At 43.5% G+C, this 52,048-nt stretch overlaps 1 protein-coding gene across 2 annotated transcripts; it reads left to right on the top strand.

Moving 5' to 3' along the window:
• The first annotated feature begins 24,693 nt into the window (after nucleotides 1-24,693).
• On the top strand, nucleotides 24,694-34,772 carry adm2b (adrenomedullin 2b). 2 transcript variants are annotated; one of them, XM_041836595.1, is made up of 3 exons: nucleotides 24,694-24,727; nucleotides 25,014-25,256; nucleotides 33,508-34,772. In XM_041836595.1, the coding sequence occupies exons 2-3, from the start codon at nucleotides 25,156-25,158 to the stop codon at nucleotides 33,938-33,940; spliced, it is 534 nt and encodes a 177-aa protein (XP_041692529.1). In that variant the 5' UTR covers nucleotides 24,694-24,727; nucleotides 25,014-25,155; the 3' UTR covers nucleotides 33,941-34,772. The 2 variants fall into 2 exon arrangements, with proteins under 2 accessions (XP_041692529.1, XP_041692528.1); XM_041836594.1 differs by having other exon boundaries at nucleotides 24,694-24,759.
• The last annotated feature ends 17,276 nt before the right edge of the window (nucleotides 34,773-52,048 follow it).

Genomic DNA, 52,048 nt, shown 5'->3' with positions numbered 1-52,048 from the left:
TCTGGGATTTTTGCTCACCGTTCTTGTGATCATTTTGACCCCACGGGGTGAGATCTTGGGAGATTATCAGTGGTCTTGTATGTCTTCCATTTCCTAATAATTGCTCCCACAGTTGATTTCTTCAAACCAAGCTGCTTACCTATTGCAGATTCAGTCTTCCCAGCCTGGTGCAGGTCTACAATTTTGTTTCTGGTGTCCTTTGACAGCTCTTTGGTCTTGGCCATAGTGGAGTTTGGAGTGTGACTGTTTGAGGTTGTGGACAGGTGTCTTTTATACTGATAACAAGTTCAAACAGGTGCCATTAATACAGGTAACGAGTGGAGGACAGAGGAGCCTCTTAAAGAAGAAGTTACAGGTCTGTGAGAGCCAGAAATCTTGCTTGTTTGTAGGTGACCAAATACTTATTTTCCACCATAATTTGCAAATAAATTCATAAAAAATCCTACAATGTGATTTTCTGGAGAAAAAAAATCTAATTTTGTCTGTCATAGTTGACGTGTACCTATGATGAAAATTACAGGCCTCTCTCATCTTTTTAAGTGGGAGAACTTGCACAATTGGTGGCTGACTAAATACTTTTTTTCCCCACTGTATCTATATCCACAGTAAAACGAGTCCTATATCGACATAACCTGAAAGGCCGCTCAGCAAGGAAAAAGCCACTGCTCCAAAACCGCCATAAAAAAGCCAGACTGCGGTTGGCAACTGCACATGGGGACAAAGATTGTACTTTTTTGAGAAATGTCCTCTGGTCTGATGAAACAAAAATAGAACTGTTTGGCCATAATGACCATCGTTATGTTTGGATGAAAAAGGGGTGGATTGCAAGCCGAAGAACACCATCCCAACCGTGAAGCACGGGGGTGACAGAATCATGCTGTGGGGGTGCTTTGCTGCAGGAGGGACTGGTGCACATCACAAAATAGATGGCATCATGAGGAAGGAAGATTATGTGGATATATTGAAGCAACATCTCAAGACATCAGTCAGGAAGTTAAAGCTTGGTCGCAAATGGGTCTTCCAAATGGACAATGACCCCAAGCATACTTCCAAAGTTGTGGCAAAATGGCTTAAGGACAACAAAGTCAAGGTATTGGAGTGGCCATCACAAAGCCCTGACCTCAATCCTATTGACAATTTGTGGGCAGAACTGAAAAAGTGTGTGAGAGCAAGGAATGGGCCAAAATTCACCCAACTTATTGTGGGAAGCATGTGGAAGGCTACCCGAAACGTTTGACACAAGTTAAACAATGTAAAGGCAATGCTACCAAATACGAATTGAGTGTATGTAAACTTCTGACCCACTGGGAATTAGATGAAAGAAATAAAAGCTGAAATAAATCATTCTCTCTACTATTATTCTGACATTTCACATTCTTAAAATAAAGTGGTGATCCTAACTGACCTAAGACAGGGAATTTTTACTAGGATTAAATGTCAGGAATTGTGAAAAACTGAGTTTAAATGTACACTGCTCAAAAAAATAAAGGGAACACTAAAATAACACATCCTAGATCTGAATGAATGAAATAATCTTATTAAATACTTTTTTCTTTACATAGTTGAATGTGCTGACAACAAAATCACACAAAAATGATAAATGGAAATAAAATGTATCAACCCATGGAGGTCTGGATTTGGAGTCACCCTCAAAATTAAAGTGGAAAACCACACTACAGGCTGATCCAACTTTGATGTAATGTCCTTAAAAGAAGTCAAAATGAGGCTCAGTAGTGTGTGTGGCCTCCACGTGCCTGTATGACCTCCCTACATCGCCTGGGCATGCTCCTGATGAGGTGGCGGATGGTCTCCTGAGGGATCTCCTCCCAGACCTGGACTAAAGCATCCACTAACTCCTGGACAGTCTGTGGTGCAACGTGGCGTTGGTGGATGGAGCGAGACATGATGTCCCAGATGTGCTCAATTGGATTCAGGTCTGGGGAACGGGCGGTCCATAGCATCAATGCCTTCCTCTTGCAGGAACTGCTGACACACACCAGCCACATGAGGTCTAGCATTGTCTTGCATTAGGAGGAACCCAGGGACAACCGCACCAGCATATGGTCTCACAAGGGGTCTGAGGATCTCATCTCGGTACCTAATGGCAGTCAGGCTACCTCTGGCGAGCACATGGAGGGCTGTGTGGCCCCCCAAAGAAATGCCATCCCACACCATGACTGACCCACCGCCAAACCGGTCATGCTGGAGGATGTTGCAGGCAGCAGAATGTTCTCCACGGCGTCTCAAAACTCTGTCACGTCTGTCACATGTGCTCAGTGTGAACCTGCTTTCATCTGTGAAGAGCACAGGGCGCCAGTGGCGAATTTGCCAATCTTGGTGTTCTCTGGCAAATGCCAAACGTCCTGCACGGTGTTGGGCTGTAAGCACAACCCCCACCTGTGGACGTCGGGCCCTCATACCACCCTCATGGAGTCTGTTTCTGACCGTTTGAGCAGACACATGCACATTTGTGGCCTGCTGGAGGTCATTTTGCAGGGCTCTGGCAGTGCTCCTCCTGCTCCTCCTTGCACAAAGGCAGAGGTAGCAGTCCTGCTGCTGGGTTGTTGCCCTCCTACGGCCTCCTCCACGTCTCCTGATGTACTGGCCTGTCTCCTGGTAGCGCCTCCATGCTCTGGACACTACGCTGACAGACACAGCAAACCTTCTTGCCACAGCTCGCATTGATGTGCCATCCTGGATGAGCTGCACTACCTGAGCCACTTGTGTGGGTTGTAGACTCCGTCTCATGCTACCTCTAGAGTGAAAGCACCGCCAGCATTCAAAAGTGACCAAAACATCAGCCAGAAAGCATAGGAACTGAGAAGTGGTCTGTGGTCACCACCTGCAAAACCAGTCCTTTATTGGGGGTGTCTTGCTAATTGCCTATAATTTCCACCTCTTGTCTATTCCATTTGCACAACAGCATGTGAAATGTTTTGTCAATCAGTGTTGCTTCCTAAGTGGACAGTTTGATTTCACAGAAGTGTGATTGACTTGGAGTTACATTGTGTTGTTTAAGTGTTCCCTTTATTTTTTTGAGCAGTGTATTTGGCTAAGGTGTAGAGTCAGGGAAAAAAGTATTTGATCCCCTGCTGATTTTGTACGTTTGCCCACTGACAAAGAAATGATCAGTCTATAATTTTAATGGTAGGTTTATTTGAACAGTGAGAGACAGAATAACAACAAAAAAATCCAGAAAAACGCATGTCAAAAATGTTATAAATTGATTTGCATTTTAATGAGGGAAATAAGTTTTTGACCCCCTCTCAATCAGAAAGATTTCTGGCTCCCAGGTGTCTGTTATACAGGTAACGAGCACTCTTAAAGGGAGTGCTCCTAATCTCAGTTTGTTACCTGTATAAAAGACACCTGTCCACAGAAGCAATCAGTCAATCAGATTCCAAACTCTCCACCATGGCCAAGACCAAAGAGCTCTCCAAGGATGTCAGGGACAAGATTGTAGACCTACACAAGGCTGGAATGGGCTACAAGACCATCGCCAAGCAGCTTGGAGAGAAGGTGACAACAGGTGCGATTATTCGCAAATGGAAGAAACACAAAAGAACTGTCAATCTCCCTCGGACTGGGGCTCCATGCCAGATCTCCCCTCGTGGAGTTGCAATGATCATGAGAACGGTGAGGAATCAGCCCAGAACTACACGGGAGGATCTTGTCAATGATCTCAAGGCAGCTGGGACCATAGTCACCAAGAAAACAATTGGTAACACAGTACGCCGTGAAGGACTGAAATCCTGCAGCGCCCGCAAGGTCCCCCTGCTCAAGAAAGCACATATACAGGGCCATCTGAAGTTTGCCAATGAACATCTGAATGATTCAGAGGAGAACTGGGTGAAAGTGTTGTGGTCAGATGAGACCAAAATCGAGCTCTTATGCATCAACTCAACTCGCCGTGTTTGGAGAAGGAGGAATGCTGACTATGACCCCAAGAACACCATCCCCACCGTCGAACATGGAGGTGGAAACATTATGCTTTGGGGGTGTTTTTCTGCTAAGGGGACAGGACAACTTCACCGCATCAAAGGGACGATGGACGGGGCCATGTACTGTCAAATCTGGGTGAGAAACTCCTTCCCTCAGCCAGGGCATTGAAAATAGGTTGTGAATGGGTATTCCAGCATGACAATGACCCAAAACACACGGCCAAGGCAACAAAGGAGTGGCTCAAGAAGAAGTACATTAAGGTCCTGGAGTGGCCTAGCCAGTCTCCAGACCTTAATCCCATAGAAAATCTGTGGAGGGAGCTGAAGGTTTGAGTTGCCAAACGTCAGCCTCAAAACCTTAATGACTTGGAGAAGATCTGCAAAGAGGAGTGGGACAAAATCCCTCCTGAGATGTGTGCAAACCTGGTGGCCAACTACAAGAAACGTCTGACCTCTGTGATTGCCAACAAGGGTTTTGCCACCAAGTACTAAGTCATGTTTTGCAGAGGGGTCAAATACTTATTTCCCTTATTAAAATGCAAATCAATTTATAACATTTTTTACATGCGTTTTTCTGGAATTTTTTGTTGTTTTTCTGTCTCTCACTGTTCAAATAAACCTACCATTAAAATTATAGACTGATCATGTCTTTGTCAGTGGGCAAACTTACAAAATCAGCAGGGGATCAAATACTTAATTCCCTCACTGTATGTAAACTTCCGACTTCAACTGTATGTCAGCGATCAAGTTTTCAAGATATATAACTTTCAAAATGCTGACATGCAAAACATTTTGGGACTTTATCAACAGTGGACTACGAAAACAAATACCAAAATAGTTTTTGGGTGGAATTAACCTTTGTTATTCTCTCTCTCTCTCTCTCTCTCTCTCTCTCTCTCTCTCTCTCTCTCTCTCTCTCTCTCTCTCGTGCACTGATGTTAGGCGATTAGGCCTGGCTCACAGTCAGCGTTCCAATTCATCCCAAAGGTGTTCGATGGCGTTGAAGTTAGGGCTATGTCAAGTATTTCCACACCGTTCTTGACAAACCATTTCTGTATGGACCTCGCTTTGTGCACAAGGGCATTGTCATGCTGAAACAGGAAAGGGTCTTCCCCAAACTGTTGCCGCAAAGTTGGAAGCACAGAACCATCTAGAATGTCATGATTTCCCTTCACTGGAACTAAGGGGCCTAGTCCGAACCATGAAAAACAGCCCCAGACCATTATTCCTCCTCCACCAAACTTTACAGTTGGCACCATGCATTGGGGCAGGTAGTGTTCTCCTGGCGTCCGCCAAACCCAGATTTGTCCGTCGGACTGCCAGATGGTGAAGCGTGATTTATCACTCCAGAGAACGCATTTCCACTGCTCCAGAGTCCAATGGCAGCGAGCTTTACACCTCTCCAGCCGACGTATGGCATTGTGCATGGTGATCTTAGGTCCCAACGGACAGTTCTTGTGCTGAGGTTGCTTCCAGAGGCAGTTTGGAACTCGGTAGTGAGTGTTGCAACCGAGGACAGACGATTTTTACGCGCTACGTGTTTCAGCACTCGCCGGTCCCGTTCTGTGAGCTTGTATGGCCTACCACTTCGCGGCTGAGCTGTTGTTGCTCCTAGACGTTTCCACTTCACAATAACAGCACTTACAGTTAACCAAGGCAGCTCTAGCAGGGCAGAAATTTGACTAACTTGTATTTGTATTTATTATGGAACTGTTCTTGTGCTGAGGTTGCTTCCAGAGGCAGTTTGGAACTCGGTAGTGAGTGTTGCAAGACATGAAAAATATGAAAAACACATATTGAATCATGTAGTAACCAAAAGAAAAGTGTTAAACAAATCAAAATATATGTTATATTTGAGATTCTTCAAAGTAGCCACCCTTTGCCTTGATGACAACTTGCACACTCTTGGCATTCTCTCAACCAGCTTCATGAGGAATGCTTTTCCAACCGTCTTGAAGGAGTTCCCACATATGCTGAGCACTTGTTGGCTGCTTTTCCTTCACTCTGCGCTCCAACTCATCCCAAACCATCTCAACTGGGTTGAGGTCGGGTGATTGTGGAGGCCAGGTCATCTGATGCAGCACTCCATCACTCTCCTTGTTCAAATAGCCTTGACACAGCCTGGAGGTGTGTTTTGGGTCATTGTCCTGTTGAAAAACAAATTATAGTCCCACTAAGCGCAAACCAGATGGGATGGCATTTCGCTGCAGAATGCTGTGGTAGCCATGCTGGTTAAGTGTGCCTTGAATGCTAAATAAATCACAGATAGTGTCAGCAGCAAAGCACCCACACACCATTACATTTTAGTCATTTAGCAGACGCTCTTATCCAGAGCGACTTACAGTTAGTAAGTGCATATATTTTCATACTGGCCCCCCGTGGGAAACGAACCCACAACCCTGGCGTTGCAAGCGCCATGCTCTACCAACTGAGCTACACAGGGCCACCATCACACCGCCTCCTCCATGCTTCACGGTGGGAGCCACACATGCAGAGATAATCCGTTCACCTACTGTGCGTTTCACAAAGACACAGCGGTTGGAACCAAACATCTCAAATTTGGACTTCTCAGACCAAAGGACAAATTTCCACCAGTCTAATGTCCATTTCTAATGTCTACATCTGCATTGCTTGCTGTTTGGGGTTTTAGGCTGGGTTTCTGTATAGCACTTTGTGACATCTGCAGATGTAAAAAGGGCTTTATAAATACATTTGATTGATTGCTCATGTTTCTTAGCCCAAGCAAGTCTCTTCTTATTATTTTTTTGCAGCAATTCGACCATGAAGGCCTGATTCACACAGTCTCCTCTGAACAGTTGATGTTGAGATGTGTCTGGTACTTGAACTCTGTGAAGCATTTATTTGGGCTGCAATCTGAGGTGTAGTTAACTCTAATGAACTTATCCTCTGCAGCAGAGGTAACTCTGGGTCTTCCTTTCCTGTGGTGGTCCTCATGAGAGCCAGTTTCATCATAGCGCTTGATGGTTTTTGCGACTGCACTTGAAGAAACGTTCAAAGTTCTTGAAATATTCCTGATTGACTGACCTTCATGTCTTAAAGTAATGATGGACTGTCATTTCTCTTTGCTTATTTGAGTTGTTCTTGCCTTAATATGGACTTGGTCTTTTACCAAATAGGGCTATCTTCTGTATACCAACCCTACCTTGTCACAACACAACTGATTGGCTCCAAGCATTAAGAAGGAAATAAATTCCACAAATTAACTTTTAAGAAGGCACACCTGTTAATTGAAATGCATTACAGGTTACTACCTCATGAAGCTGGTTGAGAGAATGCCAAGAGTGTGCAAAGCTGTCATCAAGGCAAAGGGTGGCTACTTTGAAGAATCTCAAATATAAAATATATTTTGATTTGTTGAACACTTTTTTGGTTACTACATGATTCCATATGTGTTATTTCATAGTTTTGATGTCTTCACTATTACTCTACAATGTAGAAAATAGTAAAAAATAAAGAGAAACCCTGGTATTAGTAGGTGTGTCCAAACGTTTGACTGGTACTGTATATACAGTGGCTTGCGAAAGTATTCACCCCCCTTGGCAATTTCCTATTTTGTTGCCTTACAACCTGGAATTAAAATGGATTTTTGGGGGATTTGTATCATTTGATTTACACAACATGCCTACATTTACATTTACATTTTACATTTTAGTCATTTAGCAGACGCTTTTATCCAGAGCGACTTACAGTTAGTGAATGCATACATTTTTCATACTACCACTTCGAAGATGCAAAACTTGAGCGTGCATAACTATTCACCCCCCCAAAGTCAATACTTTGAAGACCCACCTTTTGCAGCAATTACAGCAGAAAGTCTCTTGGGGTATGTTTCTATAAGCTTGGCACATCTAGCCACTGGGATATTTGCCAATTCTTCAAGGCAAAACTGCTCCAGCTCCTTCAAGTTGGATGGGTTCCGCTGGTGTACAGCAATCTTTAAGTCATACCACAGATTCTCAATTTGATTGAGGTCTGTGCTTTGACTAGAACATTCCAAGACATTTAAATGTTTCCCCTTAAACCACTCAAGTGTTGCTTTAGCAGTATGCTTAGGGTCATTGTCCTGCTGGAAGGTGAACCTCCGTCCCAGTCTCAAATCTCTGGAAGAGTATTTAGCGCCATCCATCATTCCTTCAATTCTGACCAGTTTCCCAGTCCCTGCCGATAAAAAACATCCCCACGGATGGTGTTCTCGGGGTGATGAGAGGTGTTGGGTTTGCGCCAGACATAGCGTTTTCCTTGATGGCCAAAAAGCTCAATTTATCAATTTATTTTAAAAAACAACGGAAATATCACATTTACATAAGTATTCAGACCCTTTACTCAGTACTTTGTTGAAGCACCTTTGGCAGCGATTACAGCCTCGAGGCTTATTGGGTGTGACGCTACAAGCTTGGCACACCTGTATTTGGGGAGTTTCTCCCATTCTTCTCTGCAGGTCCTCTTAAGCTCTGTCAGGTTGGATGGGGAGCGTCGCTGCACAGCTATTTTCAGGTCTCTCCAGAGATGGTTGATCGGGTTCAAGTCCGGGCTCTGGCTGGGCCACTCAAATACATTCAGTGATTTATCCCAAAGCCACTCCTGCATTGTCTTTTCTGTGTGCTTATGGTCATTGTCCTGTTAGGTGAACCTTCGCCCCAGTCTGAGGTCCTGAGTGCTCTGGAGTAGGTTTTCATCAAGAATCTCTCTGTACTCCGTTCATCTTTCCCTCGATGCTGACTAGTCTCACAGTCCCAGCTGCTGACAAAAATCCCCAAAGCATGATGCTGCCACCACCATGCTTCATCGTAGGGATAGTGCCAGGTTTCCTCCAGACGTGACGCTTGGCATTCAGGACAAATTATTAAATCTTGGTTTCATCAGACCAGAGAATTTTGTTTCTCATGGTCTGAGCGTCCTTTAGGTGCCTTTTGGCAAACTCCAAGCGGGCTGTCATGTGCCTTTTACTGAGGAGTGGCTTCCGTCTGGCCACTCTACCATAGAGGCCTAATGGGTGGAGTGCTGCAGAGATGGTTGTCCTTCTGGAACGTTCTCCCATCTCCACAGAGGAACTCTGGAGCTCTGTCAGAGTGACCATCGGGTTCTTCGTCACCTCCCAGACCAAGCACCTTCTCCCCTGATTGCTCAGTTTGGCCGAGCGACCAGCTCTAGGAAGAGTCTTAGTGGTTCCAAACTTCTTCTATTTAAGAATGATGGAGGCCACTGTGTTCTTGGGGACCTTTAATGCTGCAGAAATGTTTCGGTACCCTTCCCCAGATCTGTGCCTCGACACAATCCTGTCTCAGAGCTCTACGGACAATTCCTTCAACCTCATGGCTTGGTTTTTGCCCTGACATGCACTGTCAATTGTTGGACCTTATATAGACAGGTGTGTGCCTTTTCAAATCATGTCCAATCAATTGAATTTACCACAGGTGGACTCCAATCAAGTTGTAGAAACATCTCAAGGATGATCAATGGAAACAGGATGCACCTGAGCTCAATTTCGAGTCTCATAGCGAAGGGTGTGAATACTTAAGTAAGTAACGTATTTCTGTTTTTAATTTTTAATACCTTTTCAGAAATGTGCTTGAAAACCTGTTTAACTTTCATTATTGGGTATTGTGTGTAGATGAGGAGATACATTTATTGTTAGATGTTGAGGAGATACATTTATTGAGTCAATATTTGAATAAGGCTGCAACGTAAAATGTGAAAAGGGGAAGGGGTCTGAATACTTTCCGAATGCACTGTATAAACTATACCATGTTATGATGATGATGTTCTTGTTGTTGTATGTTTATTGAAAAACTGATGTCAAATGAATTCCCAAAGGTCATGTATACTCTAGGTCATCTATGTTCTCCTTAAAGACTTTAGGTCATTCCACGAGTAGAGTGCCCTTCAATATAGACCTCATGGGAAATTCAATAAATCTTATTTTTAAAATGAATATAGTCTTGCTTTAGTGCATTTTGACATGTCCCTCCTAATGTTTTTCTGACTTCTAAGATTTTAACCCACTTAACCAAAAAACTTCCCCAAGTTATCACCATCATTGTAAAGCCCTATTTAAGATGTTGCTTAAACAAATTCATTTCTGATTATTATTTATTTAATTTGATTAGTGATTAATTTACTTTGTCCCTCATTTTTAGATCAACCCTGTTACGTGAACTAAACTTTCGTTTTAATATGGTGAAACTATTCCTTTAAAAAATATAATAACCCTTTTTTTCAATTTTCACCTAAAATGACATACCCAAATCTAACTGCCTGTAGCTCAGGACCAGAAGCAAGGATATGCATATTCTTGACACCATTTGAAAGGAAACACTTTGAAGTTTGTGGAAATGTGAAATTAATGTAGGATAATATAACACATTAGATCTGGTAAAAGATAATACTAACAAAAAAACATGGGCCACAAACCCAGTTCCTACATTTGAATATAAAAATGGATTTTATCAAACAAAACGATGCTACATTTTATCTCTGGGACCCACAAGATGACAAATCAGAGCAAGATTACTGAATGTAAGTACATTATTTACCTTCAGAGGTGAATGTATCAAACCAGTTGCCGTGATACGTTTTTTGTTGTTGTGCACTCTCCTCAAACAATAGAATGGTATTTTTTCACTGTAATAGCTACTATAAATTGGACATTGCAGTTAGATTAACACGAATTTAAGCTTTCTGCCCATATAAGACATGTCTATGTCCTGGAAGGTTTGCTGTTATTTATATCAGTCATGCTAATCACATTAGCACACGTTAGCTCAACCGTCCCGTATACGGGACAATGATCCCGTAGAGGTTAAAGAAACATTGAACATCTAATAGTCAAATCATAGTGTAAAAGCAGCTTAGCTGGTTCTACTCTTTTTGGCCATGTTCTGGTGTTTTGTGGTGGAAAACTAAGTAGGTCGAGCATAACACATCAACCATCTTACCCATAGATAGATGGGCTAGAAATTAATTAACTTTTTTTTATTAATATTATTGTGAAGCTTGCATTCAATTGCCCCTCCCTGTTGTACACAAGCTTCCATTCCCCCTGTCACAAGAGGATTTACAGTATACCATCCATGTACTGCATTGTGTGTATGCCATTCCAAACACACCCACAGGGTGGTGGTAGTTACCTACTGTAGTACAAAGGCACCAACCCTATTGTAGCTATCACACTGATCCAGTGTCAAATGTATACACCAGAAGTACAGAGCATGGTTGCTGCTCTATGCACTGAGTGAGTGAGTGAGTGAGTGTAAATGTATAGGCTTTTAATGGATATGTTAGTTCGGTTCTTTCAGTGGAACTGCCACGGTTGATCTTATAACAGTTAACTGCTACAGCCTCAGCCAGTCACAGCCTTGTTATAAACATCTGATAAAAGTTTTACTGTTGTTCATTGGTCGGTCCAGAAGCGTGTGTGCATGCTTGTGTGTGCATCTGAGCCAGACAGACAGACGGATGGATGGAGAACTCAGCCAGACAGAACACTCATTGAGTCTGAGCTCAGCCCGAGGTGGTAAATTAAAATACACTTTATCTGACTTCATTACTGAAATGCAACTCCTCCATGCTGTACTGAAATTTAAACTTCCTCCATTTTAAAATGGGTCTTTTTGAGGAGATCAGAGAGATGGGAAAGATACACACACACAGACACACACACAGTGGTCTGTGCTAAAAGCAGACTGAAGGTGTGCTAATGCACATATTGGATGGTGATAGGGCTCACTGAGTTAAGAGCAGAGCTAAGAAGGTATTACTGCAGACTGCTGAGTCACACACACACACACACACAGAGCATTCTTTTAATCGGGGCCAGACACTGATCCTCTAATCTCTTCACACTGTATCACTCCATCTTTCCTCCATCCAGCCATCTCTTATCCCACCATCTATTATCGCTCCATCTCCCAATTTCTCCTTACTTCATACCGGTCTAGTTTTTCTTTCGGTTCATGAGTGAAAGCAGCCAACTTTTCTCTTTCATTCTCTCTCCCTCCCTCACTACAGAGAGCCCAGCCCTGAGCTGTGTCCACATCCCTCCACCCTGACATGATGCCAAACACACCCTGGCCTACAAATCCAGGCCAAGAGGTTGCCTTTTCTTCCTGGTTGTCTATTGATTGATTAATGTCATTGTTTGGCCAGACAGTCCAGTCACCTGGTGTCTCAAGTCTGAATCTGTCTGATTAGAGGGAAATAATGGAAACCTGCAGATCTGGATTTTAGACTGTTGCGATATGTTGTGAATTGAAACTAACAAACTTTCACTGTGACAAATCACTGTGTGGGAAATCAGTCCCAGTTGATGATTGCAAGGCAACTATTGTTATGGTTTTGCAATGGATTACCTCCATGGTCTCTGTGGTCTGCTCAGCTCTTCTGGATCACCATCAGGACTTTCCCAGAACTGTTGTCCCATATGTTCCCACTTTTGCTCTGACTGGATTGGTAATGCCCTGGCACTGGCCGACCCTGTCAACTAATAGCTCCACACAGTTTATAGGGTGGGTTGCACCAACATGGTTTAAATAATAATAACAAATACCTAAATTAGTTTTGACTTTTGAACCATACACAAACATTATTACATTTATGTTCAGTAAATTCATAATGTTTGTTCTTATATCATTAACACTTAGCTCTAAGTATAAGCAAGCGCAAGCAAACAACCTGCGACAAGGTAGGCCTATTCGTTCAGCACTTTCAAAATGGACAACAACAGAAATTCAGAGATGTTAACTTAGACTTAACTTTACTTTACTCTTCTTTAAGTCACCACACAGAGAGAGAGAGAGAGAGAGAGACGCGGTTAGCCTACCATTTAAAGTATTTTATTAGGCCTATGTGGTCTAAAAAGGAAGGAAAATACAATCATGAGGATCCACTTTTATAAACAATATACCGACGCACAGACAGCATATTGCGCAAACAAAGCAACCCTCGCAATATCAGCTGGAATTACATGGGTCTATTACTGAACTTTTTGTTGAAAGAGAATACAGTATTTGAATGGGAAGATACTGTCACTGGCAAACATGGTTACAGACCCAACAACATTATATAGTATCTCGTCAAGAAAAGCATGAGCTAATTATAATACACAAAGTAAGCAAAACAATGAAATCATTCCGACATTGCCGAAAATGATGAATAAGATACTAATGACAATTGATATGTACAAACTATGGTATAACGGAACAATCAGCGTATGAGGCAATCCGTAATTTCGATTAAGACGTTACAATAATGAGCGAGCTAAGATGGACGTAGTCAATATAACTATTTGTTCAGCACTTTTGAAATGTACAGCGACATGATTCAGAACATGGGCCATTCTTGCAGTATTCTCCCTGTACACCAAGTCAGAACCGTATCATAAATAAAGGGGGCATATAAGCAAGCAAAGAAAGGTCTTACAATATTCGATGATGACATTTCTCTAAAACAAGGTATAGGCTGCATGTGCACCACCAAGTCAGAACAGTAGGCTATGTTCTGAGGGGGAAAGGGACCAAATTATTAGGGTGAGGCACATGGGCTACTAGCAGCTTACTACACAACATATTACTTTCTTAGCTACAGTATGCATATCTCCCTGGCTTATTACATAATTTATGCAGCAGCATACAATACATTTTTGGACTCACCGTTGTTGTGCTGTGCTCACTTGAACAGGAAGGTGGCGTGGCAGTCCTTCTTGTGAGCAAATTTTGTCATCAAACTTTGTCATCAAAGTCAGGCAATCCCTAGATTTATGAAAACTGGCAACTCTGAAAAAAAACAAGGTCGAATCATGACGTCAGTGATCTTCAGGTCGGAGCTTTAGAAAGAGGCCCGAATGACTATTCAAAACGAATTTTCCCAGTCGGAGCTAGTTCCCAGTTGTCTTGGCTCTGCCCCACCTGCCCTGAATGACGGGTTGCCACTGGTCCCGTTACAACATTTTTTATAACATCATCATTCCTATCAAGGCTGGGCATATCATAAGCCCCAATTACATTTCTGTACAAAATGGGCAAGTAAGTACTTATAATGAGTTTATTTTATTTCTTTCCCTTAGGGAACCGAGTAGCACAGCGGTCTAAGGCACTGCATCGCAGTGATAAAGGTGTCACTACAGACCCGGGTTCAATCCCGGGCTGTCTCACAACCGGCCGTGATAGGGTGTCCCATACGGCAGTGCACAACTGGCCCAGCGTCGCCAGGGTAGGCCATCATTGTAAATAAGAATTTGTTCTTAACTGACTTGCCTAGTTAAAATAATTAATAGTTGAGCTGACACCCTGTGGGGAGTCAGGAAGCAGGTATAGTTAGCAGGAAGCAGGTATAGTTAGTGAGTTTAATAATAACGAGAAAAACAAGAGAAACGACTGACAAGGAAACACAATACTACAGAGGACCATTAGTATTGTGGTCCTCTGTAACTCAATTGGTAGAGTATGGCGCTTGTAACGCCAGGGTAGTGGGTTCGTTCCCCGGGACCACCCATACGTAAAAATGTATGCACACATGACTGTAAGTCGCTTTGGATAAAAGCGTCTGCTAAATGGCATATTATTATATTTATTATTACATTACTGATAACGAAAGAGTGCTATATAAAGGGTAAGTAATCAGGGAGTAATGAAGTCCAGGTGTGACTGATGATGAGACACAGGTGTGCAGAAAGATGGGTGGCCAGGACCGGTGGTTAGGAGACCAGCGACGTCGAACGCCAGAGATTGGGAGCGGGAGTAGACGAAACAGCAGTGCCTGGATCTTGCACCAGCAGCAAAAACACCCCAGAACTGACATGAACCAAGATCATATTGGTGTTTTGGAGCTGGAGAGAGAGAAAAATCTACTGCAGATTGAGGTCCTGAATTTACAAAAAGAGCTACTGCAATTTCAGAAACAGAAACTCCTTCAGGGAAACAAATGCCCACTGTGTAAAGAATGCTGCTCTTTTTAGTTATTTAAACAGTTATTTATTAAAACAATGCTTTCCCAAGCAATTTGGTGTCCTCCAGTATTGTCCCCACTCATGTGTTCTGGTGCTTCCAGTTCCACCCTGTATGGTATTGAGAATAACAATGTCTTAATAATACATTTTAATACAGATAGCCTAATTAGGAATTGTACTTGTCTATCAAAATATAATAATGCTTTTTACATGTTACCAATGTTACATTATACACACCTTAGTCTGCAAAATGGTTCTCAATCAAGGTTCTTTTCACAGCATTCATTTGCATTGGCAGCATGTTGCACCTGGCCATCTTCTCCATTCTCCTCAGGTAGGTCCTCCTCAGCTTCCTCAGGTAGCTCGTCTCCTTGTTTTTTGCCAAAGTTATACAGAACTGCCACTGCAATAATGATTGTCAGTGTAGTGCCCATCTTCATGCGGAGCCTGTCCTGTAGGCACGGGAATCTTTTTTTCCACACTCCAAAAACTCTCTATGAGACCTCTTGCCAGGATATGAGAGGTGTTGTATTCTCTCTCTTCAGGTGTCTGGGGGGTTTAAAAGGGGAGTCATAAGGTACACACAACAGGCATATACAGCTCTGGAAAAAATTAAGAGACCACTGCAAATCTTTCTTAAATCAGCATCTCTACATGTATGACAGCCATTCCATTCCAGTATCTGTTGAATTCCAACACAGGCACACCTTATTCTACTGAATTAGGTACTGATTAGGTGATCACCTGAACCAAATCGTATTTAACGAGGAAAAGTATAAAAACCACTGCTGCGGTCATCACTATCCTCTTGCAATAGGACCAGCTGGATGGCAAAAACAGTGCTAATAGTACCTCAAAAGTAATATTAATAAAAAAAATTACTATTGACCATGACAAAAGAGTTGAAAAGGAAAGTTTTGAGTGAGGAAAAGAAGAGTTCAATTCTGGCTTTACTGGCAGAGGGATACAGTGAGCGTCAGGTTGCTTCCATCCTTAAAATTTCAATGACGGCGGTTCATAAGAACAAGTTCAAGCAGCAGACATTGGGGACAACAAAGCTACAGACCGGCGGAGGGCGAAAGCGACTCTCTACTGACCGGAATGACCGCCAACTCATTCGAATGTCACTCAACAACCGTAGGATGACATCAAGTGACCTACAAAAATAATGGCAAACGGCAGCTGGGGTGAAGTGCACGGCGAGGACGGTTCGAAACAGGCTCCTAGGGGCAGGGCTGAAGTCGTGCAAAGCTAGAAAAAAGCCCTTCATCAATGAGAAGCAAAGAAGAGCCAGGCTGAGGTTTGCAAAAGACCATAAGGATTGGACCGTAGAGGACTGGAGTAAGGTCATCTTCTCTGATGAGTCCAATTTTCAGCTTTGCCCAACACCTGGTTGTCTAATGGTAAGACGGAGACCTGGAGAGGCCTACAAGCCACAGTGTCTCGCACCCACTGTGAAATTTGGTGGAGGATCGGTGATGATCTGGGGGTGCTTCAGCAAGGCTGGAATCGGTCAGATTTGTCTTTGTGAAGGACGCATGAATCAAGCCATGTACAAGGTTGTCCTGGAAGATGGTTGGTCCAACCTTTCTTTCCAGTTGTAGTCCTCGGAGAAGCGGTATCTCCTTGAAAACTCATCATTATCATAAAACCCAACAGGACCTCAACTCAACCTGTCTCTAATTATTCTCTGAGGAACTCTGTTGTTTTGGTCTCTCCGCAGTAGATATGCTGCCATTTTATCAGTTAAAGTGGCGGTTTAGAATTAGTTTATATATAAAAATATATATAAAAACTGAGCAACAGCCTTAAAATTTATCTAGTTTTAAAGTGAAAATTAAACTTAGATTAGAGGAAGGATTTACTTTAACTACGATTAATTTAAAATTGGGTTTAAAGTTTGGTGCAACAAATACCCGTTTCCACTGGCACTTAAAATTAGGGCCAAAATATTGTCAAATTCGAGTTGGCTCGAATGGAATTTTCAAATTCCAGCTGGGTCGAGGGAAACCGTGGCCAGCACAGCCCATTTCACAACTTGGGTTGACTTCAATGTGCTAATGGAAACAGGGCTCAAGATTAATAGATAAACCTTGATTTAACCCAGTTTAAGAGTTAATCCATGTTGGTGCAACCCATCCATAGTCTTTAGTCAGAGTGTGTGAATGGGATATCTTATCATTATGTGATATCATATTGAAGTCATATATCACTGTAGGCTCTAACACTAACGGGTGTGACTGCCTGGGTTTGAACCCGGGTCAACTGTATGTTTCAGGCAAGGTTACTCATCACGTAACTGTAGTTCACTAAATCAACTACATTACAGAGGTTCTGTTATTAAAGCTTTAAACGGGCATGGTAACACTGGACTAGGAGAACTCCTTTATTTCTGTACCTCACAGTTTACCTCACAGTAAATGTTTTTTAATAAATGTCACATTTTGCAGCTTATTTTACTGAATGTCACCAGGCCAGGTTCTGGTTTTAAAAGGCCAGAGAGGTGATTGGAGGAACAGAATGCGCTGAGAGTCCCGCTGACCAATAGAGAGAGAGCCCAGAGTGACCACTGAGACAGGCCTGTAAAACGAGACTTTTTACTGTCTGTGGGGTGACTCATCTCACATCCAGTATATCTCTAATCTCTCTAAAATCAATCTCTATATCATCTAGATTAGAAATTATCATAGAGAATTAACACATTAGACATTTCCAACACTTAAAAAACTTTGCTGTACACTCTGGATCTCTAACCATTTATAGCAGCTCATAGCTCCTTTATGACAGCCTTTATAGAGTAGGTATGAGTTCATACAGCATGCATAGGGGCCTATAAAGACATTTCGCGATGCTTTCCAGTTCCCACACAAATAGAAGTCTGAAACAACGAGTCTAGGGCTCTATTCTATCTGTATCGCTGAAGAATTACAGATTGCGCAACAGAAATGTATAGGCAATTTACGATTGACTCAGCCGACATATGCAGCGTTTAACGTGAATGCAGTCTCCGCTAACACAGGAACATTGCCTTTAAAGCCCCCATGCAGTGTTTGTAATGTTATTTTTTAATCATCACTGTATGTCTAATAAATCACTGTGTGTGTTTATTAAAAAAAAAATATTTCCCTAAGCCCCTGGTCCTTGAAATGCTCAGTCAGATCGTGTGGGCGTTCGGAAACACATTTGAAGATATTTACATACACAGCCCCGATTGGCTGATAAGATGGTCTAGAGCCCACCCCCTTACCCAGATCACATTGTGACGTCATGATGTGCGCCAAAAGTACAGCTCTTACACAAAAAGGGCATTATCATAATTTTCACAATTTCAGAGTGCTAATTTGACCTCATAGTGTGGAAATAGCATACAGTGCCTTACAAAAGTATTCATCACCCTTGGCATTTTTCCTATTTTGTTGCTTTACAACATGTAATTTAAATGGATTTTTATTTGGATTTCATGTGTAATGAAAAAATAAAATAACGGAAAAGTGGTGCGTGCATATGTATTCACCCCCTCTGCTATGAAGCCGTAAATAAGATCTGGAGCAACGAATTACCTTCAGAAGTCACATAATTAGTTAAATAAAGTCCACCTGTGTGCAATCTAAGTGTCACATGATCTGTCACATGATCTCAGTATATATACACCTGTTCTGAAATGGCCCAGAGTCTGCAACACCACTAAGCAAGGGGCACCACCAAGCAAACGGCACCATGAAGACCAAGGAGCTCTCCAAACAGGTCAGCGACAAAGTTGTGGAGAGGTACAGATCAGGTTTGGGTTATAAAAAAATATCTGAAACTTTGAACATCCCACGGAGCACCATTAAATCCATTATTTAAAAAATTTAAGAATATGGCACCACAACTAACCTAACAAGAGTGGGCCGCCCACCAAAACTCACAGACCAGGCAAGGAGGGCATTAATCAGAGAGGCAACAAAGACACCAAAGATAACCCTGAAGGAGCTGCAAAGCTCCACAGCGGAGATTGGAGTATCTGTCCATAGGACCACTTTAAGCCATACACTACACAGAGCTGGGCTTTACGGAAGAGTGGCCAGAAAAAAGCCATTGCTTAAAGAAAAAAATAAGCAAACACGTTTGGTGTTCGCCAAAAGGCATGTGGGAGACTCCTCAAATATATGGAAGAAGGTACTCTGGTCAGATGAGACTAAAATTGAGCTTTTTGGCCATCAAGGAAAATGCTATATCTGGCGCAAACCCAACACCTCTCATCACCCGGAGAACACCATCCCCACAGTGAAGCATGTTGGTGGCAGCATCATGCTGTGGGGATGTTTTTCATCAGCAGGGACTGGGAAACTGGTCAGAATTGAAGGAATGATGGATGGCGCTAAATACAGGGAAATTCTTGAGGGAAACCTGTTTCAGTCTTCCAGAGATTTGAGACTGGGACGGAGGTTCACCTTCCAGCAGGACAATGACCCTAAGCATACTGCTAAAGCAACACTTGAGTGGTTTAAGGGGAAACATTTAAATGTCTTGGAATGGCCTAGTCAAAGCCCAGACCTCAATCCAATTGAGAATCTGTGGTATGACTTAAAGATTGCTGTGCACCAGCAGAACCCATCCAACTTGAAGGAGCTGGAGCAGTTTTGCCTTGAAGAATGGGCAAAAATCCCAGTGACTAGATGTGCCAAGCTTATAGAGACATACCCCAAGAGACTTGCAGCTATAATTACTTGTCACGATCGTTTACGGATGAGACGGACCAAGGCGCAGCATGATAAGCGTACATATTTATTAACGTACTGAACACGAGCAAAAACAACAAACAAACGATACGTGAAGTCCAAGGTAGACTAAACAAACCTTTACGGAACAAGATCCCACACCGACTAGTGCCAAACAGGCTGCCTAAGTATGGTCCCCAATCAGAGACAACGAGATACAGCTGCCTCTGATTGGGAACCACCCTGGCCAACATAGATCTAAACGATCTAGCACATCAACATAGAAAATATAACACAGAAACTACACACCCTGGCTCAACATTTCAGAGTCCCCAGAGCCAGGGCGTGACATTACTGCAAAAGGTGGCTCTACAAAGTATTGACTTTGGGGGGGTGAATAATGCACGCTCAAGTTTTCAGTTTTTTTGTCTTATTTCTTGTTTGTTTCACAAGAAAAAACATTTTGCATCTTCAAAGTGGTAGGCATGTTGTGTAAATCATATTATACAAACCCCCCCAAAATCCATTTTAATTCCAGGTTGTAAGGCAACCTTGAAGGTGGGTGAATACTTTCGCAAGCAACTGTATAAAAAAAAGGAAAATCACGTTTTAACTGCACTGACCCTTTAAGGCCTAGCTTCAAATAGATCAAGCGATAACTGGCGATAACCGACACCCTGATGTTTTGGCAGTGTTGGAGGTGTATATGCGTTGGAGCTGTCAAATAAGTGAGAAGCTGCTTTTGTGATCATTGTCACGAAGTCACACCCATCCCACTCATTCTGAACTATGTCAAGTTCAGAAGGAGAAAGTGTAGGCAGTCACTTTAACTCTACCCACATGTACATATTACCTCAATTATCTCGACTAACCGGTGCCCCCGCACATTGACTCTGTACCGATACCCCCTGTATATAGCCTTCCTACTGTTATTTAATTTTACTGCTACTCTTTAATGATTTGCTATTTTAATTTTTTTACTTATGTATTTCTTACTGAACACTTTTTTTTATTTTCTTAAAACTGCATTCTTGGTTAAGGGCTTGTAAGTAAGCATTTCACTGTAAGGTCTACACCTGTTGTATTCAGCGCATGTGGCAATACAATTTGATTTGATTTCATATAGAAATAATTGAAAATGTAAAATCATTAAATTAAATAATGAGGATTTCTATCAGCCTAATCCCAGTGTTCGAACTTGTAAAGAAGGCTGCATGGGATTTATGTTACTGCAACTCCGTGCAGCTAATGACAATGTTGGCTTTTTTCAGTGGTGTAACGTACTGAAGTAAAAATACTTGAAAATACACTCCAACACTCAGACATCGTTTACAAACGAAGCATGTGTGTTTAGTGAGTCCGCCAGATCAGAGGCAGTAGGGATGACCAGGGATGTACAGTTGAAGTCGAAAGTTTACATACACTTAGGTTGGAGTCATTAAAACTCGTTTTTCAAACACTCCACACATTTCTTGTTAACAAACTATAGTTTTGGCAAGTCGGTTAGGACATCTACTTTGTGAATGACACAAGTAATTTTTCCAACAGTTGTTTACAGACAGATTATTTCACTTATAATTCACTGTATCACAATTCCAGTGGGTCAGAAGTTTACATAAACTAAATTGACTGTGCCTTTAAACAGCTTGGAAAATTCCAGATTATGATGTCATGGCTTTAGAAGCTTCTGATAGGCTAATTGACATAATTTGAATCAATTGGAAGTGTACTTGTGGATGTATTTCAAGGCCTACCTTGAAACTCAGTGTCTATTTGCTTGACATCATGGGAAAATCAAAAGAAATCAGCCAAGACCTCAGAAAAAAATGTGTAGTCTGGTTCATCCTTGGGAGCAATTTCCAAACGCCTGAAGGTACCACGTTCACCTGTACAAACAATAGTACGCAAGTATAAACACCATGGGACCACGCAGCCGTCATACCGCTCAGGAAGGAGACGCGTTCTGTCTCCTAGAGATGAACGTACTTTGGTGCGAAAAGTGCAAATCAATCCCAGAACAACAGCAAAGAACCTTGAGAAGATGCTGGAGGAAACAGGTACAAAAGTATCTATATCCACAGTACAACGAGTCCTATATCGACATAACCTGAAAGGCTGCTCAGCAAGGAAGAAGCCACTGCTCCAAAACCGCCATAAAAAAGCCAGATTACGGTTTGCAACTGCACATGGGGACAAAGATTGTAATTTTTGGAGAAATGTCCTCTGGTCTGATGAAACAAAAATAGAACTGTTTTGCCATAATGACCATTGTTATGTTTGGATGAAAAAGGGGGTCGCTTGCAAGCCGAAGAACACCATCCCAACCGTGAAGCACGGGGGTGGCAGCATCATGCTGTGGGGGTGCTTTGCTGCAGGAGGGACTGGTGCACTTCACAAAATAGATGGCATCATGAGGAAGGAAAATTATGTGGATATATTGAAGCAACATCTCAAGACATCAGTCAGGAAGTTAAAGCTTGGTCGCAAATGGGTCTTCCAAATGGACAATGACCCCAAGTATACTTCCAAAGTTGTGGCAAAATGGCTTAAGAACAACAAAGTCAAGGTATTGGAGTGGCCATCATAAATCCCTGACCTCAATCCTATAGAAAATGTGTGGGCAGAACTGAAAAAGTGTGTGCGAGCAAGGAGGCTTACAAACCTGACTCAGTTACACCAGCTCTGTCAGGAGGAATGGGCCAAAATTCAACCAACTTATTGTGGGAAGCTTGTGGAAGGCTACCCGAAACGTTTGACCCAAGTTAAACAATTTAAAGGCAATGCTACCAAATACTAATTGAGTGTATGTAAACTTCTGACCCACTGGGAATGTGATGAAATAAATAAAAGCTTAAATAAATCATTTTCTCTACTATTATTCTGACATTTCACATTCTTAACATAAAGTGGTGATCCTAACTGACCTAAGACAGAATTTTTACTAGGATTAAATGTCAGGAATTGTGAAAAACTGAGTTTAAATGTATTTGGCTAAGTTGTATGTAAACATCCGACTTCAACTGTATCTGTACTTTACTTTACTATTTATATTTTTGACTACTTTTACTTTTACTTCACTACATTCCTAAATAAAATAATGTGCTTTTTACTCCATTCAAATTCCCTGACACCCAAAAGTACTCATTACATTTTGAATGCTTAGCAGGACAGGAAAACAGTCCAATTCACGCACTTATCAAAACAACATCCCTTGTCCCTTGTCATCCCTACTGCCTCTGATCTGGCGGATTCACTAAACACACATGCTTCGTTTGTAGACGACGTCTGAGTGTTGGAGTGTGCCCCTGGCTATCCGTAAAAAATATATAAAATGTAATGGTGCTGTCTGGTTTACTTAATATAAGGAATTTGAAATTATTTATACTTTTACTTTTGATACTTAAGTATATTTCAGCAATTACATTTACTTTTGATACTTAAGTATAGTTAAAACCAAATACTCATAGACTTTTACTCAAGTAATATTTTACTGGGTGACTTTCACTTTTACTTGAGTCATTAACTATTAAGGTATCTTCACTTTTACTGAAGTATGACAATTGGGTACTTTTCCACCGCTGGCTTTAGGTATAATGCTGGGAGCCGCTTGTGGATTTGACAGCTCTAAAGCAGTTCCACCTCCGACACACCAAAACAACCGCTACGCGGGTATCGGCTAGGACGGTTCTGATAGAATCTAGCCCTAAATTTAAATCACAATGTAATACTGAACTTCCGCGATACGGATTGAACAGAGCCCTTTACACAGCAGGTCTTAACAGCCTAGTAACGTATACTGAACAAAAATATTAACCCAACATGCAACAATTACAAAGATTTTACTGAGTTACTGTTCACATAAGGGAATCAGTCAATTTAAATAAATTAATTAGGACCTAATCTATGGATTCCATATGACTGGGAATACAGATATGCATCTGTTGGTCACAGACCCCTAGGTAGGGGCATGGATCAGAAAACCAGTCAGTATCTGGTGTTACCACCATTTGCCTCATGCACCGCGACACATCTCCTTCACATAGAGTTGATCAGGCTGTTGATTGTGGCCTGTGGAATGTTGTCCTACTCCTCTTCAATGGCTGTGCGAAGTTGCTGGATATTGACGGGAACTGGAACACACAGTTGTACACGTCGATCCAGAGCATTCCAAACATGCTCAAATGGGTGACATGACTGGTGAGTTTGCAGGCCATGGAAGAACTGGGACATTTTCAGCTTCCAGGAATTGTGTGCAGACCCTTGCGACATGGGGCTGTGCATTATCATGCTGAAACATTAGGTGATGGCAGCGGATGAATGGCACGACAATGGGCCTCAGGATTTCGTCACGGTATCTCTGTGCATTCAAATTGCCATTGATAAAATGCAATTGTGTTTGTTGTCCATAGCTTATGCATGGCCATACCATAACCCAACTGCCACCATGGGGCACTCTTTTTACAAAGTTGACATCAGCAAACCACTCACCCACACAACGCCATCTGCCCGGTTCAGTTGAAACTGGGATTCATCCATGAAGAGCACGCTTCTCCAGTGTGCCAGTGGCCATTGAAGGTGCCACTGAAGTCGGTTAAGACGCAGAACTTCAGTCAGGTCAAGACCCTGGTGAGGACGACGAGCACGCAGATGAGCTTCCCTGAGACGGTTTCTCTAAAATGATGTTGGAGGCGCCTAATCGTAGAGAAATTAACATTCAATTCTCTGTTAACAGCTCTGGTGGACATTCCTGCAGGCAGCATGCCAATTGCACGCTCCCTGAAAACTTGAGACATCTCTGGCATTGTGTTGTGTGACAAAAAGGCACATTTTAGAGTGGCATTTTATTGTCCCCCATCAAGGCAGGGCCCCCCACCTCCTCTCCTCCCCCAGCTGATGATTAGCAGCAGCAGGCTATCTACACTCATTAAGAGCGGGCTCCTGTGGTTGGCAGTTGCAGTAAAACATTTTTTTCTCTTCCCTATGGGCTTGGGTCCCGGGGCTTCAGCCCTTTAAGCCCCTCCATTAATCAGGCCCTGCTCCCGAATTATAAAGGCGAGCCATGACAGCCAACGATCATCTCCGGAGTTCTGTCTGAACCCGCAGGACGCAACTGGGGCTACACTGTGAGTGCTGATAATTATTAACACCAAACTAGGTTAGTAGCCTACTAGGACTGTTAATTTCATCTTGATTGGGTGATTTTCAGTCAGGAAACGATATTCTGAATAATTTAAACTGTTGAAAAGTTGATTTAAATGTTTTTGTCATCAAATCTTGATGCATCGTTTTGCCATTGCATTTCGCAAAATTGCTGCTATTTTTTCACGCACTTAGCTTACAACTACAGACCTTAATTAGGATATAATGACAGTTGTTTCATTTAAGGAATTCCACTTATGTTTCTTCTAGACTTCAACAGGTGCGCTGACTAAACCAGTCCTCAGTGAGTGGAGATTCTGCCTTTGCCTGATAACAGTGGCGTTTTTCTTCAGTTGAGCTGCTCTGTCCTGTTCTATCCTGTACCCGAGGGTTGTGACTCCCGCTTGCCGCCATGCCCTCACTGCTCCCGGCATGGCTCTGGTGCCTTAGCCTGCTCACCCTGGAGACACACACCCTGGCCCTTCCGCGGCCAGCCCGGACACAGCCTCACAGGTACGGCCACTTCACACTATGACTGTGACTGATATAACATCGTTTTGCAACAAACCTCTAGACTACTGTAGTAAATCGGACAAATTACAGTGTGCTAGTCCTAGGTTTTAGGATGTGAGGGTGCAAGGCAAAATAAGGTGTCATTACAACATTATTATTATTTTGAAGGATGGAGATCAAGCAGTCCATATTGAAACATATTTAAGAAGTGACAGTATGAACTAATGATATTGATCAAGACAGAGCTGTGGGCCAATCTCTGTATTCACTGTTTGGTTCATCATGTCTGTCTTTGCGATGTGTGTGTCTGCTTCAGTGTGTTATGTGGAAGAAGGGAGAGATGGAAGCTAAATTAGAACCCCCCCACCCCCCCACCCCCCCACCCCCCCACACACACACACACACCATCTTCTTTCTCTTACACACACACACACCCTGCCCCTGACCTCTCTCTCCCTGTCTGGCCATTTCAGTGGCAGTAAGTTATGTGTGAAAAGGTTACAACAACAGAATTAGGTAATTCCTCTAAAAGCCCCCAGAAGACTGACCCTGTATAATGAAAGAGAGGGAGGTGGAGGGCTGTGTGTGTGTGTGTGTGTTTGTTTCCAGTGTGATTTAATAAGGATTGGGAACACTGATACACAATATTAACATCTCAGTTTGTGAGGGAGGGCAATGTGTGGCTCAGTGTTGTGTGTACAGTTGTGTGTGTGTGTGTGTGTGTTTACAGTAGGAAGTAAATTGTTTTATCGGAGACCGACTGTAGTGACCAGTATCTCTCTGGAAGCTGTGTTGTGAATGCTAACTAATGAAGCAGGTGCTAGTTATGGTATCTTACCACAGTGTTTCTCAACTCCAGTCCTCCACCCAACATTACACATTTTTATTATAACCCATTGTGTGTGTGCATGTGGTGGGGGTCTCACAGTGATAAAGGTGTGTGGCTCAGTTAGTAGAGCATGGTGCTTTCAACGCCAAGGTTGTTGGTTCGATACCCACGGGGGACCAGTACAATTCCCATGGGGAGCCAATCGCTCTGGATAAGAGCGTCTGCTAAATGACTAAAATGTAAAATAAATGAGACGTAAAGAGTTGAGAAGGACAGAGAGGAGAAAACGGAGGCTCACTCCGGGGAAGTAGTGTTTCTCTTGTCTGAAGTGGTTGTGAGAAGGGTGGTGGGGGGTTGGTGTGTGAAGGATGGTTGGAGGTTGGTGTGTACTTCTCTTTGGTTCAGGGCTCATGCTGGGCTCTAACCTGGGAGGAATGCAAGAGTAGCTCTTCATTCACACGGACGGACGGACGGACGGACGGACGTACGTACGCGCGCGCGCACGCACACACACACACACACACACACACACACACACACACACACACACACACACACACACCCTCTGTGTTCAGAGGTAGTGATCAGGTACAGTAGTCTGATGCTAGAATCAGTATTTCTGCAGACGTTATCCTTTGATCAGACAAAGTAGCTGTTTCTCACTCTCTCCACCCAGGCTTTATCTTTATTTCCACACCAGTCAATCGTTGTTAGTCACATAGAGGGGGCCGTCACCACCTCTCTCTCTCAATTTAATTTAATTCTCTCTCTCTCTCTCGCTCGCTCTCTTGCCAAAGCAAGTGAAATAGATAATAAACAAAGTCAAATAGATAATAAACATAAGTAAAATAAACAATCAGTAATTAACATTAAACATTACACTCACAAACGTTTCAAAAGAATAGAGACAGTTCAGATGTTATATTATGGCTTTGTACAGTGTTGTAACAATGTGCACATAGTTGAAGTACACAATAAACATAAATATGGGTTGTATTTACAATGGTGTTTGTACATCACTGGTTGCCCTTTTCTTGTGGCAACAGGTCAAAAATATTGCTGCTGTGATAGCACACTGTGGTATTTCACCTAATAGATATGAGAGTTTATCAAAATTGGATTTGTTTTCAAATTCTTTGTGGATCTGTGTAATCTGAGGGAAATATATGTCACACACACACACAGAGAGAAGTAGCGTGTGGTGGTTGGTCAGTGGCCTACATTTTGGTGCCAAAAGCCTTTTCTTCTGGAGATGACCTTGTTCTGACACGATCTCCAGGTGGTCCTGGCACTCCAAACCAACAGAGAGAGGTGTGTGTGTCTGTGTGTGTCTAAATGCTGCAAAGAGCATAAGAAAACACTATAACTGCCAGGAAGTCAGGTGTAGAGTGCACGTGTTTGTCCTACTAACGCACCACTAACGTTTAACATTTCACTGACGTCCAGAGGGACTGTAAACAGAGAGAATGTGTGTGTGTGTCTCTGTGACCGTTGACCTGTGTGGTTTAATATGGCAGCCATTTTCCACGGGGTCATGATGTCCCTTCAGAGAGGAATGAATACCACACTGGATTACTGGATATAAAAGACTTAGGACTGCATACCAGCCTAAATTACTTCACATACACTATAGTTTGGGCGGATCGTGTTGAAAATTGTTTGAGCTCATACCTAAAGCTTGTGTTTCTAGAGTTTGACAGTAAAACTAAACAATAACAGTGAAAACTGTTTAGGCTACTCCATTTTCTCAACTAATGCCATAAAATAACAGCTACAGTACACATGCAAATGGAATAGAGAGTAATTAGAACATGGACTGTTCGTAATCCCTTCATGAGCTGATATAGCTTATGCACACTTGTCACATTAGAAAGACGCCATCTGTAGGAAGACAATTGAGGAATGGAAGGGTGCTAACTAGGTAAGGTTGGCTAGCCCATCGTACAGTGGAATCACCTGCTCTGAGACCTGAATTAGTGTCATCTTCATCCAACCAAGACATGCTAAAACCTAGCATAGTTTCTGAGGAGACGCTGATTGGACCATTTACTTTCTGCAGTATTCAAAATGGCCTTCTATTGGAGGAAAGCCAGACTGAATCAGTGAAGTGAAATAGAAAAGAAACGGGGAGACATTCACTTTAGATTCCAGGCTAGGTCTCTTTGACATACAGTGCCTTGCAAAAGTATTCATCCCCCTTGGCGTTTTTCCTATTTTGTTGCATTACAACCTGTAATTTAAATTGATTTTTATTTTGTATTTCATGTAATGGACATACACGAAATAGTCAAAATTGCTGAAGTAAAATGATAAAAATAACTTGTTTCAAAAAATTCTATAAAATAAATAACGGAAAAGTGGTGTGTGCATATGTATTCACCCCCTTTGCTATGAAGCTCCTAAATAAGATCTGGTGCAACCAATTACTTCTGATGTTTGGTTTCATGTCTGTCAAACTACTGTCTCCTGTATAATATGAAATTATAATGATTTAGAAGAAGTCACATAATTAGTTAAATAAAGTCCACCTGTGTGCAATCTAAGTGTCACATGATCTGTCACATGACCTCAGTATATATACACCTGTTCTGAAAGGCCCCAGAGTCTGCAACACCACTAAGCAAGGGGCACCACCAAGCAAGTGGCACCATGAAGACCAAGGAGCTCTCCAAACATGCTTATAATTTAAGATAGAAAATAATTTAAGATAAGATAAAAAAGCTGCAAAGCTCCACAGCAGAGATTGGAGTATCTGTCCATAGGACCACTTTAAGCCTTACACTCCACAGAGCTGGGCTTTACGGAAGAGTGGCCAGAAGAAAAGCCATTGCTTAAAGAAAAAAATAAGCAAACACGTTTGGTGTTCGCCAAAAGGCATGTGGGAGACTCCCCAAACATATGGAAAAAGGTACTCTGGTCAGATGAGACTAAAATTGAGCTTTTTGGCCATCAAGGAAAACGCTATGTCTGGCGCAAACCCAACACCTCTCATCACCCCGAGAACACCATCCCCACAGTGAAGCGTGGTGGCAGCATCATGCTGTGGGGATGTTTTTAATCGGCAGGGACTGGGAAACTGGTCAGAATTGAAGGAATGATGGATGGCGCTAAATACAGGGAAATTCTGTTTCATTCTTCCAGAGATTTGAGACTGGGACGGAGGTTCACCTTCCAGCAGGACAATGACACTAAGCATACTGCTAAAGCAACACTCAAATGGTTTAAAGGGAAACATTTAAATGTCTTGGAATGACCTAGTCAAAGCCCAGACCTCAATCCAATTGAAAATATGTGGTATGACTTAAAGATTGCTGTACACCAGCGGAACCCATCCAACTTGAAGGAGCTGGAGCAGTTTTGCCTTGAAGCAAAAATCCCAGTGGCTAGATGTGCCAAGCTTATAGAGACATACCCCAAGAGACTTCCATCTGTAATTGCTGCAAAAGGTGGCTCTACAAAGTATTCACTTTGGAGGGGTGAATAGTTATGCACGCTCAAGTTTTCTGTTTTTCTGTCTTATTTCTTGTTTGTTTCACAATAAAAAACATTTTGCATCTTCAAAGTGGCAGGCATGTTGTGTAAATCAAATGATACAAACCCCCAAGAAATCCATATTAATTCCAGGTTGTAAGGCAACAAAATAGGAAAAATGCCAAGGGGGGTGAATACTTTCACAAGCCACTGTAGGACTAAACTTTTATGTTACCAGTCAGAGTTGCTTTTACTTTTGTTTGGCATGCGTGCGCAAGAGTGTGTGTGTGTGTGTGTGTGTGTGTGTTTGTGTAGGCTGAATTTACAGTGGTTGTCAGATAAAAGAGATGAATGAGACTCTGAAGCAGTCTCCTGTCATTAACGCACACACTCACAGGCCATTACCCATTTATGACAAATATTTTTTAGTGTGTGAAAGGGTTCAGGTAACATAAACACTAATGTTGCAACATGCCACGTGGTCCACGCACGCACTTACACACACAGGCTGACAGATGGATAGACACAGAAAATGACTATTTTAGCAGTACAGTCAGAGTGAATTATATCATGACATTTGGAGGGGCCTCTATTTTTTTCACGGGACCTCATATGTGTGCACGTGCACACATTTTTTTAATGGGCCTAATAAAAACGGTAATTTAACTGTGAAAATGTATTACCTTTTAATGTGGCATGAACACAACCAGTCATGATGTTTTCACGTGATTGTCAAACAAATCACTTTAAAAAGTAGGCTACCTGTGCACATTCGTCCACTGCAAAATAATTCCAGCATCCAAACAGTGTCACGGATGCCGCCGAGGCTGCTCCTCCTCCTTGCTCGGGCAGGCTTCGGCGTTCGTCGTCCCCGGAGTACTAGCTACTACCGCTTGATGTTTTCGATGTTTGTTTTGTCATGTCTAGTTGGTGCACCTGTTTCGTATTCTGTATTGATTATGTCACCTATAAGTTCCCCTGTGTTATGTTTGCATTTTGTGTGTTATTGTCCGCTTGTCTTGAATGTATTGGTCGGTACCTTGGCTATTCGTGTTGTTTTACGCACCCCGCGTATCTATTCGCCTCTAGTGTTTTGAGGCCGTTTATTTTGTGTGCATATAGAGCTTATTAGTAAAGTCGTCTTGAGTTATCCTCTGTGTCCTGCGCTTGACTTCACCACCGCATCCACATCAGCACTCTTGACAAACAGTGCACTGTGCACCTGCCGTTTGATGAATGGAAAGAGACATCTGTTACAAAACACCATACAGTGTAATGACATTCAACGATTGTCATTAGGCCTACACTCTTGTAGCCTGAATTAATTGATGTGTCTTTTTCGTAAAAATTCAGGACACATGAAAAGTGGCTGAAATACGGTTTAAACCATGACAGAGCGGTGGGGGTGTTTGTTTAATTTAGAATAAGATTTTATTTTAATATTTACCACTGTAGCAGTACAAAATTGCATTTAAATCAAATGGTTAAATTAGCACTATTTAGAGACCCCAACCCAAAGTTTGACTTTTGTTGCCTTTATGGGAGCTCATGGCTCATTCGGGGTAATTGGTGCACTGAGTACAGCGTGTGGGTGGGTGGGTGGGTGGGTGGGTGGGTGGCGGGCTGTCTGTGTGTGTGTGTCTGTGAGTGTGTGTGTGTGTGTGTTGCGTAATCGCTCAGGCAGGTCACCCAACTCATCAGACAGCCTCTTACTGCCACTCAGACTGCCGGATAAAGGAGGGAGGGAATGAAGAGAAAGAGTGGGGTGAAAACGAGGGGAGAGGCCATTGTAGTAGAGCGAGAGACAAGAAAGGAGGGGAGGGAGGGGCCTAAGTATAAAAGATGAAGCATTAAAATAGAGAAGAGGAATAGAGCCTCTTGACTGAGTAGGTCTCAGGAAGTCTCTCCCTCTCCTCTTTCTCACTCTCTCTCTGGTGTATGCTGTTTAGAAATCTCTTAAGAAAAATAAACAGGTGTTGTTGATTAACTGAAAATACATTACTAATCATATGAGACTGCAATCATTGACTGAATCCCTAGAAATGTTTCGTAAGGCTTTAACTTAAATATAGAAACATTAATAAGCATGACTGTCATTTCTGTATGAGTTGTATAACTGGACATTTTTCCCCTATACAGTTGAAGTCGGAAGTTTACATACACCTTAGCCAAATACATTTAAACTAATTTTTTCACAATTCCTGACATTTAATCCTGCTAAGAATTCCCTGTCTTAGGTCAGTTAGGATCACCACTTTATTTTAAGAATGTGAAATGTCAGAATAATAGTAGAGAGAATTATTTATTTTAGCTTTTATTTCTTTCATCACATTCCCAGTGGGTCAGAAGTTTACATACACTCAATTTGTATTTGGTAGCATTGCCTTTAAATTGTTTAACTTGGGTCAAACATTTCAGGTAACCTTCCACAAGCTTCCCACAATAAGTTGGGTGAATTTTGGCCCATTCCTCCTGACAGAGCTGGTGTAACTGAGTCAGGTTTGTAGGCCTCCTTGCTCACACACGTTATTTCAGTTCTGCCCACACATTTTCTATAGGATTGAGGTCAGGGCTTTGTGATGGCCACTCCAATACCTTGACTTTGTTGTCCTTAAGCCATTTTGCCACAACTTTGGAAGTATGCTTGGGGTCATTGTCCATTTGGAAGACCCATTTGCGACCAAGCTTTAACTTCCTGACTGATGTCTTGAGATGTTGCTTCAATATATCCACATAATTTTCCTTCCTCATGATGCCATCTGTTTTGTGAAGTGCACCAGTCCCTCCTGCAGCAAAGCACCCCCATGATGCTGCCACCCCCGTGCTTCACGGTTGGGATGTTGTTCTTCGGCTTGCAAGCGACCCCCTTTTTCCTCCAAACATAAAGATGGTCATTATGGCCAAACAGTTCTATTTTTGTTTCATCAGACCAGAGGACATTTCTCCAAAAAGTACGATCTTTGTCCCTATGTGCAGTTGCAAACTGTAGTCTGGCTTTTTAATGGCGGTTTTGTACAGATGAACGTGGTACCTTCAGGCGTTTGGAAATTGCTCCCAAGGATGAACCAGACTTGTGGAGGTCTACAAATTTTTTCTGAGGCCTTGGCTGATTTCTTTTGATTTTCCCATGATGTCAAGCAAAGAGGCACTGAGTTTGAAGGTAGGCCTTGAAATATATCCACAGGTACACCTCCTTTTTTTTTTTTTTGTCATTTAGCAGACGCTCTTATCCAGAGCGACTTACAGTTAGCATAAATGTTTTCATACTGGCCCCCCGTGGGAATCGAACCCACAACTCTGCCGTTGCAAACGCCATGCTCTACCAACTGAGCTAGAAGGGGCCAATTGACTCAAATGATGTCAATTAGCCTATCAGAAGCTTCTAAAGCCATGACATAATTTTCTGGAATTTTCCAAGCTGTTTAAAGGCACAGTCAACTTAGTGTATGTAAACTTCTGACCCACTAGAATTGTGATACAGTGAATTATAAGTGAAATAATCTGTCTGTAAACAATTGTTGGAAAAAGTACTTGTGTCATGCACAAAGTAGATGTCCTAACCGACTTGCCAAAACTATAGTTTGTTAACAAGAAATGTGTGGAGTGGTTGAAAAACAAGTTTTAATGACTCCAACCTAAGTGTATGTAAACTTCCGACTTCAACTGTATATTAAAAAAGCCAAGTTAATTTGTGTCTGGAATATGAGGTTCTTGCACAGCATATTTCTGGAGCGAGGTCTTTCGCTCTCTCCCTCTCTCAGCTCTCCTTAGGTCACCTGTTCCGAGTGTCTCTGTGAAACATTCCTCCTCGTCTCAATGCTCAAATTACACTCAGAAATCCAAGTAGTAATTGCTGTACCTGACTGCTGTACCTGACTGGGGTGTGTGTGTTTGTGTGTGTGTGCATGTTTTTGCAGCATGTATCTGACTGTCTCTCTCTTTCTCTCTTAGGTTTGTATTATCCAGAACCTCCTGGACACCTGAGTCGTCTTCATCTCTCACCATGGCGACGGTTGTCAGCCCGACTGTTGCTCTGGACGACAGCGTCGCCCTTAGAAACAGATGGGCCGTCTGGAGGGCCTTGCTCCATAAAGGTCCCCCGAGGCAGTCTAACCTAATGCCTGACCATGAAGGCCCATTGGCCAGGCCGTCCAGTCCACTTCCTGACCAGAACTACCACCTCTCCAGAGAGGGGACGTCACGGGGTCGCCGTCATGCCAACGGTAGCGGTGGGCGTGGCCAGGGTCAGCTGATGAGGGTGGGGTGTGTCCTGGGAACCTGTCAAGTTCAGAACCTCAGTCACCGACTCTACCAGCTGATTGGACAGAGTGGGAGACAAGACTCCTCCCCTATCAACCCCCGTAGCCCACACAGCTACGGATGAATAACTTTATTGGCAACCAACAAACAGGCACAGTCACTGTTGAATAACATTATCGTCAACCAATATACAGGCACAGCTACAGCTGAATAACCTAATCAACAAGCAACACAGGCAGAGCCACATCTGAATACATTTATCAACAAGACGACAACCTATACACAGACACAGCTAACAGCAGAATGTAGGTCAGATGTAAGGTGGTGGAAGAGACAGAGTCTTAAGTGCTGACTGCGGGTAGGGTGGAAGGAGGTCTGTAATGCCTTGTTGTCCTGAGTTAGAGAGTCATTACTCCTGTCCCCACTGAGCTGAGCTGATCTACAATCCACTCTCCATGATCATCCCTATATTCTTGTCTGTCTCTGAACATCTCTCAATTTCAATTATCTTTCTCTCTCAAGTTTAGAATATATGTCCTTGAGCAGGACACACCACAACACCATTTCTACAGGCTCTAACCAATCACAGCCAACCATAGTCCCAAACAGCCTTAAGAAGTTTCATAGTCCCTTATCGCTCTATGAAGCTTCCTAATCTCATGTCGTCCCATGAAGTCTGATATGTAGCTCCTATTTCCAATGTTAGATGTGTGTCTAGTGAGCTACTAGGTCAAGTGTATTAGAAACCCGTAAAGCACTTTAAAGTAAATACTGTTTTATGTTTGCTATGACTTGAACGTTAAAGATATGTTGTTTAATTTTAAATTAATTCAAGCTTTTTTGTTGTAAATATTTCACTGACTAAACCAGTGAAACGAATGTGGCCGAAATGTTTCCCCAAATGGACATTGTCTGTTGTATTCATCTTATTCTATATCTTTGTATAGGCTGTTATATTTAATAAAGATGATGTGTTTAAATGTGTCTTGTGAGTGTGTTGTGTCTGTGTGACAGAGAACCAGCCAACACTTTCCATGTCCACAATAACACTTCCTGCACAAGCTAATCAATGACTACTGTAGATACAGCACATACATCTGTACTGCTGTCAAGGTCAAAGGTCAGTGTGACAGGAGGTCACCTCGCTCCTCTTGTGTGATTGATCTAGATCACTGTGACTCATTATCTGGGTCATCACAGCTGCATCGCTGTAGGTCACTTCCTCAATCTCCAATCACCATTAGTGTATGAGGTGGTCCAGGGCTACATGAAAACAAGCCTCACACACTGTGGCCTCTAGTCTGTGTGTGTGTGTGTGTGTGTGTGTGTGTGTGTGTGTGGACGTGTTTAACTATTCTTGTGGGGACCAGAAGTCCCCACAAGAAGAGTAAACAAACAAACATTTGACCAACTGGGGACATTTTGTTAGTCCCCACGAGGTCAAACACTTTTTCTAGGGGGTTTAGGGTTAAGGTTAGAATTAGTGTTAGGGTTAGAATTACGTTATGGGCTAGGGTTAGGGTTAAGGTTAGGTTTTTGGATTAAAGTTAGGTTTAAGGTTAAGAGTACGGGTTAGGGTTAGGTTTAGGGTTAGGGGTTAGGGAAAATAGCATTTTGAATGGTACTGAATTGTGTGTCCCCACAAGGTTAGCTGTACAAGACTGTCTGTGTGTGTGCGTGTGTGTGTGTGCGTGTGTTTGTATGCGTACGTCCAGTATCCTTCTTTCTCAGTCTTGGATAGAATACTGCTGACAGATCAATACCATAGAGATAAATATACTCTATCAGAACTTTTGTGAAACATCACAGTACAGTTGAAAAATATATGTCAAATAGAAATCCAATATGGATGGTGTTAAGAGATAGATGGGAGGGGTTGAATGGAGCTGAAGGTTGGGAATAATAACAACTAATAACAAAACTAAAAAAACTAAAAAAACACAGTGCCACTGACAAGGCCCACTACCAAGGACTGTAGCCTCTCCTTCTCCGTGGCCGACGTGACTAAGACATTTAAGCATGTTAACCCCCGCAAGGCTGCCGGCCAAGACGGCATCCCTAGCCGCGTCCTCAGAGCAAGCGCAGACCAGCTGGCTGGTGTGTTCATGGACATATTCAATCTCTCACTTTCCCAGTCTGCTGTTCCCACATGCTTCAAGATGGCCACCATTGTTCCTGTACCCAAGAAAGCAAAGGTAACTGAACTAAATGACTATCGCCCTGTAGCACTCACCTCTGTCATCACTAAGTGCTTTGAGAGACTAGTCAAAGATCATATCTACGTTACCTGTCACCCTAGACCAACTTCAATTTGCTTACCGCCCCAATAGATCCACAGACAATGCAATCACCATCACACTGCACACTGCCCTATCCCATTTGGACAAGAGGAATACCTATGTAAGAATGCTGTTCATTGACCATAGCTCAGCATTCAACACCATAGTACCCTCCAAGCTCATCATCAAGCTCGAGGCCCTGTGTCTGAACACCGCCCTGTGCAACTGGGTCCTGGACTTCCTGGCATGCCGCCTCCAGGTGGTGAAGGTAGGAAACAACATCTCCACTTCGCTGATCCACAACACTGGGGCCCCACAAGGGTGCGTGCTCAGCCCCCTCCTGTACTCCCTGTTCACCCATGACTGCGTGGCCAAGCACGCCTCCAACTCAATCATCAAGTTTGCAGACGACACAACAGTAGTAGGCTTGATTACCAACAATGACGAGACCGCCTACAGGGAGGAGGTGAGGGCTCTGGGAGTGTGGTGCCAGGAAAATAACCTCTCACTCAACGTCAACAAAACAAAGGAGATGATCGTAGACTTCAGGAAACAGCAGAGGGTGCACCCCCCTATCCAAATTGACAGGACTGCAGTGGAGAAGGTGGAAAGCTTCAAGTTCCTTGGCGTACACATCACCGACAAACTGAAATGGTCCACCCACGCATACAGTGTGGTGAAGAAGGCGCAACAGAGCCTCTTCAACCTCAGGAGGCTGAAGAAATTCGGCTTGGCACCTAAAACCCTCACAAGCCTTTACAGATGCACAATTGAGAGCATCCAAAAAATAACGGAAAAGGGGTGCGTGAATATGTATACACCCCCTTTGCCATGAAACCCCTAAATAAGATCTGGTGCAACCAATTACCTTCAGAAGTCACATAATTAGTTAAATAAAGTCCACCTGTGTGCAATCTAAGTGTCACATGATCTCAGTATATATACACCTGTTCTGAAAGGCCCCAGAGTCTGCAACACCACTAAGCAAGGGGCACCACCAAGCAAGTGGCACCATGAAGACCAAGGAGCTCTCCAAACAGGTCAGGGACAAAGTTGTGGAGAAGTACAGATCAGGGTTAGGTTATAAAAAAAGATCAGAAACTTTGAACATCCCACGGAGCACCATTAAATCCATTATTACAAAATGGAAAGAATATGGCAACACAACAAACCTGCCAAGAGAGGGCCGCCCACCAAAACTCACGGACCAGGCAAGGAGGGCATTAATCAGAGAGGCAACAAAGAGACCAAAGATAACCCTGAAGGAGCTGCAAAGCTCCACAGCAGAGATTGGAGTATCTGTCCATAGGACCACTTTAAGCCATACACTCCACAGAGCAGGGTTTTACGGAAGAGTGGCCAGAAAAAAGCCATTGCTTAAAGAAAAAAATAAGCAAACATGTTTGGTGTTCGCCAAAAGGCATGTGGGAGACTCCCCAAAGATATGGAAGAAGGGACTCTGGTCAGATGAGACTAAAATTGAGCTTTTTGGCCATCAAGGAAAACGCTATGTCTGGTGAATAGTTATGCACGCTCAAGTGTTCTATTTTTTTGTGTTATTTCTTGCTTGTTTCACAAGAAAAAATATTTTGCATCTTCAAAGTGGTAGACATGTTGTGTAAATCAAATGATACAAAGAAATAGGAAAAATAGGAAAAATGCCAAGGGACGTGAATACTTTCGTATGTGTGTATGTGTATATGTACACTACCGGTCAACGTTTTAGAACACCTAGTCATTCAAGGGTTTGCGTATATAGAAGATAGCTCGATTCGGTAAAAGACCCAAGTCCATATTATGGCAAGAACCGCTCAAATAAGCAAAGAGAAACTTTGAAAGTTTCTTCAAGTGCAGTCGCAAAAACCATCAAGCGCTATGATGAAACTGGCTCTCATGAGGACCACCACAGGAATGGAAGACTCAGAGTTACCTCTGCTGCAGAGGATAAGTTCATTAGAGTTACCAGCGTCAGAAATTGTAGCCCAAATAAATGCTTCACAGAGTTCAAGTCACAGACACATCTCAACATCAACTGTTCAGAGGGGACTGTGTGAATTAGGCCTTCATGGTCGAATTGCTTGCTAAGAAACACAAGCAATGGACATTAGACCGATTGAAATTTGTCCTTTGGTCTGGAGTCCAAATTTGAGATTTTTGGTTACAACCGCTGTGTCTTTGTGAGACACGGTGTGGGTGAACGGATTATCTCCGCATGTGTAGTTCCCACCGTAAAACATGGAGGAGGAGTTGTTATGGTGTGGGGGTGCTTTGCTGGTGACACGGTTATTTAGAATTCAAGGCACACTTAACCAGCGTGGCTACCACAGCATTCTGCAGCGATACGCCATCCCATCTGGTTTGGGCTTAGTGGGACTATCATTTGTTTTTCACCAGGACAATGACCCAACACACCTCCAGGCTGTGTAAGGGCTATTTTCAAGGTTTTACTGCTAACCTACAAAGCATTACATGGGCTTGCTCCTACAGTGAGGGAAAAAAGTATTTGATCATTCTCTCTACTATTATTCTGACATTTCACATTCTTAAAATAAAGTGGTGATCCTAACTGACCTAAGACAGGGAATTTTTACTAGGATTAAATGTCAGGAATTGTGAAAAACTGAGTTTAAATGTATTTGGCTAAGGTGATTTTGTACGTTCGACCACTGACAAAGAAATGATCAGTCTATAATTTTAATGGTAGGTTTATTTGAACAGTGAGACAGAATAACAACAAAAAAATCCAGAAGAACGCATGTCAAAAATGTTATGAATTGATTTGCATTTTAATGAGGGAAATAAGTATTTGACCCCCTCTCAATCAGAAATATTTCTGGCTCCCAGGTGTCTTTTATTTAGGTAACGAGCTGAGATTAGGAGCACACTCTTAAAGGGAGTGCTCCTAATCTCAGCTTGTTACCTGTATAAAAGACACCTGTCCACAGAAGCAATCAATCAATCCGATTCCAAACTCTCCACCATGGCCAAGACCAAAGAGCTCTCCAAGGATGTCAGGGACAAGATTGTAGACCTACACAAGGCTGGAATGGGCTACAAGACCATCGCCAAGCAGCTTGGTGAGAAGGTGACAACAGTTGGTGCGATTATTCGCAAATGGAAGAAACACAAAATAACTGTCAATCTCCCTCGGCCTGGGGCTCCATGCAAGATCTCACCTCGTGGAGTTGCAATGATCATGAGAACGGTGAGGAATCAGCCCAGAACTACACGGGAGGATCTTGTCAATGATCTCAAGGCAGCTGGGACCATAGTCACCAAGAAAACTATTGGTAACACACTACGCCGTGAAGGACTGAAATCCTGCAGCGCCCGCAAGGTCCCCCCGCTCAAGAAAGCACATTTACAGGGCCGTCTGAAGTTTGCCAATGAACATCTGAATGATTCAGAGGAGAACTGGGTGAAAGTGTTGTGGTCAGATGAGACCAAAATGGAGCTCTTTGGCATCAACTCAACTCGCCGTGTTTGGAGGAGGAAGAATGCTGCCTATGACCCCAAGAACACCATCCCCACCGTTAAACATGTAGGTGGAAAAATTATGCTTTGGGGGTGTTTTTCTGCTAAGGGGACAGGACAACTTCACCGCATCAAAGGGACGATAGACAGGGCCATGTACCGTCACATCTTGGGTGAGAACCTCCTTCCCTCAGCCAGGGCATTGAAAATGGGTAGTGGATGGGTATTCCAGCATGACAATGACCCAAAACACACGGCCAAGGCAACAAAGGAGTGGCTCAAGAAGAAGCACATTAAGGTCCTGGAGTGGCCTAGCCAGTCTCCAGACATTAATCCCATAGAAAATCTGTGGAGGGAGCTGAAGGTTTGAGTTGCCAAACGTCAGCCTCGAAACCTTAATGACTTGGAGAAGATCTGCAAAGAGGAGTGGGACAAAATCCCTCCTAAGATTGTTGTTATTCTGTCTCTCACTGTTCAAATAAACCTACCATTAAAATTATAGACTGATCATTTCTTTGTCAGTGGGTAAACGTACAAAATCAGCAGGGGATCAAATACTTTTTTCCCTCACTGTACCTATCTCCCCGGTTTGGTCCTGCCGTACATACCTACACATATGCTATGGTCACAAGACGCAGGCCTCCTTATTGTCTCTAGAATTTCAAAACAAACAGCTGGAGGCAGGGCTTTCTCCTGTAGAGCTCAATTTTTATGGAATGGTCTGCCTATCCATGTGAGAGACGCAGACTTGGTCTCGACCTTTAAGTCTTTACTGAAGACTCATCTCTTCAGTAGGTCCTATTATTGAGTGTAGTCTGGCCCAGGGGTGCGAAGATGAACGGAAAGGCACTGGAGCGACAAACCGCCTTTGCTGTCTCTGTCTGGCCGGTTCCCGTCTCTCCATTGGGATTCTCTGCCTCTGACCCTATTACGGGGGCTGAGTCACTGGCTTACTGGTGCTTTCCATGCCATCCCTAGTAGGGGTGCATCACTTGAGTGGGTTGAGTCACTGACGTGATCTTCCTGTCTGGTTTGTTGCCCCCTCGGGCTCGTGCAGTGAAGAAGATCTTTGTGGGCTATACTCAGCCATGTCTCAGCGTAGTAGGTTGGTGGTCTGTTGATATCCCTCTGGTGGTGTGGGGGCTGTGCTTTGGCAAAGTGGGTGGGGTTATATCCTGCCTGGTTGGCCCTGTCCAGGGGTATCGTCGGACGGGGCCACAGTTTCTCCCGACCCCCCGTCTCAGCCTCCAGTATCTATGCTGCAATAGTCTATGTGCCGGAGGGCTAGGGTCAGTCTGTTATATCTGGTGTTATTCTCCTGTCTTATCTGGTGTCCTGTGTGAATTTAAGTATGCTCCCTCTAATTCTCTCTCTCTTCCTCTCTCCCTCCCCTCCCGGAGGACCTGAGCCCTAGGACCATGCCTCAGGACTACCTGGCCTGATGACTCCTTGCTGTCCCCAGTCCACCTGGTCGTGCTGCTGCTCCAGTTTCAACTCTTCTGCCTGCGGCTATGGAACCCTGACCTGTTCACTGGACGTGCTACCTTGTCCCAGATCTGCTGTTTTCAACTCTCTCTTTCTAGCGCACCTGCTATTTCAACATCTATGAAAAGCCAAGTGACATTTACTCCTGATGTACTGACCTGTTGCAACCTCTACAACCACTGTGATTATTGTTTGACCCTGCTGGTCATCAATGAACGTTTGAACATCTTGGAGAAAGATCTGGCCTTAATGGCCATGTACTGTTATAATCTCCACCCGGTACAGCCAGAAGGGGACTCACCCCTCAGAGCCTGGTTCCTCTCTAGGTTTCTTCCTAGGTTTCTGCCTTTCTAGGGAGTTTGTCTTAGCCACCGTGCTTCCACATCTGCATTGCTTGCTGTTTGGGGTTTTAAGCTGGGTTTCTGTATAGCACTTTGTGACATCTGCTGATGTAAAAAGGGCTTTATAAATCAATTTCATTGATTGATTGATATTTTACCAAGAAGGAGAGTGATGGAGTGCTGGATCAGATGACCTGGCCTCCACAATCCCTCAACCTCAACCAAATTGAGATGGTTTGGGATGAGTCGGACGGCAACGTGAAGGAAAAGCAGCCAACAAGTGCTAAACCAATGTGGGAACTCCTTCAAGACTGTTGGAAAAGTATTCCAGGTGAAGCTGGTTGAGAGAATGCCAAGAGTGTGCAAAGCTGTCATCAAGGCAAAGGGTGGCTATTTGAAGAATCTCACATATAAAATATATTTTGATTTGTTTAACACTTTTTTGGTTACTACATGAGTCCATATTTGTTATTTCATAGTTTTGATTCTACAATGTAGAAAATAGTAAAAATAAAGAAAAACCCTTGAATGAGTATGGGTGTCCTAACCTTTGACTGGTACTGTATATGTATATGTATATATATATATATATATATATATATATATATATACAGTGGGGGAAAAAAGTATTTAGTCAGCCACCAATTGTGCAAGTTCTCCCACTTAAAAAGATGAGAGAGGCCTGTAATTTTCATCATAGGTACACGTCAACTATGACAGACAATTTGAGATTTTTTCTCTCCAGAAAATCACATTGTAGGATTTTTTATGAATTTATTTGCAAATTATGGTGGAAAATAAGTATTTGGTCACCTACAAACAAGCAAGATTTCTGGCTCTCACAGACCTGTAACTTCTTCTTTAAGAGGCTCCTCTGTCCTCCACTCGTTACCTGTATTAATGGCACCTGTTTGAACTTGTTATCAGTATAAAAGACACCTGTCCACAACCTCAAACAGTCACACTCCAAACTCCACTATTGCCAAGACAAAAGAGCTGTCAAAGGACACCAGAAAAAAATTGTAGACCTGCACCAGGCTGGGAAGACTGAATCTGCAATAGGTAAGCAGCTTGGTTTGAAGAAATCAACTGTGGGAGCAATTATTAGGAAATGGAAGACATACAAGACCACTGATAATCTCCCTCGATCTGGGGCTCCACGCAAGATCTCACCCCGTGGGGTCAAAATGATCACAAGAACGGTGAGCAAAAATCCCAGAACCACACGGGGGGACCTAGTGAATGACCTGCAGAGAGCTGGGACCAAAGTAACAAAGCCTACCATCAGTAACACTACGCCGCCAGGGACTCAAATCCTGCAGTGCCAGACGTGTCCCCCTGCTTAAGCCAGTACATGTCCAGGCCCGTCTGAAGTTTGCTAGAGTGCATTTGGATGATCCAGAAGATGATTGGGAGAATGTCATATGGTCAGATGAAACCAAAATATAACTTTTTGGTAAAAACTCAACTCGTCGTGTTTGGAGGACAAAGAATGCTGAGTTGCATCCAAAGAACACCATATCTACTGTGAAGCATGGGTGTGGAAACATCATGCTTTGGGGCTGTTTTTCTGCAAAGGGACCAGGACAACTGATCCGTGTAAAGGAAAGAATGAATGGTGCCATGTATCGTGAGATTTTGAGTGAAAACCTCCTTCCATCAGCAAGGGCATTGAAGATGAAACGTGGCTGGGTCTTTCAGCATGACAATGATCCCAAACACACCGCCCGGGCAACGAAGGAGTGGCTTCGTAAGAAGCATTTCAAGGTCCTGGAGTGACCTAGCCAGTCTCCAGATCTCAACCCCATAGAAAATCTTTGGAGGGAGTTGAAAGTCCGTCTTGCCCAGCGACAGCCCAAAACATCACTGCTCTAGAGGAGATCTGCATGGAGGAATGGGCCAAAATACCAGCAACAGTGTGTGAAAGAAAACGTTTGACCTGTGTCATTGCCAACAAAGGGTATATAACAAAGTATTGAGAAACTTTTGTTATTGACCAAATACTTATTTTCCACCATAAATTGCAAATAAATTCATTAAAAATCCTACAATGTGATTTTCTGGATTTTTTTCCTCATTTTGTCTGTCATAGTTGACGTGTACCTATGATGAAAATTACAGGCCTCTATCATCTTTTTAAGTGGGAGAACTTGCACAATTGGAGGGAGCAGAACATCTTTGGAGGGAGCTGAAAGTCCGTATTGCCCAGCGACAGCCCCGAAACCTGAAGGATCTGGAGAAGGTCTGTATGGAGGAGTGGGCCAAAATCCCTGCTGCAGTGTGTGCAAACCTGGTCAAGACCTACAGGAAACGTATGATCTCTGTAATTGCAAACAAAGGTTTCTGTACCAAATATTAAGTTCTGCTTTTCTGATGGATCAAATACTTATGTCATGCAATAAAATGCAAATTAATTACTTAAAAATCATACAATGTGATTTTCTGGATTTTTGTTTTAGATTCCGTCTCTCACAGTTGAAGTGTACCTATGATAAAAATGACAGACCTCTACATGCTTTGTAAGTAGGAAAACCTGCAAAATCGGCAGTGTATCAAATACTTGTTCTCCCCACTGTGTATATTTGCAAAAATATATATGGGGGATTGGAAGTGATGCAAACAATTACATTGATGGAAGTTACAATCTGCAATACTAAAGATGATCTACCCCCTAAAAAAGAAGAACAAATAAATACTCTATCTACACCATCAGCTTTCGTTCCAGACCAGCACTAACACATTTCATCTGATGCAGCTACTAAATTAAGGTGTTAGAGCAGGACTGGAGCTGAAGCTTCTATGGGGACAGAACTGAAGACCACTGCTCTATGGGAACCACAATCACAATACAGCCTTATTCAAAAATGGATTAAATAAAATATTTCCTCAGCAATCTACACACAATACCCCATAATGACAAAGCAAAAACAAGTTTTTAGTCATTTTTGCAAATGTATTAAAAACAAAAAACAGAAATACCTTATTTACATAAGTATTCAAACCCTTTGCTATGGGACTCGAAAATGAGCTCAAGTGCGTCCTGTTTCCATTGATCATCCGTGAGATGTTTCTACAACTTGATTGGAGTCCACCTGTAGTAAATTCAATTGATTGGACATGATTTGAAAAGGTACACACCTGTTTATATAAGGTCCCACAATTGACAGTGCATGTCAGAGCAAAAACCAAGCCATGAGGTCAAAGGAATTGTCCGTAGAGCTCCGAGACAGGATTGTGTCGAAGGCACAGATCTAGGGAAGGGTACCAAAAAATGTCTGCAGCATTGAAGGTCCCCAAGAACAGAGTGGCCTCCATCAATCTTAAATGAAAGAAGTTTGGAACCACCAAGACTCTTCCAAGAGCTGGCCGCCCGGCCAAACTGAGCAATCGGGGGAGAAGGGCCTTAGTCAGGGAGGTGACCAAGAACCCGTTGGTCACTCTGACAGAGCTCTAGAGTTCCTCTGTGGAGATAGGAGAATGTTCCTGAAGAACAACCATCTCTGCAGCACTCTACCAATTAGGCCTTTATGGTAGAGTGGCCAGACGGAAGCCACTCCTCAGTAAAAGGCACATGATAGCCCGCTTGGAGTTTGCCAAAAGGCACCTAAAGGACTCTCAGACCATGAGAAACAAGATTCTATGGTATGATGAAACCAAGATTGAACTCTTTGTCCTGAATGCCAAGCTCACGTCTGGAGGAAACCTGGCACCATCTCTACGGTGAAGTGAAGCATGATGGTGGCAGCATCATGCTGTTGGGATGTTTTTCATTAGCAGGGACTGGGAGAAGATTAACAGAGTAAAGTGCAGAGAGATCCTTGATGAAAACCTGCTCCAGAGCACTCAGGACCTCAGACTGGGGCGAAGGTTCACCTTCCAACAGGACAATGACTCTAAGCACACAGCCAAGAGCGGCTTCAGGACAAGTCTCCGAATGTCAGTGAGTGACCCAGCCAGAGCCCGGAATTGAACATCTCTGGAGAGACCTGAAAATAGTTGTGCAGCATCGCTCCCCATCCAACCTGACAGAGCTTGCGAGCATCTGCAGAGAAGAATGGGAGAAACTTCCCAAATACACGTGTCAAATCAAATCAAATCAAATGTTATTTGTCACATGCCATCCCTTACAGTGAAATGCTTACTTACAAGCCCTTAACCAACAATGCAGTTTTAAGAAAGAATACCCCCCCAAAAAAATAATAATAAAAAATAATAATAATACGAAATAAACGTAACAAATAATTAAAGTGCAGCAGTAAAAATAACAATAGCGAGGCTATATACAGGGGTTACCGGTACCGAGTCAATGTGCGGGGGCACCGGTTAGTCTAGGTAATTGAGGTAATGTGTACATGTAAGTACAGTTATTAAAGTGACTATGCGTAGATAATAAACAGAGAGTAGCAGCAGCGTAAAAGGGGGGGGGGGGGGGGCAATGCAAATAGTATGGGTAGCCATTTGATTAGATGTTCAGGAGTCTTATGGCTTGGTGGTAGAAGCTGTTTAGAAACCTCTTGGACCTAGACTTGGCGCTCCGGTACCGCTTGCCATGCAGTAGCAGAGAGATCAGTCTATGACTAGGGTGGCTGAAGTCTTTGACAATTATTAGGGCCTTCCTCTGACACCGCCTGGTATAGGGGTCCTGGATGGCAGGAAGCTTGATCCCAGTGATGTACTGGGCCGTACGCACTACCCTCTGTAGTGCCTTGTGGTCGGAGGCCGAGCAGTTGCCATACCAGGCAGTGATGCAACCAGTCAGGATGCTCTCGATGGTGCAGCTGTAGAACCTTTTGAGGATCTGAGGACCCATGCTAAATCTTTTCAGTCTCCTTAGGGGGAATAGGTTTTGTCGTGCACGACTGTCTTGGTGGCTTGGACCATGTTAGTTTGTTGGTGATGTGGACACCAAGGAACTTGAAGCTCTCAACTTGCTCCACTACAGCCCCGTCGATGAGAATGGGGGCGTGCTCGGTCCTCTTCTTTTTCCTGTAGTCCACATTCATCTCCTTTGTCTTGATCAGGTTGAGGGAGAGGTTGTTGTCCTGGCACCACACGGCCAGGTGTCTGACCTCCTCCCTATAGGCTGTCTCGTCGTTGTCGGTGATCAGGCCTATCACTGTTGAGTCATCGGCAAACTTCATGATGGTGTTGGAGTCGTGCCTGGCCATGCAGTCATGGGTGAACAGGGAGTACAGGAGGGGACTGAGCACGCACCCCTGATGGGCCCCCATGTTGAGGATCAGCGTGGCGGATGTGTTGTTACCTACCCTTACCACCTGGGGATGGCCCGTCAGGAAGTCCAGGATCCAGTTGCAGAGGGAGGTGTTTAGTCCCAGGGTCCTTAGCTTAGTGATGAGCATTGCGGGCACTATGGTGTTGAACGCTGAGCTGTAGTCAATGAATAGCATTCTCACATAGGTGTTCCTTTTGTCCAGGTGTGAAAGGGCAGTGTGGATCGGAGTAGAGATTGCATCATCTGTGGATCTGTTGGGGCGGTATGCAAATTGGAGTGGGTCTAGGGTTTCTGGGATAACGGTGTTGATGTGAGCCTCGACGAGCATCGGAGCCGGTGTAGTACGATTCGATCTTAGTCCTATATTGACACTTTGCCTGTTTGATGCTTAGTCTGAGGGCATAGCGGGATTTCTTATAAGCTTCCGGGTTAGAGTCCCGCTCCTTGAAAGTGGCAGCTCTACCCTTTAGCTCAGTGCGGATGTTGCCTGTAATCCATGGCTTCTGGTTGGGGTATGTACATACAGTCACTGTGGGGAAAACGTCATCGATGCACTTTTTGATGAAGCTAGTGACTGATGTGGTGTACTCCTCAATGCCATCGGAAGAATCCCGGAACATATTCCAGTCTTTGCTAGCAAAACAGTCCTGTAGTTTAGCATCTGCTTCATCTGACCACTTTTATATTGACCGAGTCACTGGTGCTTCCTGCTTTAGTTTTTGCTTGTAAGCAGGAATCAGGAGGATATAATTATGGTCAGATTTGCCAAATGGAGGGCGAGGGAGAGCTTTGTACGCGTCTCTGTGTGTGGAGTAAAGGTGGTCTAGAGTTTTTTTCCATCTGGTTGCACATTTAACATGCTGGAAGAAATTAGGTAAAACAGATTTTAGTTTCCCTGCATTAAAGTCCCCGGCCACTAGGAGCGCCACCTCTGGATGAGCGTTTTCCTGTTTGCTTATGGCCGTATACTGTCCATTGAGTGCGGTCTTAGTGCCAGCATCGGTTTGTGGCGGTAAATAGACAGCTACGAAGAATATAGATGAAAACTCTCTTGGTAGATAGTGTGGTCTACAGCTTATCATGAGATACTCTACCTCAGGCGAACAAAACCTTGAGACTTCCTTAGATATCGTGCACCAGCTTTTGTTTACAAATACACATAGACCGCCACCCCTTGTCTTACCAGAATCTGCTGTTCTATCCTGCCGATACAGTGTATAACCCGCCAGCTGTATGTTATTCATGTCTTTGTTCAGCCACGACTCAGTGAAACATAAGATATTACAGTTTTTAATGTCCCGTTGGTAGGATATTCGTGCCTGTAGTTCGTCCACTTTATTATCAAGCGATTGTAAATTGGCCAATAGTATCGATGGCAAAGGCAGATTAGCCACTTGTCGCCGGCTCCTTACCAAGCACCCCAATCTCCTTCTTCGATATCTCATTTTCTTTCTACTGCGAATGACGGGGATGAGGGCCCTGTCGGGTGTCTGGAGCAAATCCCTCTCGTCCGACTCATTAAATAAAAATTATTCCTCCAGTTCAAGGTGAGTAATCGCTGTTCTGATGTCCAGAAGCACTTTTCGGTCATAAGAGACGGTAGCAGCAACATTATGTACAAAACAAGTTACAAACAATGCGAAAAAACACACAAAATAGCACGGTTGGTTAAGAGTCCATAAAACGGCAGCCATCCCCTCCGGCGCCATCATAGAACCAAGCTTGTAGCGTCATACCCAAGAAGACTCGATGCTGTAATCGATGCCAAAGGTGCTTCAACAAAGTACTGAGTAAAGGGTCTGAATACTTATGTAAATGTGATATTTCAGTGTTTTATTTTTTAATAAAAAAATTATCAAAAATGTCTAAAAACCTGTTTTTGCTTTGTCATTATGGGGTATTGTGTATAGATTGATGAGGGGGAATAACAATTTAATCAATTTTAGAATAAGGCTGTAACGTAACAAAATGTGGAAAAAATCAACCGGTCTGAATACTTTCTGAAGGCACTTTAAATCAAATAAATCAGGGAAGTTTGTGTGGGCAACAATAAACTTGTGTGAGAAACAACACTTGTGCATTTTCTATCTAGCATATAGTCATCATTATTGTACTTTTGGAATGGTTTTAGAATGATTTACTAAACTGTTCTCCTTTCCTGGATATCTATGCTCTTAATGGTTTACACTTCACATTAGTAGACCTACAGGTGGGTAGATATCCAGAAAGACGTATGGACTACCGTGGTGTAAATACAGTACAAAATAAGTCGGAAGTTTACATACACCTTAGCCAAATACATTTAAACGCAGTTTTTCACAATTCCTGACATTTAATCCTAGTAAAAATTCCCTGTCTTAGGTCAGTTAGGATCACCACTTTATTTTAAGAATGTGAAATGTTAGAATAATAGTAGAGAGAATGATTTATTTCAGCTTTTCTTTCTTTCATCACATTCCCAGTGGGTCAGAAGTTTACATGCACTCAATTAGTATTTGGTAGCATTGCCTTTAAATTGTTTAACTTGGGTCAAATGTTTCGGGTGTGTCACGAATTCAGCCGAGGCTGCTCCTCCTTGCTCGGGCAGGCTTCGGCGTTCGTCGTCACCGGAATACTAGCTGCCACCGATCTATGTTTCTGTGTTCTACTGGTTTTGTCTATATTGCACACACCTGGTTCCAATTACGATAATTTGTTTCCCTATTTTACCCTCTGGTTCCCTCATGGTGTTGTGCGTGATTGTTTGTTGTTTTGTTCCCTGCGTGGAAGATATGTTTATTTACTTGTGACAAGTAAAGTACGTCGTTGACTAAGTTCTGTGTCCTGCGCCTGACTCCGTCCTACCGCTACACACTGAAGCATGACAGGGTAGCCTTCCACAAGCTTCCCACAATAAGTTGGGTGAATTTTGGCCCATTCCTCCTGACAGAGCTGGTGTAACTGAGTCAGGTTTGTAGGCCTCCTTGCTTGCACACGCTTTTTCAGTTCTGCCCACAAATGTTCTATAGGATTGAGGTCAGGGCTTTGTGATGGCCACTCCAATACCTTGACTTTGTTGTCCTTAAACCATTTTGCCACAACTTTGGAAGTATGCTTGGGGTCATTGTCCATTTGGAAGACCCATTTGCGACCAAGCTTTAACTTCCTGACTGATGACCTGAGATGTTGCTTCAATATACCCACATAATTTTCCTTCCTCATGATGCCATCTATTTTGTGAAGTGCACCAGTCCCTCCTGCAGCAAAGCACCCCCACAGCATGATGCTGCCACCCCCGTGCTTCACGTTCTTCGGCGTGCAAGCTGCCACCTTTTTCATCCAAACATAACGATGGTCATTATGGCCAAACAGTTCTTTTTTTGTTTCATCAGACCAGAGGACGTTTCTCCAAAAAGTACGATCTTTGTCCCCATGTGCAGTTGCAAACCGTAGTCTGGCTTTTTTATGGCAGACTCGTTTTACTGTGGATATAGACACTTTTGTACCTGTTTCCTCCAGCATCTTCACAAGATCCTTTGCTGTTGTTCTGGGATTGATTTGCACTTTTCGCACCAAAGTACATTCATTTCTAGGAGACAGAACGCGTCTCCTTCCTGAGCGGTATGACGGCTGTGTGGTCCCATGGTGTTTATACTTGCGTACTATTGTTTGTACAGATGAACATGGTACCTTCAGGCATTTGGAAATTGCTCCCAAGGATGAACCGGACATGCGCAGCTGACCGGAGCTGGATCAGGCACCGGTGGAGCGGACTGCTCTGGCTCCGGAGTGGAGCAGCTGACCGGAGCTGGATCAGGCACCGGTGGAGCGGACTGCTCTGGCTCCGGAGTGGAGCACCTGACCGGTGCCGGACCAGGCACCGGTGGAACGGGCACGGGCCGTGCCGGACTGGACAAACGCACCACTCGCTTGGTGCGAGGGACAGGAACGGGCCGTGCCGGACTGTCGACGCGCACCACTGGCTTGGTGCGAGGAGCAGGAACAGGCCGGGCCGGGCTGGCGACGCGCACCACTGGCTTGGTGCAAGGAGCAGGAACAGGCCGGGCCGGGCCGGCGACGCGCACCACTGGCTTGGTGCAAGGAGCAGGAACAGGCCGGGCCGGGCTGGCGACGCACACCACTGGCTTGATGCGAGGAGCAGGAACAGGCCGGGCTGGTGACGCGCACCACTGGCTTGGTACGAGAAGCAGGAACAGGCCGGGCCGGGCTGGCGACGCGCACCACTGGCTTGGTGCGGGGAGCAGGAACGGGCCGGACCAGACTGGCGACACGCACCACTTGCTTGCTCCTTCTGCTGCCTAACCAGCTCCTCTCGCCGTGCCTCTACACCTTCCTTCTCCCTTCTAGCCTCCTGTAGCGCCTCCCTCTGACCGAATACCTCCTGCTCCCTCTGAACTAATAGCCCCCGTAATCTGGTGGCCTCCTCTCCTAATCAGCAGATCCGTCCTATCGCGGCATCCTGCTGCCTCGTCGTCCACACCGTGTGCCCCCCCCAAAAATGTTTTATTGGGGTTGCCTCTCCACCCTGATCCCTTTCAGGGCCTCCATCTTTCTTGCCAGATCCTCTCTTATCTCCTGCCAAGTCCATCCTCTCTGCTCCTCCTCGGCACACTGCTTGGTCCAGGTCTGGTGGGATCTTCTGTCACGCTCGTTGAAGGACGGGATGGACCAAGGCGCAGCGTGATATGCATACATGTTTATTATAACGAATAAACACAATGACAAAACAACAAACTAAACAAAACGTGAAGTCCAAGGTAGACACAAACAACATACCTTACATGGAACAAGATCCCACAACCCACTAGTGCCAATAGGCTGCCTAAGTATGGTCAATTTCAGAGACAACGAGCTACAGCTGCCTCTGATTGGGAACCACACCGGCCAACATAGATCTACACATAATAGAACTACAACATAGAATATATATAACAAAGAATATACACCCTGACTCAACATATAAGAGTGCCCTGAGTTAGGGCGTGACAATTAGCCTATCAGAAGCTTCTAAAGCCATGACATCATTTTCTGGAATTTTCCAAGCTGTTTAAAGGCACCGTCAACTTAGTGTATGTAAACTTCTGACCCACTGGAATTGTGATACAGTGAATTATAAGTGAAATAATCAGTTGCTCTTGACAATCAAGGGGCCATCCCAGTAATGTTATTAGCCAGCTAGCTAGCTAGTATAGGAGTCAGAAGGACTTGCCAAAGCCAAAGTTATTTTCCATAATAATATGCCATTTAGCTCCATGAATGCAGAGCTATGATAGTCAAAATTCATTATTTTTTTTACGCAAGTGTGATAACTAATGTACTAAAGCTATCGTCATATTACTATCTTGTACCAGCCAGGGAAACTCACGGTAGTTATTATCAATTATGTAGCTAGCTAAGTTTACCTTTCCATTGCGTTAACG

Source organism: Coregonus clupeaformis, chromosome 19, assembly GCF_020615455.1.
Source record: "Coregonus clupeaformis isolate EN_2021a chromosome 19, ASM2061545v1, whole genome shotgun sequence".
NCBI lineage: Eukaryota > Metazoa > Chordata > Actinopteri > Salmoniformes > Salmonidae > Coregonus > Coregonus clupeaformis.
This window is presented reverse-complemented; position numbering and strand designations above follow the sequence as displayed.

What these genes read in the sequence shown, in the direction of transcription:
- adm2b (XM_041836595.1), top strand. Translation starts at nt 25,156, where the DNA reads ATGCCCTCACTGCTCCCGGCATGGCTCTGGTGCCTTAGCCTGCTCACC. An exon ending in GCCCGGACACAGCCTCACAG is followed by an intron (nt 25,257 to 33,507) that starts GTACGGCCACTT and finishes TTTCTCTCTTAG; the next exon opens with GTTTGTATTATCCAGAACCT.